The 71,142-nt window shown below is 45.4% G+C and overlaps 1 protein-coding gene across 2 annotated transcripts; it reads left to right on the top strand.

The window, feature by feature from the left end:
- Positions 1–15,192: 15,192 nt before the first annotated feature.
- Positions 15,193–60,681, top strand: LOC130709400 (uncharacterized). 2 transcript variants are annotated; one of them, XM_057558386.1, is made up of 5 exons: positions 15,193–15,306; positions 27,809–27,946; positions 40,577–40,714; positions 50,510–50,647; positions 60,431–60,681. In XM_057558386.1, the coding sequence occupies exons 1-5, from the start codon at positions 15,246–15,248 to the stop codon at positions 60,574–60,576; spliced, it is 621 nt and encodes a 206-aa protein (XP_057414369.1). In that variant the 5' UTR covers positions 15,193–15,245; the 3' UTR covers positions 60,577–60,681. The 2 variants fall into 2 exon arrangements, with proteins under 2 accessions (XP_057414369.1, XP_057414370.1); XM_057558387.1 differs by lacking the exon at positions 15,193–15,306 and adding an exon at positions 19,279–19,385.
- Positions 60,682–71,142: the final 10,461 nt, after the last annotated feature.

Genomic DNA, 71,142 nt, shown 5'->3' with positions numbered 1-71,142 from the left:
CAGAGAGTTAACGATATAAGTAGCTAGAGAGTGGAGCAACTGCCACGAAGTCTGTACACTGAAGAGAACAGTCTCACATCTAGTTTTCATTTTGTTTTATGTCATAGTACCTTATTGATAGCATTCACTGGTGTGTTTGTAGAACACAGATGTGTTCAAATGCTCTGGTTTTGTCTACATGGTTATTTCCTTGTCCTATTTGTAAGGAATCCAACATTGTAAGACATATTGCATGTTTTTCTCTTGACGATCGTTGACCTTGAAGCGTCATGAACTAAGTTGAGCTGTTGGATTTTGTGGAGAAACTTTCAAAAGGGTCTGTGAAAAAGGCATTGTGGTGAGTCGCATTATGCACCCGAGCGTAAGGAGCAGATATCTGCCACCAGCCCAACTTGGCCTGGATTGCCTCTGTTTTAGTTCCCCCGGTTAGTGCTTTTCTCCCTAACCACTCTTCTGACTGTGATCATGTGAGTAAGGGCTGAGTTGCTACTGATTTCTGTGTGAGGTAAGCTGGTTTGAGGGAGGAAATCTGTGGACCTAGTCATTTTCCTTGGTGGTAAGCTTTCAGGGGTGCAAAAAGATTGATCTTCCTGGGGACTTTTCTGGTCCCAGGAAGATAGCTCATAGATGGGACCTCCAAAGACACACATTGAATCTTTAGGCCTGTTTTTCCTATTATGAGATACGAGTTTCTTCACTGATGGGGATGATGCTTATCTGAGAAGAAATTGTGAAAGGTGGTGTAGTATAGAGGTGTGGCTTAAGCTTTTAAGTTTTCTTCAAGGTTTTTCCCCTAAGCTTCCTACTTCAGACGGCCTACTTACATGATACTAGTATGTGATGTCAGGCTAACAACTTCCTAAATACCGGCAGGCCAGATCAGTGTCTCTTTTCTCTATATTGCCATGGAAATCAAGGGTCCCGCCGAATTTTCCATCGAAACAGTTGATTTGTGTTGTCTCTGGGAATTCTGAAGGGCGTACCGTTGCTTCCTAACCGGTGTCGTTTGGGAGATCTACCTCTGTACGTTCAAATGATTCATTTTGAGGCTTTGCTCATGTGCGCAGTAAACCCTTGAATTCCCTACGACCTTCCTTTCCTCCATCTCATACCCCATTAAGCCCGCTTCAGTTTATCTCCTGCATTTCTTTGGAATCTGTCAGCTCTTCCTCAACATCCTAATACTGAACTTGCCTGTCTGTTGCGACTAGGTCCTAACTAGTGTCCATATATCTTGTTTCCTTCCAATCCATTCTTCACACAAGAAACCTTCAAAGCAAGCTGGAACATTGCTCATAAACATCGCTCACAAACATTGTTTTGAGACTAGAAAACACAGTGTTGGCCTTGAAGACTCTGCGTGGTCTAGAATCCTCTCTGCTCCTCTAGCCCCATCTTGTGCCACTTTTGCCCTCACTTTCTATGCTTCAGATACACTGAATTAACCTTAGTTCTCACTCATCTGACAGAAGTCAGTTGAGATATGATTTTTCACTGTGATTCCTCGCATTAAGGAATTTGATGATCAGGTTTTGTGTGAGGACTAAAACTAAACTGGGAAGTGGAAGAATTGAGTTTCAACCGTTTCAGTCAACACGCACGTATTAATGATACCTACGTATCGAACACCGGGCTAGGTTTCATGAGGGATCCAGAAGTTCTGGCCATCTCTGGTTTTGGATATCCCTTAGTTGTTGAGACCTTTGCGTTGTCTGGTTGCCTTTTGTCTGTTTTCCAGATGGGAAAACAGGAACAAGGGAAGTATAGGTTATTACTAGGTGGGGTTGAACAAGCGGAGCAGCAAACTGCAAAGCTGAAAGAAGAGGGACGTACTCTAGAGGGATATGATTTCCATTTTCAAGGCGCCTGCATCCTGTGCAGGGAGACAGCCTAACATAAAATGTGCCTAACAACAAATATATTGACTTCTTACTAAAAATCTCCAGTTCATGTAACCAAGGGGTTTATACCTTCTCCTTTAAAAGTGATATTCCTGGGACTTCCCTGGTGGTCCAGTGGTGAAGACTCTGCGCTTCCAATGCTAGCAGGCGTGGGTTCAATCCCTGGCTGGGGAGCTAAGATCCCACATGCTGCGCAGCCAAAGAAATGTTTTTCGAAAGTTATATTCCTGTATTATTGAATTTAGTGGTTTAGATTTTGTTTTAACGTTAAGAAGATGACAGTTTATTTACCAGGAACAAACAAAACATAATGTAAAAATAGTTTCCCAGAAACGATGTCCATCATTCTCTTCTTCCCTTTCTCCCGCAGACTGGTGTTTCATCTTGACAAGTTCTCTGTCAGTCCGTAGGAAAGCTGTCTGGCTTGGAGGTTGCAATCCCAGGGAATTGTTCATCAGCGGGGAAGTCTCCATCACTACAGAGGAATCAAGGGAGAAGTCAGTCCCTGGGAAGTGAGATGCTCCCCCTAAACACCAACACAGCAGTCGTGTACCTTTCAAGGGGTTCAGGGGCAAGATGGGCAAGGCATTTCTGCTAACTCTTCTTAAGGATCATGGACAGTGCCCTATGCTACGAGGTAAGCGGTGACTGTTGTAATTCTTACTGGTGATCATTTCATGTCACTGATTCTTGGCTTTCTTTGTATTTCATAGGACTGTTGTAAGTCCAATACAAAATGAGTCTTATTTTTAAAAAACACTGAAATGTTTTACAAAGCCTAGCATTCTCATCTAGAGTCCTTTCAATTCTCCCCACTTTCCTGAGAGGCTACGAACACTTCACACCATGAACTAGGAGAGGGGGTAGAGCCCTTTCTGATGAAATATATCAACAAAGACAGAGTCTTAGCCTGCTTGCTCTCTGGACAGGCTCTCGGACCACAAGGTCTTAAATCCTGGTATAAATGAAGGAAGTGAGGACAGTTCAACTGGCACTCTCATAACAAGAGTTCTGAAACACCTTCCAAAGAGACTGTAGCAGTAGATGAGGGAAGGGAGTGCCACAGTGTGGTATAGTACAGGGGGAGTGATCGGCTACAGCAGTGAAAAATGTGGTACCTATTGGTGTGCTCTCGGGGTTCTTGTACATGTAGCATAGATGACCTTTACAGTGGCCCTCCCACCTTCCCTCCTGCATTAGGTGTTCTTTTTTTTTTTTTTTTAATTTATGTTTATTTATTTATTTATTGTTTGAACTTATTTATTCTACGTATTTATTTTTTTGGCCGCACTGGGTCTTCATTGCTGTGCACGGGCTTTCTCTAGTTACGGCTAGCGGGGGCTACTCTTGGTTGCGGTGTGCGGGCTTCTCATCGCGGTGGCTTCTCTTGTAGCGGAGCATGGGCTGTAGGCGCGTGGGCTTCGGTAGTTGAGGCTCACGGGCTCTAGAATGCAGGCTCAGTCGTTGTGGCACACGCGCTTAGTTGCTGCACGGCATGTGGGATCTTCCCAGACCAGGGCTCGAACCCGTGTCCCCTGCATTGGAAGGCACCACCAGGGAAGCCCTAGGTGTTCTTCTATAGAGTCTAAAAACAGAGAGCACTGAGAGAAGGTAGTGGTTATTAAAGGCTCAGGATCTAAATTCTACCTGTCTCTACGCCACTTCCCAGCTGTCGATTTGACCCCATTTTTGAACGCCGACCTCATTCTTCAACTTTCTCTGCCGTTTGTATACTCACCTTGAAAACTTGTTTCTGTGATGCGTTGAGCAGACACAGGGTGGCAGGCTGCAGAGGTGGAAGCTGGTGGTCGGATATTTGTGGGCTGAATCTCCTTCAGTCCCATTCCCATTTCTGGTTGCACAGAGGCCCTACTTCCTGTGTGTGACGCAGAGCCATAGGATTGCGGGCAGGAGCCAAGTTCTCCATACAGTAAAGACCCCAGTGTGCCTTGGTTATAGTAATCTACCTGGCTTCCTTCCCGGTAGGGAAGTGACAGGCGGCTATGCCCCTGATTTGTTCGTGGGCCTCCTGATCCAGCAGTTCCCTTGGCTCTGCCCCTGTCGTCAGCTGCCCCTAGGATAACTGTGAGCCCTTGCCACTTCTCTGGTAGATTTCCCTATTCCCCCACTATAATCACACCTGAATAAGGCAACTCAGACCTTTCAGAGATGTGTCCTGAACCTCTTGTTTTCTGAAATACCTATCTGGTGGTTGTGAGACTGAAGGCCAACGTCCCCAAGAGACTTTTTCTATTTCTCCTAGTAAAGCTAGACTCATCTTCTGTCCCCTTCAACTCTCCTCAAATTGTGTTCTTTCAACCCAGACCTCTGACCCTGCTTTTTACTTCTGCCATTTCATCCTCACTCCTGCTTCCTTTCCTAAATCCATACCTCTCTGTTGGCCTTCCTAGCCCTGGGCCAAGTTCCTTCCTCTTTCCTCAGTGTTTACCCCTTTCCTTCATTCTCCCATCCAACTTTCAGTCCTTCCTTTCTCACGCCCCAGTTAGCAGCATCTCAAAATTCTTAAGGTTTATTACTCATCTAGTCATTGTATTCCATTTACTTATTCAGTTCTATACCTATCTTACCTATGTATGGAAGAACAGCTGGTAGCCAAGGTGGCACCAAGAATCCCAGCAGCTCTCACTTGACGTATCCGTAGTAGTCAGCAATTTCCATTTGTTTTTCCCTCTCGGTGAGAAATGGCAGCTTCCCCGAAGAGGTGTATCTGGCAGCATTCTCCCGTTGTTGTTGAGCCCGCCTCTTCATGGCCTCTCGCTCTGGCCTCTGCTCTTGTTCGATGGGCTTTGACATGACTGGCTCAGGCACATTGGGTTCCCTCCATGGAACTCGTTGCTTGCTGAAGTCTTGGAGTAGAAATTGGGTTTGGAGCTTGGGTGGGGACTGGCGCTTAGTCCCAGCAGGGGGAACAGGCTCGCGCTGGAGAGAAGCGCCAGATGAAGTTTGGTAGGGTGCAGGCCTAGGAGCAGCGGACTGAGGGACACGGGGCTGGGTATGGTTGGTCCAAGCCGGTTGGGTTGGGTTGGTCACAGTTGGCTGAGCTGGTTTGGCGGGACCTGGCAAAGAGGCAGGAGCTGGCTGGGATGAATTGACTGCAGCAGGTTGAGCTGAGTCAGTAGAACCAGGCTGGGCACGGTAAGCCCCAGCAGGCCGACGTGAGGCCAGAGACTGTGGCCTCCGAGGAGCGGGTCGAGCTTGAGGCTTGTCCCAGGCAGAAAAAGGCAGAGGTATCAACTTGACCTTCCCAGGAGGAGGCCGCTCATACTGGGATGGAGAGGGACACTCTGTTTCAGCACTGCTGTCTGGTTTCTGGGCTTGGACCTGCGTTTTCTCAGGACTCTTCCCCTCACGTGGGGTATGCCGCCATGGCTGGATAGCTGGGGGTGGCTGGGGGTCTTTGGGGTTGCTTGCATTTCCCAAGAGCCGACAGGAAGAGAGCCCAGTTTTCGTCTCATTCTTCCTCCCCAGCGCATGAAGGACCTTCACAGACTCCAGCATGCGCACGCCAAGGGAGGTTCGAGGCTTTTGCAAGCTCTCTTGGAGAAGCTCAGTTTGGTGTTCCTTTCGCTTCGTGTTGGGGATTGCTGGCTTCTCTTCTGCCTTGACTTTGTTCCCTGACTGCTTGTTCTCTTCAGCCTTGTTTCTTCCTCTGGTCCTTTTGGTCTTTTCCTGCCCGTGGCTCTTAGTTTTGCTGACCTTTCTGGATGCAGCTTTCTGAGGTTTGCCTTGCGAGTGCTTGGCCGTGTTCACAGGAGCCCTGTCACTGACTGCAGCATTGCATAGAACCACTTCTCCCCCTAACAGGCACTCTGGATTCTTTGGCTGGCTTTTGGCCTTGGGAGCACCACTGATAGGCTCAGAGGCTTTCTGTTTGTTCTTCCTGGGTTGATCAGAGGGAACCTTTACGACACTTGGCTTTTCCTGCACCTGATTCACCTTAATGGCTCTGGTGTCTTTAGCTTTGATCACGTTGGGACCTTGGGATTGACCAAGATCTTTCAAAGAATTAAAGAGCTGGGGAAGGTGACTATCCTCCGCCAGTGTAGTCATGTCTGCAAAACCACTGCTAGGTTCAGTCCCGTTTTCAAGTGTCCCTAGGTCCTGACGACTGCGGCTGTTCTCTCTCAGATCAGCATTTTCAGAACCAGGCTGCTCCTCTTGGCTGAGGGGATCGGTGCAGGCCAGCGGCTGGTGAATATCAGGGATTCCTAAAGGGCGTAGTGGAGGATCTTGGTTCTCTGTTGGGATCTGGTAGGCATCCAGAGGCTTTGAAAGCTTGGTTTTGATATCATCCACGTTCTTACTCTCTGTTTGTCCCTGGCTTGGAGCTGGAGGCAGGGCCAGGAGACGACTGGCACTCTGGACTGGAGCTGTCACTGAAATGTCCCCAAGTTCAGACGGTGGGTTACTCTCAAGTATGTGACTGTTTCTGGTACTGCAGGACTTGGGGAGTTGTTGAGTTTGTGTCACACAAAACGTCTGGCTTGGAGGTCGCAATCCCAGGGAATTGTTCATCAGCGGGGAAGTCTCCGTCACTACAGAGGGATCAAGGGAGAAGTCAGTCCCTGGGAAGTGAGATGCTCCCCCTAAACACCAACACAGCAGTCATGTACCTTTCAAGGGGTTCAGGGGCAAGATGGGCAAGGCATTTCTACTAACTCTTCTTAAGGACCCTGGACAGTGCCCTATGCTACGAGGTAAGCGGTGACTGTTGTAATTCTTACTGGTGATCATTTCCTGTCACTGATTCTTGGCTTTCTTTGTATTTCATAGGACTGTTGTAAGTCCAATACAAAATGAGTCTTATTTTTAAAACACACTGAAATGTTTTACAAAGCCTAGCATTCTCATCTAGAGTCCTTTCAATTCTCCCCACTTTCCCGAGAGGCTACGAACACTTCACACCATGAACTAGGAGAGGGGGTAGAGCCCTTTCTGATGAAATGTATCAACAAAGACAGAGTCTCAGCCTGCTTGCTCTCTGGACAGGATCTCAGACCACAAGGTCTTAAATCCTGGTATAAATGAAGGAAGTGAGGACAGTTCAACTGGCACTCTCACAACGAGAGTTCTGAAACACCTTCCAAAGAGCCTATAGCAGTAGATGAGGGAAGGGAGTGCTACAGTGTGGTAGTACAGGGGGAATGATCGGCTACAGCAGTGAAAAATGTGGTACCTATTGGTGTGCTCTCGGGGTTCTTGTACATGTAGCATAGATGACCTTTACAGTGTCCCTCCCACCTTCCCACCTGCATTAGGTTTTTTTTTTTTTTTAATTTATGTTTATTTATTTATTGTTTGAACTTATTTGTTCTACGTATTTATTTTTTTGGCCGCACTGGGTCTTCATCGCTGTGCACGGGCTTTCTCTAGTTGGCGGCTAGCGGGGGCTGCTCTTGGTTGCGGTGTGCGGGCTTCTCATCGCGGTGGCGTCTGTTGCTGCGGAGCATGGGCTGCAGGCGCGTGGGCTTCGGTAGTTGCGGCTCACGGGCTCTAGAATGCAGGCTCAGTCGTTGTGGCACATGGGCTTAGTTGCTCCACGGCATGTGGGATCTTCCCAGACCAGGGCTCGAACCCGTGTCCCCCGCATTGCATTGACAGGCGGATTCTTCACCACGGCGCCACCAGGGAAGCCCTAGGTGTTCTTCTATAGAGTCTCAAAACAGAGGGCACTGAGCGAAGGTAGTGGTTATTAAAGGCTTGGGATCTAAATTCTACCTGTCTCTACACCACTTCCCAGCTGTCGATTTGACCCCACTTTTGAACGCCGACCTCATTCTTCAACTTTCTCTGCCGTTTGTATACTCACCTTGAAAACTTGTTTCTGTGATGCGTTGAGCAGACACAGGGTGGCAGATTGCAGAGGTGGAAGCTGGTGGTCGGATATTTGTGGGCTCGATCTCCTTCAGTCCCATTCCCATTTCTGGTTGCACAGAGGCCCTACTTCCTGTGTGTGACGCAGAGCCATAGGATTGCGGGCAGGAGCCAAGTTCTCCATACAGTAAAGACCCCAGTGTGCCTTGGTTATAGTAATCTACCTGGCTTCCTTCCTGGTAGGGAGGTGACAGGCGGCTATGCCCCTGATTTGGAATCTGAGATGGTGTTCCCTGAGCAAGGCTGGCAGAAAGCGATGGATATAGAGGGACCATGTTATTGGCGTCTGAAGTTTTATCATAGTGGGCTGCCATAAACATGGAGGAAGCAACTGTGTGCCGGTCAGTGAGTGCCAGAGTAAAGTCTCCGGGTGAAGAAGAATTCTTTTCAGTGCTTCGTGTGATGTCCCACTGAAGAACACCTGGATAGGAAGGAGCTGAAGTGGAGATCTGGCTGTGGTCAGTAACTCCAGATAACGTAGTCGTGCTAGAATGTTGGTAAAGGTAGGCACTACCCGTGAGTGTCTGGAAAGAGGTACCAGTAGCTGATGGCGAACTGACGGCAGGGGCAGAGACTCTGGAGAAGTTGCAGACACTTCGTGTTAGGGAAGTTGCATTGCTCATCACAGGAAGAGAATGCTGCAGAGATTTCAGAGTTCCAAGTAGAGATGGATTTTGGAAATTTTCTGTAAGAACAAGAGGGTCATGAAAAACTCAGGGAGGTTGAGAAATTCTCAGTCCGTTTGAGGAACAGCATTATCTTAAGGTTCTTGCTATCAGGACACCTCTACTATCAATACTTGCTGAGAAACCCAAAATCAGACAGTTAATGATGGCTGTAAGGACTGAGCAGTTTTCCACTCTTCTGTATTAACTGCCTGTGCTCCCATCTTGGGCACAGATGGGCAGAAGAGCCAAGTGGTATGGTTCAGACATTGTTCTCTAGGCTGGAAGCAACCTTCTCCCTGCCCTGTCTTTCCCTTCAGCCTGCACTCGTATTGACTTCTATGCTACTTCCTAGACTGGAAGCATTTTAGAACTAGGAGGCCCTTAGAGAACTTCGATTTTCTCAGTCTCATTTCGTGAGTAAGGAAACTGAGGCTCAGAGAGGTCGGGTTGACTTGTTCAAGTTCCCTCGTTATGTTAGTATCATTACCAGGTTCCAGAACCTACGTATCCTGACTTCCTTGCCAGGACTCTACTCTGAGCATGATACTGCCAGAAAGCAGGAGAAATAGAACTTACAATATAGGCATTTTTTTGGTCCATTAGAAAACAGTACGGCTATTACCATTGTCGTCTTCAGTGTCTCCCTTTGCTTGTACAGTTCCCATGCTATTACCTAGAGTTGACGTATAGCTCAGTCCAACTGGTGAATTGTGAAAGAGTCATTTTTGCCCTCTTCAAGCCTGGTTTCTCATCCTACCTCAAAATGATTACCCGAAAGTGGATATCTTAAGTGCTTTTGGAAAGAGAAAAGTTATCTGATGACTTCGGATTACTCATCTATGAAGTGGTTATAACACCACCACCAATAATAATAGCAGTAATAATTAATAGATGAATAAGCTGATATATTGCATCTGATTTATATGGAGGAAGATACAATAAGTTCTAGAAAGACAAAGAAAAATCATGACAAGCACATTACATAACGAAAAAGGAATCCATAGATATTAATGAAAACTGGGGTATGTGGCAAGTATCAAAGCCTAATGAATTTACTAACAAATGACATTCTGTACCATCCATGCAATATTAGGAAAGTGAATGTTGCCCGCTCTATTTTAGTGAATGCTATTAACCAAAACACACGATAGAGGTGATAGAGGTGAATGAATTCCTAGCCAATGCATACAGACAGAGACGGTATATCAGTAAACAATGCCTAACAAGCAACAGAATGCAATAAATGTGAATGTATAGGTAGCCACAACATATATAGACAAGTATTGCAATGAAAAGCGGTACGAAGCAGACAGCAAAATAATAAGGGTAAAAGAGTTTCATGATTGTGCTCATTCATATTTTTACCCAGCAAGTAACAGGTATTCAGCCTAGGAGAAATATATATTTCAATGAATATAACTTATATAATAAGCAGAAAGGAAGCTTAAAAAGTATCAGGAAGGTTTTTGTATTTATCCTAGAACTTAGATTAGAATTATCTTCAACATCCAGGAAGATGACATCCCAAAACCTCAAAAAACCATCATCCCTAGAATCCAACGAAAAAAGATTTTCAAATGTAAGAAAATCCAAAGGACTCCACAACATTGTTTTCGATAAATGTGGATGTTTGTTTTTTTTTTTTCTTTTGCCGCGCCGCGTGGCCCTGGCCGTGAAAGCACCGAGTCCTAAGCACTGGACCGCCAGGGAATTCCCTAAATGGGGAATTAGAGATGTGGGGCTTGACTTTTTCTTTTTCTCCTTCGGTAGCTAAGATCTACAAGCGAACGATGGCTGTTGATCAATGTGCTCTCTGTGTTAGGAAGGAAATAACTGTGAAAATGAAAAGCAGCCTTGCCTTAGAACCTACATATCACACAAAGGAAATAGTCCTTCTGATTCAATTTAGAAGATGCCACTTAAAATGTTTAATTGGGAAAATGTCTACCTAGTTTAAAAATTAGAAAGAATAAAACACTGAAAATCAGCCCCCTAGATAACCACTTTGGTTTCTTGTTTATAGGAAGCATCATTTCTAAAACATATTTCTAAAATGTTTATATTCAAAACTGTCAAGTGCCAACTGTATTCAGAGAGGCAATAAAAGAAAGAAAACGGAGTATGACTTTTCTGATAAGCTGCCTTTCCTGGTGATCCCCTGTTCTGGCCTGACTTTCCTTCTTAGTCTGTTAATGTAAGGATTTGCTACCATCAACTTTGTTTTGCCCTGCTCTGAGCAGATTTCCCTCTGTGCTGTTTCTGCTTTAATTTAAAATCTTTGGTTCCCATCTGCATTCCATTGCAAACTACGTTTTTCTTGAGAGCCCCTCTATGCTTTCCCTCTTGATTCTTATATTTTTTTTCCCATCTCTTGGTTCCTGTTGGCCTGTGCTAATGAAAACAATCCTCAACTTCCTTACGTTTGACTCTGTGCCTCCCTATATAGCCCAGTACTCTCCATCCTCTCTCCCTATTCTCTCTTTTCAGCTGGTCGCAGTACTAGTGGAGGGAGACCATTAGAGATGAAACATCTTGGTATATATTGCTAGTTTTCTATGTCACCTGGCTTTTCTATGTTTCTGTTGAAACCCTCTTGAGAAGTCTCTGATTTCATTTTCTCCATGGGTACCCTTTAAGGCTCAATACTGGAAAGGAAGGGGATCAGAGTGATCAACCCAATGTGGTATCCTAACGTAACAGATAAGGAAAGCAGCAGGCTTTGTGAGACAGTCAGCGATTCGTCCAAAGTCACACAGATAGTAAACGTCCAAGTCAAAACTGAAGTTAGGTCTCCAGACTTGTAGTTCAATACTTTCCCTCATCATTCCCTGCTATGTTGAATCTCCTACTCAATTTAGGGGCCAAAGAAATCGAACGCAAAACTTTCCAAAGTGTCTTTTCTTACCTGACATGGTCAGAGAAGAGGAACCATCAACTGCAGGTACAAGGGCTGAGGAGACAACACTAGAGGATGTCTGAGTGGCTGCAGCTGAACGGCGCACGTGTCCAGTCCAGAGGTCACTGGTTACTGGTCCAAACAGCTCCACGGAAACCCCAAGACTCTACCAAGTGGTAGTAGGTTTGGTAGGAGAGTGATGTCACAAAGCAGGCAGTTGGAAGGTATGAGCTAGCCAATAGGGAGGTCCGATCCCCAAGAGGAAGGCGGGGTTGGGTGAAGAGAGTGTAGGAGAGCTAAAACAACACCTACATTTCTGAGCTCTGGGGAGGAAATCCTAGAAGACAGACTTACCTCCCCCAGGCTCTTCCATTAGGGAAATCATTGCAACATTTCTTACAGACGTTCATTAATATAATGAACTAACAGTTGCTTATATTCTACAGAGTATTCTATTTTATGTATCATATACTTAGAGCTATAGAGATCTTAACTTAATTAATATCCTTAGGAAGGAAAGTGCCATCTAGTTTGAACTATTAACAGATGTTCTGAAATCATATGTGTCTAATGAGTGAACTGATAGCAGCTTTCAAGGAGCAAAAGTAGGGATGAAGAAGCTCTTTTTGTAGCTTGGTTCAAGAGTAGGGTGAAGTTTGTTGAGTGTACCTTGTGGAGAATGTTGTGGTCCAAGGCTCTTCTCTTCGAGTTTCTTCTCCTTGACTCCTGCCTTCCTTGGGCTGGGCTAGGCTGGGGGCCAGGTTGGACTTGCGACTTAGCATTTCTCTTCCGCTTTCTTCTTCTTTTTTTTTTTTTTTTTTTTCCTTCCATTATGGGCATTGCTTCTAGGACAAGCCTTGATCTTGCATTGGATGTTACTTCCTGTCAACTTCCAGCAGCAGGAGTCTTCTTTTCAGTGCTTGACGCTTCACGAAATCGACTCTGCCCGTTGGCAGCAAATACCAGAGAGCTAGGAGACAGAGCTGGTTGCAGACCTTTCCTCTTCCAGCCTTTGGTTGCAATTCTTTGGCCCATAATTTGCTAGCTCTAGTTCCTTGGGCCACACAGGTATCCTGCCATCCAGCTCTTTTTCTATGTGAGAGACGTTCTGAACACTGTCCCTTTTTCTTTGCACAGAAGTATATACAGTGTGGCAGTTACTGTAATCTCCTCCCCCTTGCAAACAGCCACTCTCGAATCTTGGACCTCTAGGACTCTCTGTCTTGCATGCTTGGGTGCAAGGCCAAGCAAAATGAAGAGGAGAATAATTAGAGAAAGAGGAGGACATTGGTGGAGAATTGGGAGCAGGTAAGGTGAAAGGGCACAGGAGAAAAGAGATGCATGGAGGTTTTTTGGTTTCTGTGGGAAACAAGTTGACACACTTGGGCCTCATTTTGTATTCACAGAACAGAGAGTTAACGATATAAGTAGCTAGATAGTGCAGCAACTGCCACGAAGTCTGTACACTGAAGAGAACAGTCTCACATCTAGTTTTCATTTTGTTTTATGTCATAGTACCTTATTGATAGCATTCACTGGTGTGTTTGTAGAACACAGATGTGTTCAAATGCTCTGGTTTTGTCTACATGGTTATTTCCTTGTCCTATTTGTAAGGAATCCAACATTGTAAGACATATTGCATGTTTTTCTCTTGACGATCGTTGACCTTGAAGCGTCATGAACTAAGTTGAGCTGTTGGATTTTGTGGAGAAACTTTCAAAAGGGTCTGTGAAAAAGGCATTGTGGTGAGTCGCATTATGCACCCGAGCGTAAGGAGCAGATATCTGCCACCAGCCCAACTTGGCCTGGATTGCCTCTGTTTTAGTTCCCCCGGTTAGTGCTTTTCTCCCTAACCACTCTTGTGACTGTGATCATGTGAGTAAGGGCTGAGTTGCTACTGATTTCTGTGTGAGGTAAGCTGGTTTGAGGGAGGAAATCTGTGGACCTAGTCATTTTCCTTGGTGGTAAGCTTTCAGGGGTGCAAAAAGATTGATCTTCCTGGGGACTTTTCTGGTCCCAGGAAGATAGCGCATAGATGGGACCTCCAAAGACACACATTGAATCTTTAGGCCTGTTTTTCCTATTATGAGATACGAGTTTCTTCACTGATGGGGATGATGCTTATCTGAGAAGAAATTGTGAAAGGTGGTGTAGTATAGAGGTGTGGCTTAAGCTTGTAAGTTTTCTTCAAGGTTTTTCCCCTAAGCTTCCTACTTCAGACGGCCTACTTACATGATACTAGTATGTGATGTCAGGCTAACAACTTCCTAAATACCGGCAGGCCAGATCAGTGTCTCTTTTCTCTATATTGCCATGGAAATCAAGGGTCCCGCCGAATTTTCCATCGAAACAGTTGATTTGTGTTGTCTCTGGGAATTCTGAAGGGCGTACCGTTGCTTCCTAACCGGTGTCGTTTGGGAGATCTACCTCTGTACGTTCAAATGATTCATTTTGAGGCTTTGCTCATGTGCGCAGTAAACCCTTGAATTCCCTACGACCTTCCTTTCCTCCATCTCATACCCCATTAAGCCCGCTTCAGTTTATCTCCTGCATTTCTTTGGAATCTGTCAGCTCTTCCTCAACATCCTAATACTGAACTTGCCTGTCTGTTGCGACTAGGTCCTAACTAGTGTCCATATATCTTGTTTCCTTCCAATCCATTCTTCACACAAGAAACCTTCAAAGCAAGCTGGAACATTGCTCATAAACATCGCTCACAAACATTGTTTTGAGACTAGAAAACACAGTGTTGGCCTTGAAGACTCTGCGTGGTCTAGAATCCTCTCTGCTCCTCTAGCCCCATCTTGTGCCACTTTTGCCCTCACTTTCTATGCTTCAGATACACTGAATTAACCTTAGTTCTCACTCATCTGACAGAAGTCAGTTGAGATATGATTTTTCACTGTGATTCCTCGCATTAAGGAATTTGATGATCAGGTTTTGTGTGAGGACTAAAACTAAACTGGGAAGTGGAAGAATTGAGTTTCAACCGTTTCAGTCAACACGCACGTATTAATGATACCTACGTATCGAACACCGGGCTAGGTTTCATGAGGGATCCAGAAGTTCTGGCCATCTCTGGTTTTGGATATCCCTTAGTTGTTGAGACCTTTGCGTTGTCTGGTTGCCTTTTGTCTGTTTTCCAGATGGGAAAACAGGAACAAGGGAAGTATAGGTTATTACTAGGTGGGGTTGAACAAGCGGAGCAGCAAACTGCAAAGCTGAAAGAAGAGGGACGTACTCTAGAGGGATATGATTTCCATTTTCAAGGCGCCTGCATCCTGTGCAGGGAGACAGCCTAACATAAAATGTGCCTAACAACAAATATATTGACTTCTTACTAAAAATCTCCAGTTCATGTAACCAAGGGGTTTATACCTTCTCCTTTAAAAGTGATATTCCTGGGACTTCCCTGGTGGTCCAGTGGTGAAGACTCTGCGCTTCCAATGCTAGCAGGCGTGGGTTCAATCCCTGGCTGGGGAGCTAAGATCCCACATGCTGCGCAGCCAAAGAAATGTTTTTCGAAAGTTATATTCCTGTATTATTGAATTTAGTGGTTTAGATTTTGTTTTAACGTTAAGAAGATGACAGTTTATTTACCAGGAACAAACAAAACATAATGTAAAAATAGTTTCCCAGAAACGATGTCCATCATTCTCTTCTTCCCTTTCTCCCGCAGACTGGTGTTTCATCTTGACAAGTTCTCTGTCAGTCCGTAGGAAAGCTGTCTGGCTTGGAGGTTGCAATCCCAGGGAATTGTTCATCAGCGGGGAAGTCTCCGTCACTACAAAGGGATCAAGGGAGAAGTCAGTCCCTGGGAAGTGAGATGCTCCCCCTAAACACCAACACAGCAGTCATGTACCTTTCAAGGGGTTCAGGGGCAAGATGGGCAAGGCATTTCTGCTAACTCTTCTTAAGGATCATGGACAGTGCCCTATGCTACGAGGTAAGCGGTGACTGTTGTAATTCTTACTGGTGATCATTTCATGTCACTGATTCTTGGCTTTCTTTGTATTTCATAGGACTGTTGTAAGTCCAATACAAAATGAGTCTTATTTTTAAAAAACACTGAAATGTTTTACAAAGCCTAGCCTTCTCATCTAGAGTCCTTTCAATTCTCCCCACTTTCCTGAGAGGCTACGAACACTTCACACCATGAACTAGGAGAGGGGGTAGAGCCCTTTCTGATGAAATATATCAACAAAGACAGAGTCTTAGCCTGCTTGCTCTCTGGACAGGCTCTCGGACCACAAGGTCTTAAATCCTGGTATAAATGAAGGAAGTGAGGACAGTTCAACTGGCACTCTCATAACAAGAGTTCTGAAACACCTTCCAAAGAGACTGTAGCAGTAGATGAGGGAAGGGAGTGCCACAGTGTGGTATAGTACAGGGGGAGTGATCGGCTACAGCAGTGAAAAATGTGGTACCTATTGGTGTGCTCTCGGGGTTCTTGTACATGTAGCATAGATGACCTTTACAGTGGCCCTCCCACCTTCTCTCCTGCATTAGGTGTTCTTTTTTTTTTTTTTTTAATTTATGTTTATTTATTTATTTATTGTTTAAACTTATTTATTCTACGTATTTATTTTTTTGGCCGCACTGGGTCTTCATTGCTGTGCACGGGCTTTCTCTAGTTACGGCTAGCGGGGGCTACTCTTGGTTGCGGTGTGCGGGCTTCTCATCGCGGTGGCTTCTCTTGTAGCGGAGCATGGGCTGTAGGCGCGTGGGCTTCGGTAGTTGAGGCTCACGGGCTCTAGAATGCAGGCTCAGTCGTTGTGGCACATGCGCTTAGTTGCTGCACGGCATGTGGGATCTTCCCAGACCAGGGCTCGAACCCGTGTCCCCTGCATTGGCAGGCGCCACCAGGGAAGCCCTAGGTGTTCTTCTATAGAGTCTAAAAACAGAGAGCACTGAGAGAAGGTAGTGGTTATTAAAGGCTCAGGATCTAAATTCTACCTGTCTCTACGCCACTTCCCAGCCGTCGATTTGACCCCATTTTTGAACGCCGACCTCATTCTTCAACTTTCTCTGCCGTTTGTATACTCACCTTGAAAACTTGTTTCTGTGATGCGTTGAGCAGACACAGGGTGGCAGGCTGCAGAGGTGGAAGCTGGTGGTCGGATATTTGTGGGCTGAATCTCCTTCAGTCCCATTCCCATTTCTGGTTGCACAGAGGCCCTACTTCCTGTGTGTGACGCAGAGCCATAGGATTGCGGGCAGGAGCCAAGTTCTCCATACAGTAAAGACCCCAGTGTGCCTTGGTTATAGTAATCTACCTGGCTTCCTTCCCGGTAGGGAAGTGACAGGCGGCTATGCCCCTGATTTGTTCGTGGGCCTCCTGATCCAGCAGTTCCCTTGGCTCTGCCCCTGTCGTCAGCTGCCCCTAGGATAACTGTGAGCCCTTGCCACTTCTCTGGTAGATTTCCCTATTCCCCCACTATAATCACACCTGAATAAGGCAACTCAGACCTTTCAGAGATGTGTCCTGAACCTCTTGTTTTCTGAAATACCTATCTGGTGGTTGTGAGACTGAAGGCCAACGTCCCCAAGAGACTTTTTCTATTTCTCCTAGTAAAGCTAGACTCATCTTCTGTCCCCTTCAACTCTCCTCAAATTGTGTTCTTTCAACCCAGACCTCTGACCCTGCTTTTTACTTCTGCCATTTCATCCTCACTCCTGCTTCCTTTCCTAAATCCATACCTCTCTGTTGGCCTTCCTAGCCCTGGGCCAAGTTCCTTCCTCTTTCCTCAGTGTTTACCCCTTTCCTTCATTCTCCCATCCAACTTTCAGTCCTTCCTTTCTCACGCCCCAGTTAGCAGCATCTCAAAATTCTTAAGGTTTATTACTCATCTAGTCATTGTATTCCATTTACTTATTCAGTTCTATACCTATCTTACCTATGTATGGAAGAACAGCTGGTAGCCAAGGTGGCACCAAGAATCCCAGCAGCTCTCACTTGACGTATCCGTAGTAGTCAGCAATTTCCATTTGTTTTTCCCTCTCGGTGAGAAATGGCAGCTTCCCCGAAGAGGTGTATCTGGCAGCATTCTCCCGTTGTTGTTGAGCCCGCCTCTTCATGGCCTCTCGCTCTGGCCTCTGCTCTTGTTCGATGGGCTTTGACATGACTGGCTCAGGCACATTGGGTTCCCTCCATGGAACTCGTTGCTTGCTGAAGTCTTGGAGTAGAAATTGGGTTTGGAGCTTGGGTGGGGACTGGCGCTTAGTCCCAGCAGGGGGAACAGGCTCGCGCTGGAGAGAAGCGCCAGATGAAGTTTGGTAGGGTGCAGGCCTAGGAGCAGCGGACTGAGGGACACGGGGCTGGGTATGGTTGGTCCAAGCCGGTTGGGTTGGGTTGGTCACAGTTGGCTGAGCTGGTTTGGCGGGACCTGGCAAAGAGGCAGGAGCTGGCTGGGATGAATTGACTGCAGCAGGTTGAGCTGAGTCAGTAGAACCAGGCTGGGCACGGTAAGCCCCAGCAGGCCGACGTGAGGCCAGAGACTGTGGCCTCCGAGGAGCGGGTCGAGCTTGAGGCTTGTCCCAGGCAGAAAAAGGCAGAGGTATCAACTTGACCTTCCCAGGAGGAGGCCGCTCATACTGGGATGGAGAGGGACACTCTGTTTCAGCACTGCTGTCTGGTTTCTGGGCTTGGACCTGCGTTTTCTCAGGACTCTTCCCCTCACGTGGGGTATGCCGCCATGGCTGGATAGCTGGGGGTGGCTGGGGGTCTTTGGGGTTGCTTGCATTTCCCAAGAGCCGACAGGAAGAGAGCCCAGTTTTCGTCTCATTCTTCCTCCCCAGCGCATGAAGGACCTTCACAGACTCCAGCATGCGCACGCCAAGGGAGGTTCGAGGCTTTTGCAAGCTCTCTTGGAGAAGCTCAGTTTGGTGTTCCTTTCGCTTCGTGTTGGGGATTGCTGGCTTCTCTTCTGCCTTGACTTTGTTCCCTGACTGCTTGTTCTCTTCAGCCTTGTTTCTTCCTCTGGTCCTTTTGGTCTTTTCCTGCCCGTGGCTCTTAGTTTTGCTGACCTTTCTGGATGCAGCTTTCTGAGGTTTGCCTTGCGAGTGCTTGGCCGTGTTCACAGGAGCCCTGTCACTGACTGCAGCATTGCATAGAACCACTTCTCCCCCTAACAGGCACTCTGGATTCTTTGGCTGGCTTTTGGCCTTGGGAGCACCACTGATAGGCTCAGAGGCTTTCTGTTTGTTCCCTGGGTTGATCAGAGGGAACCTTTACGACACTTGGCTTTTCCTGCACCTGATTCACCTTAATGGCTCTGGTGTCTTTAGCTTTGATCACGTTGGGACCTTGGGATTGACCAAGATCTTTCAAAGAATTAAAGAGCTGGGGAAGGTGACTATCCTCCGCCAGTGTAGTCATGTCTGCAAAACCACTGCTAGGTTCAGTCCCGTTTTCAAGTGTCCCTAGGTCCTGACGACTGCGGCTGTTCTCTCTCAGATCAGCATTTTCAGAACCAGGCTGCTCCTCTTGGCTGAGGGGATCGGTGCAGGCCAGCGGCTGGTGAATATCAGGGATTCCTAAAGGGCGTAGTGGAGGATCTTGGTTCTCTGTTGGGATCTGGTAGGCATCCAGAGGCTTTGAAAGCTTGGTTTTGATATCATCCACGTTCTTACTCTCTGTTTGTCCCTGGCTTGGAGCTGGAGGCAGGGCCAGGAGACGACTGGCACTCTGGACTGGAGCTGTCACTGAAATGTCCCCAAGTTCAGACGGTGGGTTACTCTCAAGTATGTGACTGTTTCTGGTACTGCAGGACTTGGGGAGTTGTTGAGTTTGTGTCACACAAAACGTCTGGCTTGGAGGTCGCAATCCCAGGGAATTGTTCATCAGCGGGGAAGTCTCCGTCACTACAAAGGGATCAAGGGAGAAGTCAGTCCCTGGGAAGTGAGATGCTCCCCCTAAACACCAACACAGCAGTCATGTACCTTTCAAGGGGTTCAGGGGCAAGATGGGCAAGGCATTTCTACTAACTCTTCTTAAGGACCCTGGACAGTGCCCTATGCTACGAGGTAAGCGGTGACTGTTGTAATTCTTACTGGTGATCATTTCCTGTCACTGATTCTTGGCTTTCTTTGTATTTCATAGGACTGTTGTAAGTCCAATACAAAATGAGTCTTATTTTTAAAACACACTGAAATGTTTTACAAAGCCTAGCATTCTCATCTAGAGTCCTTTCAATTCTCCCCACTTTCCCGAGAGGCTACGAACACTTCACACCATGAACTAGGAGAGGGGGTAGAGCCCTTTCTGATGAAATGTATCAACAAAGACAGAGTCTCAGCCTGCTTGCTCTCTGGACAGGATCTCAGACCACAAGGTCTTAAATCCTGGTATAAATGAAGGAAGTGAGGACAGTTCAACTGGCACTCTCACAACGAGAGTTCTGAAACACCTTCCAAAGAGCCTATAGCAGTAGATGAGGGAAGGGAGTGCTACAGTGTGGTAGTACAGGGGGAATGATCGGCTACAGCAGTGAAAAATGTGGTACCTATTGGTGTGCTCTCGGGGTTCTTGTACATGTAGCATAGATGACCTTTACAGTGTCCCTCCCACCTTCCCACCTGCATTAGGTTTTTTTTTTTTTTTAATTTATGTTTATTTATTTATTGTTTGAACTTATTTGTTCTACGTATTTATTTTTTTGGCCGCACTGGGTCTTCATCGCTGTGCACGGGCTTTCTCTAGTTGGCGGCTAGCGGGGGCTGCTCTTGGTTGCGGTGTGCGGGCTTCTCATCGCTGGTGGCGTCTGTTGCTGCGGAGCATGGGCTGCAGGCGCGTGGGCTTCGGTAGTTGCGGCTCACGGGCTCTAGAATGCAGGCTCAGTCGTTGTGGCACATGGGCTTAGTTGCTCCACGGCATGTGGGATCTTCCCAGACCAGGGCTCGAACCCGTGTCCCCCGCATTGCATTGACAGGCGGATTCTTCACCACGGCGCCACCAGGGAAGCCCTAGGTGTTCTTCTATAGAGTCTCAAAACAGAGGGCACTGAGCGAAGGTAGTGGTTATTAAAGGCTCGGGATCTAAATTCTACCTGTCTCTACACCACTTCCCAGCTGTCGATTTGACCCCACTTTTGAACGCCGACCTCATTCTTCAACTTTCTCTGCCGTTTGTATACTCACCTTGAAAACTTGTTTCTGTGATGCGTTGAGCAGACACAGGGTGGCAGATTGCAGAGGTGGAAGCTGGTGGTCGGATATTTGTGGGCTCGATCTCCTTCAGTCCCATTCCCATTTCTGGTTGCACAGAGGCCCTACTTCCTGTGTGTGACGCAGAGCCATAGGATTGCGGGCAGGAGCCAAGTTCTCCATACAGTAAAGACCCCAGTGTGCCTTGGTTATAGTAATCTACCTGGCTTCCTTCCTGGTAGGGAGGTGACAGGCGGCTATGCCCCTGATTTGGAATCTGAGATGGTGTTCCCTGAGCAAGGCTGGCAGAAAGCGATGGATATAGAGGGACCATGTTATTGGCGTCTGAAGTTTTATCATAGTGGGCTGCCATAAACATGGAGGAAGCAACTGTGTGCCGGTCAGTGAGTGCCAGAGTAAAGTCTCCGGGTGAAGAAGAATTCTTTTCAGTGCTTCGTGTGATGTCCCACTGAAGAACACCTGGATAGGAAGGAGCTGAAGTGGAGATCTGGCTGTGGTCAGTAACTCCAGATAACGTAGTCGTGCTAGAATGTTGGTAAAGGTAGGCACTACCCGTGAGTGTCTGGAAAGAGGGTACCAGTAGCTGATGGCGAACTGACGGCAGGGGCAGAGACTCTGGAGAAGTTGCAGACACTTCGTGTTAGGGAAGTTGCATTGCTCATCACAGGAAGAGAATGCTGCAGAGATTTCAGAGTTCCAAGTAGAGATGGATTTTGGAAATTTTCTGTAAGAACAAGAGGGTCATGAAAAACTCAGGGAGGTTGAGAAATTCTCAGTCCGTTTGAGGAACAGCATTATCTTAAGGTTCTTGCTATCAGGACACCTCTACTATCAATACTTGCTGAGAAACCCAAAATCAGACAGTTAATGATGGCTGTAAGGACTGAGCAGTTTTCCACTCTTCTGTATTAACTGCCTGTGCTCCCATCTTGGGCACAGATGGGCAGAAGAGCCAAGTGGTATGGTTCAGACATTGTTCTCTAGGCTGGAAGCAACCTTCTCCCTGCCCTGTCTTTCCCTTCAGCCTGCACTCGTATTGACTTCTATGCTACTTCCTAGACTGGAAGCATTTTAGAACTAGGAGGCCCTTAGAGAACTTCGATTTTCTCAGTCTCATTTCGTGAGTAAGGAAACTGAGGCTCAGAGAGGTCGGGTTGACTTGTTCAAGTTCCCTCGTTATGTTAGTATCATTACCAGGTTCCAGAACCTACGTATCCTGACTTCCTTGCCAGGACTCTACTCTGAGCATGATACTGCCAGAAAGCAGGAGAAATAGAACTTACAATATAGGCATTTTTTTGGTCCATTAGAAAACAGTACGGCTATTACCATTGTCGTCTTCAGTGTCTCCCTTTGCTTGTACAGTTCCCATGCTATTACCTAGAGTTGACGTATAGCTCAGTCCAACTGGTGAATTGTGAAAGAGTCATTTTTGCCCTCTTCAAGCCTGGTTTCTCATCCTACCTCAAAATGATTACCCGAAAGTGGATATCTTAAGTGCTTTTGGAAAGAGAAAAGTTATCTGATGACTTCGGATTACTCATCTATGAAGTGGTTATAACACCACCACCAATAATAATAGCAGTAATAATTAATAGATGAATAAGCTGATATATTGCATCTGATTTATATGGAGGAAGATACAATAAGTTCTAGAAAGACAAAGAAAAATCATGACAAGCACATTACATAACGAAAAAGGAATCCATAGATATTAATGAAAACTGGGGTATGTGGCAAGTATCAAAGCCTAATGAATTTACTAACAAATGACATTCTGTACCATCCATGCAATATTAGGAAAGTGAATGTTGCCCGCTCTATTTTAGTGAATGCTATTAACCAAAACACACGATAGAGGTGATAGAGGTGAATGAATTCCTAGCCAATGCATACAGACAGAGACGGTATATCAGTAAACAATGCCTAACAAGCAACAGAATGCAATAAATGTGAATGTATAGGTAGCCACAACATATATAGACAAGTATTGCAATGAAAAGCGGTACGAAGCAGACAGCAAAATAATAAGGGTAAAAGAGTTTCATGATTGTGCTCATTCATATTTTTACCCAGCAAGTAACAGGTATTCAGCCTAGGAGAAATATATATTTCAATGAATATAACTTATATAATAAGCAGAAAGGAAGCTTAAAAAGTATCAGGAAGGTTTTTGTATTTATCCTAGAACTTAGATTAGAATTATCTTCAACATCCAGGAAGATGACATCCCAAAACCTCAAAAAACCATCATCCCTAGAATCCAACGAAAAAAGATTTTCAAATGTAAGAAAATCCAAAGGACTCCACAACATTGTTTTCGATAAATGTGGATGTTTGTTTTTTTTTTTTTCTTTTGCCGCGCCGCGTGGCCCTGGCCGTGAAAGCACCGAGTCCTAAGCACTGGACCGCCAGGGAATTCCCTAAATGGGGAATTAGAGATGTGGGGCTTGACTTTTTCTTTTTCTCCTTCGGTAGCTAAGATCTACAAGCGAACGATGGCTGTTGATCAATGTGCTCTCTGTGTTAGGAAGGAAATAACTGTGAAAATGAAAAGCAGCCTTGCCTTAGAACCTACATATCACACAAAGGAAATAGTCCTTCTGATTCAATTTAGAAGATGCCACTTAAAATGTTTAATTGGGAAAATGTCTACCTAGTTTAAAAATTAGAAAGAATAAAACACTGAAAATCAGCCCCCTAGATAACCACTTTGGTTTCTTGTTTATAGGAAGCATCATTTCTAAAACATATTTCTAAAATGTTTATATTCAAAACTGTCAAGTGCCAACTGTATTCAGAGAGGCAATAAAAGAAAGAAAACGGAGTATGACTTTTCTGATAAGCTGCCTTTCCTGGTGATCCCCTGTTCTGGCCTGACTTTCCTTCTTAGTCTGTTAATGTAAGGATTTGCTACCATCAACTTTGTTTTGCCCTGCTCTGAGCAGATTTCCCTCTGTGCTGTTTCTGCTTTAATTTAAAATCTTTGGTTCCCATCTGCATTCCATTGCAAACTACGTTTTTCTTGAGAGCCCCTCTATGCTTTCCCTCTTGATTCTTATATTTTTTTTCCCATCTCTTGGTTCCTGTTGGCCTGTGCTAATGAAAACAATCCTCAACTTCCTTACGTTTGACTCTGTGCCTCCCTATATAGCCCAGTACTCTCCATCCTCTCTCCCTATTCTCTCTTTTCAGCTGGTCGCAGTACTAGTGGAGGGAGACCATTAGAGATGAAACATCTTGGTATATATTGCTAGTTTTCTATGTCACCTGGCTTTTCTATGTTTCTGTTGAAACCCTCTTGAGAAGTCTCTGATTTCATTTTCTCCATGGGTACCCTTTAAGGCTCAATACTGGAAAGGAAGGGGATCAGAGTGATCAACCCAATGTGGTATCCTAACGTAACAGATAAGGAAAGCAGCAGGCTTTGTGAGACAGTCAGCGATTCGTCCAAAGTCACACAGATAGTAAACGTCCAAGTCAAAACTGAAGTTAGGTCTCCAGACTTGTAGTTCAATACTTTCCCTCATCATTCCCTGCTATGTTGAATCTCCTACTCAATTTAGGGGCCAAAGAAATCGAACGCAAAACTTTCCAAAGTGTCTTTTCTTACCTGACATGGTCAGAGAAGAGGAACCATCAACTGCAGGTACAAGGGCTGAGGAGACAACACTAGAGGATGTCTGAGTGGCTGCAGCTGAACGGCGCACGTGTCCAGTCCAGAGGTCACTGGTTACTGGTCCAAACAGCTCCACGGAAACCCCAAGACTCTACCAAGTGGTAGTAGGTTTGGTAGGAGAGTGATGTCACAAAGCAGGCAGTTGGAAGGTATGAGCTAGCCAATAGGGAGGTCCGATCCCCAAGAGGAAGGCGGGGTTGGGTGAAGAGAGTGTAGGAGAGCTAAAACAACACCTACATTTCTGAGCTCTGGGGAGGAAATCCTAGAAGACAGACTTACCTCCCCCAGGCTCTTCCATTAGGGAAATCATTGCAACATTTCTTACAGACGTTCATTAATATAATGAACTAACAGTTGCTTATATTCTACAGAGTATTCTATTTTATGTATCATATACTTAGAGCTATAGAGATCTTAACTTAATTAATATCCTTAGGAAGGAAAGTGCCATCTAGTTTGAACTATTAACAGTTGTTCTGAAATCATATGTGTCTAATGAGTGAACTGATAGCAGCTTTCAAGGAGCAAAAGTAGGGATGAAGAAGCTCTTTTTGTAGCTTGGTTCAAGAGTAGGGTGAAGTTTGTTGAGTGTACCTTGTGGAGAATGTTGTGGTCCAAGGCTCTTCTCTTCGAGTTTCTTCTCCTTGACTCCTGCCTTCCTTGGGCTGGGCTAGGCTGGGGGCCAGGTTGGACTTGCGACTTAGCATTTCTCTTCCGCTTTCTTCTTCTTTTTTTTTTTTTTTTTTTTCCTTCCATTATGGGCATTGCTTCTAGGACAAGCCTTGATCTTGCATTGGATGTTACTTCCTGTCAACTTCCAGCAGCAGGAGTCTTCTTTTCAGTGCTTGACGCTTCACGAAATCGACTCTGCCCGTTGGCAGCAAATACCAGAGAGCTAGGAGACAGAGCTGGTTGCAGACCTTTCCTCTTCCAGCCTTTGGTTGCAATTCTTTGGCCCATAATTTGCTAGCTCTAGTTCCTTGGGCCACACAGGTATCCTGCCATCCAGCTCTTTTTCTATGTGAGAGACGTTCTGAACACTGTCCCTTTTTCTTTGCACAGAAGTATATACAGTGTGGCAGTTACTGTAATCTCCTCCCCCTTGCAAACAGCCACTCTCGAATCTTGGACCTCTAGGACTCTCTGTCTTGCATGCTTGGGTGCAAGGCCAAGCAAAATGAAGAGGAGAATAATTAGAGAAAGAGGAGGACATTGGTGGAGAATTGGGAGCAGGTAAGGTGAAAGGGCACAGGAGAAAAGAGATGCATGGAGGTTTTTTGGTTTCTGTGGGAAACAAGTTGACACACTTGGGCCTCATTTTGTATTCACAGAACAGAGAGTTAACGATATAAGTAGCTAGATAGTGCAGCAACTGCCACGAAGTCTGTACACTGAAGAGAACAGTCTCACATCTAGTTTTCATTTTGTTTTATGTCATAGTACCTTATTGATAGCATTCACTGGTGTGTTTGTAGAACACAGATGTGTTCAAATGCTCTGGTTTTGTCTACATGGTTATTTCCTTGTCCTATTTGTAAGGAATCCAACATTGTAAGACATATTGCATGTTTTTCTCTTGACGATCGTTGACCTTGAAGCGTCATGAACTAAGTTGAGCTGTTGGATTTTGTGGAGAAACTTTCAAAAGGGTCTGTGAAAAAGGCATTGTGGTGAGTCGCATTATGCACCCGAGCGTAAGGAGCAGATATCTGCCACCAGCCCAACTTGGCCTGGATTGCCTCTGTTTTAGTTCCCCCGGTTAGTGCTTTTCTCCCTAACCACTCTTGTGACTGTGATCATGTAAGTAAGGGCTGAGTTGCTACTGATTTCTGTGTGAGGTAAGCTGGTTTGAGGGAGGAAATCTGTGGACCTAGTCATTTTCCTTGGTGGTAAGCTTTCAGGGGTGCAAAAAGATTGATCTTCCTGGGGACTTTTCTGGTCCCAGGAAGATAGCGCATAGATGGGACCTCCAAAGACACACATTGAATCTTTAGGCCTGTTTTTCCTATTATGAGATACGAGTTTCTTCACTGATGGGGATGATGCTTATCTGAGAAGAAATTGTGAAAGGTGGTGTAGTATAGAGGTGTGGCTTAAGCTTGTAAGTTTTCTTCAAGGTTTTTCCCCTAAGCTTCCTACTTCAGACGGCCTACTTACATGATACTAGTATGTGATGTCAGGCTAACAACTTCCTAAATACCGGCAGGCCAGATCAGTGTCTCTTTTCTCTATATTGCCATGGAAATCAAGGGTCCCGCCGAATTTTCCATCGAAACAGTTGATTTGTGTTGTCTCTGGGAATTCTGAAGGGCGTACCGTTGCTTCCTAACCGGTGTCGTTTGGGAGATCTACCTCTGTACGTTCAAATGATTCATTTTGAGGCTTTGCTCATGTGCGCAGTAAACCCTTGAATTCCCTACGACCTTCCTTTCCTCCATCTCATACCCCATTAAGCCCGCTTCAGTTTATCTCCTGCATTTCTTTGGAATCTGTCAGCTCTTCCTCAACATCCTAATACTGAACTTGCCTGTCTGTTGCGACTAGGTCCTAACTAGTGTCCATATATCTTGTTTCCTTCCAATCCATTCTTCACACAAGAAACCTTCAAAGCAAGCTGGAACATTGCTCATAAACATCGCTCACAAACATTGTTTTGAGACTAGAAAACACAGTGTTGGCCTTGAAGACTCTGCGTGGTCTAGAATCCTCTCTGCTCCTCTAGCCCCATCTTGTGCCACTTTTGCCCTCACTTTCTATGCTTCAGATACACTGAATTAACCTTAGTTCTCACTCATCTGACAGAAGTCAGTTGAGATATGATTTTTCACTGTGATTCCTCGCATTAAGGAATTTGATGATCAGGTTTTGTGTGAGGACTAAAACTAAACTGGGAAGTGGAAGAATTGAGTTTCAACCGTTTCAGTCAACACGCACGTATTAATGATACCTACGTATCGAACACCGGGCTAGGTTTCATGAGGGATCCAGAAGTTCTGGCCATCTCTGGTTTTGGATATCCCTTAGTTGTTGAGACCTTTGCGTTGTCTGGTTGCCTTTTGTCTGTTTTCCAGATGGGAAAACAGGAACAAGGGAAGTATAGGTTATTACTAGGTGGGGTTGAACAAGCGGAGCAGCAAACTGCAAAGCTGAAAGAAGAGGGACGTACTCTAGAGGGATATGATTTCCATTTTCAAGGCGCCTGCATCCTGTGCAGGGAGACAGCCTAACATAAAATGTGCCTAACAACAAATATATTGACTTCTTACTAAAAATCTCCAGTTCATGTAACCAAGGGGTTTATACCTTCTCCTTTAAAAGTGATATTCCTGGGACTTCCCTGGTGGTCCAGTGGTGAAGACTCTGCGCTTCCAATGCTAGCAGGCGTGGGTTCAATCCCTGGCTGGGGAGCTAAGATCCCACATGCTGCGCAGCCAAAGAAATGTTTTTCGAAAGTTATATTCCTGTATTATTGAATTTAGTGGTTTAGATTTTGTTTTAACGTTAAGAAGATGACAGTTTATTTACCAGGAACAAACAAAACATAATGTAAAAATAGTTTCCCAGAAACGATGTCCATCATTCTCTTCTTCCCTTTCTCCCGCAGACTGGTGTTTCATCTTGACGAGTTCTCTGTCAGTCCGTAGGAAAGCTGTCTGGCTTGGAGGTTGCAATCCCAGGGAATTTTTCATCAGCGGGGAAGTCTCCATCACTACAGAGGAATCAAGGGAGAAGTCAGTCCCTGGTAAGTGAGATGCTCCCCCTAAACACCAACACAGCAGTCATGTACCTTTCAAGGGGTTCAGGGGCAAGATGGGCAAGGCATTTCTGCTAACTCTTCTTAAGGATCATGGACAGTGCCCTATGCTACGAGGTAAGCGGTGACTGTTGTGACTCTTACTGGTGATCATTTCATGTCACTGATTCTTGGCTTTCTTTGTATTTCATAGGACTGTTGTAAGTCCAATACAAAATGAGTCTTATTTTTAAAAAACACTGAAATGTTTTACAAAGCCTAGCCTTCTCATCTAGAGTCCTTTCAATTCTCCCCACTTTCCTGAGAGGCTACGAACACTTCACACCATGAACTAGGAGAGGGGGTAGAGCCCTTTCTGATGAAATATATCAACAAAGACAGAGTCTTAGCCTGCTTGCTCTCTGGACAGGCTCTCGGACCACAAGGTCTTAAATCCTGGTATAAATGAAGGAAGTGAGGACAGTTCAACTGGCACTCTCATAACAAGAGTTCTGAAACACCTTCCAAAGAGACTGTAGCAGTAGATGAGGGAAGGGAGTGCCACAGTGTGGTATAGTACAGGGGGAGTGATCGGCTACAGCAGTGAAAAATGTGGTACCTATTGGTGTGCTCTCGGGGTTCTTGTACATGTAGCATAGATGACCTTTACAGTGGCCCTCCCACCTTCCCTCCTGCATTAGGTGTTCTTTTTTTTTTTTTTTAATTTATGTTTATTTATTTATTTATTGTTTGAACTTATTTATTCTACGTATTTATTTTTTTGGCCGCACTGGGTCTTCATTGCTGTGCACGGGGTTTCTCTAGTTACGGCTAGCGGGGGCTACTCTTGGTTGCGGTGTGCGGGCTTCTCATCGCGGTGGCTTCTCTTGTAGCGGAGCATGGGCTGTAGGCGCGTGGGCTTCGGTAGTTGAGGCTCACGGGCTCTAGAATGCAGGCTCAGTCGTTGTGGCACATGCGCTTAGTTGCTGCACGGCATGTGGGATCTTCCCAGACCAGGGCTCGAACCCGTGTCCCCTGCATTGGCAGGCGCCACCAGGGAAGCCCTAGGTGTTCTTCTATAGAGTCTAAAAACAGAGAGCACTGAGAGAAGGTAGTGGTTATTAAAGGCTCAGGATCTAAATTCTACCTGTCTCTACGCCACTTCCCAGCCGTCGATTTGACCCCATTTTTGAACGCCGACCTCATTCTTCAACTTTCTCTGCCGTTTGTATACTCACCTTGAAAACGTGTTTCTGTGATGCGTTGAGCAGACACAGGGTGGCAGGCTGCAGAGGTGGAAGCTGGTGGTCGGATATTTGTGGGCTGAATCTCCTTCAGTCCCATTCCCATTTCTGGTTGCACAGAGGCCCTACTTCCTGTGTGTGACGCAGAGCCATAGGATTGCGGGCAGGAGCCAAGTTCTCCATACAGTAAAGACCCCAGTGTGCCTTGGTTATAGTAATCTACCTGGCTTCCTTCCCGGTAGGGAAGTGACAGGCGGCTATGCCCCTGATTTGTTCGTGGGCCTCCTGATCCAGCAGTTCCCTTGGCTCTGCCCCTGTCGTCAGCTGCCCCTAGGATAACTGTGAGCCCTTGCCACTTCTCTGGTAGATTTCCCTATTCCCCCACTATAATCACACCTGAATAAGGCAACTCAGACCTTTCAGAGATGTGTCCTGAACCTCTTGTTTTCTGAAATACCTATCTGGTGGTTGTGAGACTGAAGGCCAACGTCCCCAAGAGACTTTTTCTATTTCTCCTAGTAAAGCTAGACTCATCTTCTGTCCCCTTCAACTCTCCTCAAATTGTGTTCTTTCAACCCAGACCTCTGACCCTGCTTTTTACTTCTGCCATTTCATCCTCACTCCTGCTTCCTTTCCTAAATCCATACCTCTCTGTTGGCCTTCCTAGCCCTGGGCCAAGTTCCTTCCTCTTTCCTCAGTGTTTACCCCTTTCCTTCATTCTCCCATCCAACTTTCAGTCCTTCCTTTCTCACGCCCCAGTTAGCAGCATCTCAAAATTCTTAAGGTTTATTACTCATCTAGTCATTGTATTCCATTTACTTATTCAGTTCTATACCTATCTTACCTATGTATGGAAGAACAGCTGGTAGCCAAGGTGGCACCAAGAATCCCAGCAGCTCTCACTTGACGTATCCGTAGTAGTCAGCAATTTCCATTTGTTTTTCCCTCTCGGTGAGAAATGGCAGCTTCCCCGAAGAGGTGTATCTGGCAGCATTCTCCCGTTGTTGTTGAGCCCGCCTCTTCATGGCCTCTCGCTCTGGCCTCTGCTCTTGTTCGATGGGCTTTGACATGACTGGCTCAGGCACATTGGGTTCCCTCCATGGAACTCGTTGCTTGCTGAAGTCTTGGAGTAGAAATTGGGTTTGGAGCTTGGGTGGGGACTGGCGCTTAGTCCCAGCAGGGGGAACAGGCTCGCGCTGGAGAGAAGCGCCAGATGAAGTTTGGTAGGGTGCAGGCCTAGGAGCAGCGGACTGAGGGACACGGGGCTGGGTATGGTTGGTCCAAGCCGGTTGGGTTGGGTTGGTCACAGTTGGCTGAGCTGGTTTGGCGGGACCTGGCAAAGAGGCAGGAGCTGGCTGGGATGAATTGACTGCAGCAGGTTGAGCTGAGTCAGTAGAACCAGGCTGGGCACGGTAAGCCCCAGCAGGCCGACGTGAGGCCAGAGACTGTGGCCTCCGAGGAGCGGGTCGAGCTTGAGGCTTGTCCCAGGCAGAAAAAGGCAGAGGTATCAACTTGACCTTCCCAGGAGGAGGCCGCTCATACTGGGATGGAGAGGGACACTCTGTTTCAGCACTGCTGTCTGGTTTCTGGGCTTGGACCTGCGTTTTCTCAGGACTCTTCCCCTCACGTGGGGTATGCCGCCATGGCTGGATAGCTGGGGGTGGCTGGGGGTCTTTGGGGTTGCTTGCATTTCCCAAGAGCCGACAGGAAGAGAGCCCAGTTTTCGTCTCATTCTTCCTCCCCAGCGCATGAAGGACCTTCACAGACTCCAGCATGCGCACGCCAAGGGAGGTTCGAGGCTTTTGCAAGCTCTCTTGGAGAAGCTCAGTTTGGTGTTCCTTTCGCTTCGTGTTGGGGATTGCTGGCTTCTCTTCTGCCTTGACTTTGTTCCCTGACTGCTTGTTCTCTTCAGCCTTGTTTCTTCCTCTGGTCCTTTTGGTCTTTTCCTGCCCGTGGCTCTTAGTTTTGCTGACCTTTCTGGATGCAGCTTTCTGAGGTTTGCCTTGCGAGTGCTTGGCCGTGTTCACAGGAGCCCTGTCACTGACTGCAGCATTGCATAGAACCACTTCTCCCCCTAACAGGCACTCTGGATTCTTTGGCTGGCTTTTGGCCTTGGGAGCACCAATGATAGGCTCAGAGGCTTTCTGTTTGTTCTTCCTGGGTTGATCAGAGGGAACCTTTACGACACTTGGCTTTTCCTGCACCTGATTCACCTTAATGGCTCTGGTGTCTTTAGCTTTGATCACGTTGGGACCTTGGGATTGACCAAGATCTTTCAAAGAATTAAAGAGCTGGGGAAGGTGACTATCCTCCGCCAGTGTAGTCATGTCTGCAAAACCACTGCTAGGTTCAGTCCCGTTTTCAAGTGTCCCTAGGTCCTGACGACTGCGGCTGTTCTCTCTCAGATCAGCATTTTCAGAACCAGGCTGCTCCTCTTGGCTGAGGGGATCGGTGCAGGCCAGCGGCTGGTGAATATCAGGGATTCCTAAAGGGCGTAGTGGAGGATCTTGGTTCTCTGTTGGGATCTGGTAGGCATCCAGAGGCTTTGAAAGCTTGGTTTTGATATCATCCACGTTCTTACTCTCTGTTTGTCCCTGGCTTGGAGCTGGAGGCAGGGCCAGGAGACGACTGGCACTCTGGACTGGAGCTGTCACTGAAATGTCCCCAAGTTCAGACGGTGGGTTACTCTCAAGTATGTGACTGTTTCTGGTACTGCAGGACTTGGGGAGTTGTTGAGTTTGTGTCACACAAAACGTCTGGCTTGGAGGTCGCAATCCCAGGGAATTGTTCATCAGCGGGGAAGTCTCCGTCACTACAAAGGGATCAAGGGAGAAGTCAGTCCCTGGGAAGTGAGATGCTCCCCCTAAACACCAACACAGCAGTCATGTACCTTTCAAGGGGTTCAGGGGCAAGATGGGCAAGGCATTTCTACTAACTCTTCTTAAGGACCCTGGACAGTGCCCTATGCTACGAGGTAAGCGGTGACTGTTGTAATTCTTACTGGTGATCATTTCCTGTCACTGATTCTTGGCTTTCTTTGTATTTCATAGGACTGTTGTAAGTCCAATACAAAATGAGTCTTATTTTTAAAACACACTGAAATGTTTTACAAAGCCTAGCATTCTCATCTAGAGTCCTTTCAATTCTCCCCACTTTCCCGAGAGGCTACGAACACTTCACACCATGAACTAGGAGAGGGGGTAGAGCCCTTTCTGATGAAATGTATCAACAAAGACAGAGTCTCAGCCTGCTTGCTCTCTGGACAGGATCTCAGACCACAAGGTCTTAAATCCTGGTATAAATGAAGGAAGTGAGGACAGTTCAACTGGCACTCTCACAACGAGAGTTCTGAAACACCTTCCAAAGAGCCTATAGCAGTAGATGAGGGAAGGGAGTGCTACAGTGTGGTAGTACAGGGGGAATGATCGGCTACAGCAGTGAAAAATGTGGTACCTATTGGTGTGCTCTCGGGGTTCTTGTACATGTAGCATAGATGACCTTTACAGTGTCCCTCCCACCTTCCCACCTGCATTAGGTTTTTTTTTTTTTTTTAATTTATGTTTATTTATTTATTGTTTGAACTTATTTGTTCTACGTATTTATTTTTTTGGCCGCACTGGGTCTTCATCGCTGTGCACGGGCTTTCTCTAGTTGGCGGCTAGCGGGGGCTGCTCTTGGTTGCGGTGTGCGGGCTTCTCATCGCGGTGGCGTCTGTTGCTGCGGAGCATGGGCTGCAGGCGCGTGGGCTTCGGTAGTTGCGGCTCACGGGCTCTAGAATGCAGGCTCAGTCGTTGTGGCACATGGGCTTAGTTGCTCCACGGCATGTGGGATCTTCCCAGACCAGGGCTCGAACCCGTGTCCCCCGCATTGCATTGACAGGCGGATTCTTCACCACGGCGCCACCAGGGAAGCCCTAGGTGTTCTTCTATAGAGTCTCAAAACAGAGGGCACTGAGCGAAGGTAGTGGTTATTAAAGGCTCGGGATCTAAATTCTACCTGTCTCTACACCACTTCCCAGCTGTCGATTTGACCCCACTTTTGAACGCCGACCTCATTCTTCAACTTTCTCTGCCGTTTGTATACTCACCTTGAAAACTTGTTTCTGTGATGCGTTGAGCAGACACAGGGTGGCAGATTGCAGAGGTGGAAGCTGGTGGTCGGATATTTGTGGGCTCGATCTCCTTCAGTCCCATTCCCATTTCTGGTTGCACAGAGGCCCTACTTCCTGTGTGTGACGCAGAGCCATAGGATTGCGGGCAGGAGCCAAGTTCTCCATACAGTAAAGACCCCAGTGTGCCTTGGTTATAGTAATCTACCTGGCTTCCTTCCTGGTAGGGAGGTGACAGGCGGCTATGCCCCTGATTTGGAATCTGAGATGGTGTTCCCTGAGCAAGGCTGGCAGAAAGCGATGGATATAGAGGGACCATGTTATTGGCGTCTGAAGTTTTATCATAGTGGGCTGCCATAAACATGGAGGAAGCAACTGTGTGCCGGTCAGTGAGTGCCAGAGTAAAGTCTCCGGGTGAAGAAGAATTCTTTTCAGTGCTTCGTGTGATGTCCCACTGAAGAACACCTGGATAGGAAGGAGCTGAAGTGGAGATCTGGCTGTGGTCAGTAACTCCAGATACCGTAGTCGTGCTAGAATGTTGGTAAAGGTAGGCACTACCCGTGAGTGTCTGGAAAGAGGTACCAGTAGCTGATGGCGAACTGACGGCAGGGGCAGAGACTCTGGAGAAGTTGCAGACACTTCGTGTTAGGGAAGTTGCATTGCTCATCACAGGAAGAGAATGCTGCAGAGATTTCAGAGTTCCAAGTAGAGATGGATTTTGGAAATTTTCTGGAAGAACAAGAGGGTCATGAAAAACTCAGGGAGGTTGAGAAATTCTCAGTCCGTTTGAGGAACAGCATTATCTTAAGGTTCTTGCTATCAGGACACCTCTACTATCAATACTTGCTGAGAAACCCAAAATCAGACAGTTAATGATGGCTGTAAGGACTGAGCAGTTTTCCACTCTTCTGTATTAACTGCCTGTGCTCCCATCTTGGGCACAGATGGGCAGAAGAGCCAAGTGGTATGGTTCAGACATTGTTCTCTAGGCTGGAAGCAACCTTCTCCCTGCCCTGTCTTTCCCTTCAGCCTGCACTCGTATTGACTTCTATGCTACTTCCTAGACTGGAAGCATTTTAGAACTAGGAGGCCCTTAGAGAACTTCGATTTTCTCAGTCTCATTTCGTGAGTAAGGAAACTGAGGCTCAGAGAGGTCGGGTTGACTTGTTCAAGTTCCCTCGTTATGTTAGTATCATTACCAGGTTCCAGAACCTACGTATCCTGACTTCCTTGCCAGGACTCTACTCTGAGCATGATACTGCCAGAAAGCAGGAGAAATAGAACTTACAATATAGGCATTTTTTTGGTCCATTAGAAAACAGTACGGCTATTACCATTGTCGTCTTCAGTGTCTCCCTTTGCTTGTACAGTTCCCATGCTATTACCTAGAGTTGACGTATAGCTCAGTCCAACTGGTGAATTGTGAAAGAGTCATTTTTGCCCTCTTCAAGCCTGGTTTCTCATCCTACCTCAAAATGATTACCCGAAAGTGGATATCTTAAGTGCTTTTGGAAAGAGAAAAGTTATCTGATGACTTCGGATTACTCATCTATGAAGTGGTTATAACACCACCACCAATAATAATAGCAGTAATAATTAATAGATGAATAAGCTGATATATTGCATCTGATTTATATGGAGGAAGATACAATAAGTTCTAGAAAGACAAAGAAAAATCATGACAAGCACATTACATAACGAAAAAGGAATCCATAGATATTAATGAAAACTGGGGTATGTGGCAAGTATCAAAGCCTAATGAATTTACTAACAAATGACATTCTGTACCGTCCATGCAATATTAGGAAAGTGAATGTTGCCCGCTCTATTTTAGTGAATGCTATTAACCAAAACACACGATAGAGGTGATAGAGGTGAATGAATTCCTAGCCAATGCATACAGACAGAGACGGTATATCAGTAAACAATGCCTAACAAGCAACAGAATGCAATAAATGTGAATGTATAGGTAGCCACAACATATATAGACAAGTATTGCAATGAAAAGCGGTACGAAGCAGACAGCAAAATAATAAGGGTAAAAGAGTTTCATGATTGTGCTCATTCATATTTTTACCCAGCAAGTAACAGGTATTCAGCCTAGGAGAAATATATATTTCAATGAATATAACTTATATAATAAGCAGAAAGGAAGCTTAAAAAGTATCAGGAAGGTTTTTGTATTTATCCTAGAACTTAGATTAGAATTATCTTCAACATCCAGGAAGATGACATCCCAAAACCTCAAAAAACCATCATCCCTAGAATCCAACGAAAAAAGATTTTCAAATGTAAGAAAATCCAAAGGACTCCACAACATTGTTTTCGATAAATGTGGATGTTTGTTTTTTTTTTTTCTTTTGCCGCGCCGCGTGGCCCTGGCCGTGAAAGCACCGAGTCCTAAGCACTGGACCGCCAGGGAATTCCCTAAATGGGGAATTAGAGATGTGGGGCTTGACTTTTTCTTTTTCTCCTTCGGTAGCTAAGATCTACAAGCGAACGATGGCTGTTGATCAATGTGCTCTCTGTGTTAGGAAGGAAATAACTGTGAAAATGAAAAGCAGCCTTGCCTTAGAACCTACATATCACACAAAGGAAATAGTCCTTCTGATTCAATTTAGAAGATGCCACTTAAAATGTTTAATTGGGAAAATGTCTACCTAGTTTAAAAATTAGAAAGAATAAAACACTGAAAATCAGCCCCCTAGATAACCACTTTGGTTTCTTGTTTATAGGAAGCATCATTTCTAAAACATATTTCTAAAATGTTTATATTCAAAACTGTCAAGTGCCAACTGTATTCAGAGAGGCAATAAAAGAAAGAAAACGGAGTATGACTTTTCTGATAAGCTGCCTTTCCTGGTGATCCCCTGTTCTGGCCTGACTTTCCTTCTTAGTCTGTTAATGTAAGGATTTGCTACCATCAACTTTGTTTTGCCCTGCTCTGAGCAGATTTCCCTCTGTGCTGTTTCTGCTTTAATTTAAAATCTTTGGTTCCCATCTGCATTCCATTGCAAACTACGTTTTTCTTGAGAGCCCCTCTATGCTTTCCCTCTTGATTCTTATATTTTTTTTCCCATCTCTTGGTTCCTGTTGGCCTGTGCTAATGAAAACAATCCTCAACTTCCTTACGTTTGACTCTGTGCCTCCCTATATAGCCCAGTACTCTCCATCCTCTCTCCCTATTCTCTCTTTTCAGCTGGTCGCAGTACTAGTGGAGGGAGACCATTAGAGATGAAACATCTTGGTATATATTGCTAGTTTTCTATGTCACCTGGCTTTTCTATGTTTCTGTTGAAACCCTCTTGAGAAGTCTCTGATTTCATTTTCTCCATGGGTACCCTTTAAGGCTCAATACTGGAAAGGAAGGGGATCAGAGTGATCAACCCAATGTGGTATCCTAACGTAACAGATAAGGAAAGCAGCAGGCTTTGTGAGACAGTCAGCGATTCGTCCAAAGTCACACAGATAGTAAACGTCCAAGTCAAAACTGAAGTTAGGTCTCCAGACTTGTAGTTCAATACTTTCCCTCATCATTCCCTGCTATGTTGAATCTCCTACTCAATTTAGGGGCCAAAGAAATCGAACGCAAAACTTTCCAAAGTGTCTTTTCTTACCTGACATGGTCAGAGAAGAGGAACCATCAACTGCAGGTACAAGGGCTGAGGAGACAACACTAGAGGATGTCTGAGTGGCTGCAGCTGAACGGCGCACGTGTCCAGTCCAGAGGTCACTGGTTACTGGTCCAAACAGCTCCACGGAAACCCCAAGACTCTACCAAGTGGTAGTAGGTTTGGTAGGAGAGTGATGTCACAAAGCAGGCAGTTGGAAGGTATGAGCTAGCCAATAGGGAGGTCCGATCCCCAAGAGGAAGGCGGGGTTGGGTGAAGAGAGTGTAGGAGAGCTAAAACAACACCTACATTTCTGAGCTCTGGGGAGGAAATCCTAGAAGACAGACTTACCTCCCCCAGGCTCTTCCATTAGGGAAATCATTGCAACATTTCTTACAGACGTTCATTAATATAATGAACTAACAGTTGCTTATATTCTACAGAGTATTCTATTTTATGTATCATATACTTAGAGCTATAGAGATCTTAACTTAATTAATATCCTTAGGAAGGAAAGTGCCATCTAGTTTGAACTATTAACAGTTGTTCTGAAATCATATGTGTCTAATGAGTGAACTGATAGCAGCTTTCAAGGAGCAAAAGTAGGGATGAAGAAGCTCTTTTTGTAGCTTGGTTCAAGAGTAGGGTGAAGTTTGTTGAGTGTACCTTGTGGAGAATGTTGTGGTCCAAGGCTCTTCTCTTCGAGTTTCTTCTCCTTGACTCCTGCCTTCCTTGGGCTGGGCTAGGCTGGGGGCCAGGTTGGACTTGCGACTTAGCATTTCTCTTCCGCTTTCTTCTTCTTTTTTTTTTTTTTTTTTTTCCTTCCATTATGGGCATTGCTTCTAGGACAAGCCTTGATCTTGCATTGGATGTTACTTCCTGTCAACTTCCAGCAGCAGGAGTCTTCTTTTCAGTGCTTGACGCTTCACGAAATCGACTCTGCCCGTTGGCAGCAAATACCAGAGAGCTAGGAGACAGAGCTGGTTGCAGACCTTTCCTCTTCCAGCCTTTGGTTGCAATTCTTTGGCCCATAATTTGCTAGCTCTAGTTCCTTGGGCCACACAGGTATCCTGCCATCCAGCTCTTTTTCTATGTGAGAGACGTTCTGAACACTGTCCCTTTTTCTTTGCACAGAAGTATATACAGTGTGGCAGTTACTGTAATCTCCTCCCCCTTGCAAACAGCCACTCTCGAATCTTGGACCTCTAGGACTCTCTGTCTTGCATGCTTGGGTGCAAGGCCAAGCAAAATGAAGAGGAGAATAATTAGAGAAAGAGGAGGACATTGGTGGAGAATTGGGAGCAGGTAAGGTGAAAGGGCACAGGAGAAAAGAGATGCATGGAGGTTTTTTGGTTTCTGTGGGAAACAAGTTGACACACTTGGGCCTCATTTTGTATTCACAGAACAGAGAGTTAACGATATAAGTAGCTAGATAGTGCAGCAACTGCCACGAAGTCTGTACACTGAAGAGAACAGTCTCACATCTAGTTTTCATTTTGTTTTATGTCATAGTACCTTATTGATAGCATTCACTGGTGTGTTTGTAGAACACAGATGTGTTCAAATGCTCTGGTTTTGTCTACATGGTTATTTCCTTGTCCTATTTGTAAGGAATCCAACATTGTAAGACATATTGCATGTTTTTCTCTTGACGATCGTTGACCTTGAAGCGTCATGAACTAAGTTGAGCTGTTGGATTTTGTGGAGAAACTTTCAAAAGGGTCTGTGAAAAAGGCATTGTGGTGAGTCGCATTATGCACCCGAGCGTAAGGAGCAGATATCTGCCACCAGCCCAACTTGGCCTGGATTGCCTCTGTTTTAGTTCCCCCGGTTAGTGCTTTTCTCCCTAACCACTCTTGTGACTGTGATCATGTGAGTAAGGGCTGAGTTGCTACTGATTTCTGTGTGAGGTAAGCTGGTTTGAGGGAGGAAATCTGTGGACCTAGTCATTTTCCTTGGTGGTAAGCTTTCAGGGGTGCAAAAAGATTGATCTTCCTGGGGACTTTTCTGGTCCCAGGAAGATAGCGCATAGATGGGACCTCCAAAGACACACATTGAATCTTTAGGCCTGTTTTTCCTATTATGAGATACGAGTTTCTTCACTGATGGGGATGATGCTTATCTGAGAAGAAATTGTGAAAGGTGGTGTAGTATAGAGGTGTGGCTTAAGCTTGTAAGTTTTCTTCAAGGTTTTTCCCCTAAGCTTCCTACTTCAGACGGCCTACTTACATGATACTAGTATGTGATGTCAGGCTAACAACTTCCTAAATACCGGCAGGCCAGATCAGTGTCTCTTTTCTCTATATTGCCATGGAAATCAAGGGTCCCGCCGAATTTTCCATCGAAACAGTTGATTTGTGTTGTCTCTGGGAATTCTGAAGGGCGTACCGTTGCTTCCTAACCGGTGTCGTTTGGGAGATCTACCTCTGTACGTTCAAATGATTCATTTTGAGGCTTTGCTCATGTGCGCAGTAAACCCTTGAATTCCCTACGACCTTCCTTTCCTCCATCTCATACCCCATTAAGCCCGCTTCAGTTTATCTCCTGCATTTCTTTGGAATCTGTCAGCTCTTCCTCAACATCCTAATACTGAACTTGCCTGTCTGTTGCGACTAGGTCCTAACTAGTGTCCATATATCTTGTTTCCTTCCAATCCATTCTTCACACAAGAAACCTTCAAAGCAAGCTGGAACATTGCTCATAAACATCGCTCACAAACATTGTTTTGAGACTAGAAAACACAGTGTTGGCCTTGAAGACTCTGCGTGGTCTAGAATCCTCTCTGCTCCTCTAGCCCCATCTTGTGCCACTTTTGCCCTCACTTTCTATGCTTCAGATACACTGAATTAACCTTAGTTCTCACTCATCTGACAGAAGTCAGTTGAGATATGATTTTTCACTGTGATTCCTCGCATTAAGGAATTTGATGATCAGGTTTTGTGTGAGGACTAAAACTAAACTGGGAAGTGGAAGAATTGAGTTTCAACCGTTTCAGTCAACACGCACGTATTAATGATACCTACGTATCGAACACCGGGCTAGGTTTCATGAGGGATCCAGAAGTTCTGGCCATCTCTGGTTTTGGATATCCCTTAGTTGTTGAGACCTTTGCGTTGTCTGGTTGCCTTTTGTCTGTTTTCCAGATGGGAAAACAGGAACAAGGGAAGTATAGGTTATTACTAGGTGGGGTTGAACAAGCGGAGCAGCAAACTGCAAAGCTGAAAGAAGAGGGACGTACTCTAGAGGGATATGATTTCCATTTTCAAGGCGCCTGCATCCTGTGCAGGGAGACAGCCTAACATAAAATGTGCCTAACAACAAATATATTGACTTCTTACTAAAAATCTCCAGTTCATGTAACCAAGGGGTTTATACCTTCTCCTTTAAAAGTGATATTCCTGGGACTTCCCTGGTGGTCCAGTGGTGAAGACTCTGCGCTTCCAATGCTAGCAGGCGTGGGTTCAATCCCTGGCTGGGGAGCTAAGATCCCACATGCTGCGCAGCCAAAGAAATGTTTTTCGAAAGTTATATTCCTGTATTATTGAATTTAGTGGTTTAGATTTTGTTTTAACGTTAAGAAGATGACAGTTTATTTACCAGGAACAAACAAAACATAATGTAAAAATAGTTTCCCAGAAACGATGTCCATCATTCTCTTCTTCCCTTTCTCCCGCAGACTGGTGTTTCATCTTGACGAGTTCTCTGTCAGTCCGTAGGAAAGCTGTCTGGCTTGGAGGTTGCAATCCCAGGGAATTTTTCATCAGCGGGGAAGTCTCCATCACTACAGAGGAATCAAGGGAGAAGTCAGTCCCTGGTAAGTGAGATGCTCCCCCTAAACACCAACACAGCAGTCATGTACCTTTCAAGGGGTTCAGGGGCAAGATGGGCAAGGCATTTCTGCTAACTCTTCTTAAGGATCATGGACAGTGCCCTATGCTACGAGGTAAGCGGTGACTGTTGTGACTCTTACTGGTGATCATTTCATGTCACTGATTCTTGGCTTTCTTTGTATTTCATAGGACTGTTGTAAGTCCAATACAAAATGAGTCTTATTTTTAAAAAACACTGAAATGTTTTACAAAGCCTAGCCTTCTCATCTAGAGTCCTTTCAATTCTCCCCACTTTCCTGAGAGGCTACGAACACTTCACACCATGAACTAGGAGAGGGGGTAGAGCCCTTTCTGATGAAATATATCAACAAAGACAGAGTCTTAGCCTGCTTGCTCTCTGGACAGGCTCTCGGACCACAAGGTCTTAAATCCTGGTATAAATGAAGGAAGTGAGGACAGTTCAACTGGCACTCTCATAACAAGAGTTCTGAAACACCTTCCAAAGAGACTGTAGCAGTAGATGAGGGAAGGGAGTGCCACAGTGTGGTATAGTACAGGGGGAGTGATCGGCTACAGCAGTGAAAAATGTGGTACCTATTGGTGTGCTCTCGGGGTTCTTGTACATGTAGCATAGATGACCTTTACAGTGGCCCTCCCACCTTCCCTCCTGCATTAGGTGTTCTTTTTTTTTTTTTTAATTTATGTTTATTTATTTATTTATTGTTTGAACTTATTTATTCTACGTATTTATTTTTTTGGCCGCACTGGGTCTTCATTGCTGTGCACGGGCTTTCTCTAGTTACGGCTAGCGGGGGCTACTCTTGGTTGCGGTGTGCGGGCTTCTCATCGCGGTGGCTTCTCTTGTAGCGGAGCATGGGCTGTAGGCGCGTGGGCTTCGGTAGTTGAGGCTCACGGGCTCTAGAATGCAGGCTCAGTCGTTGTGGCACATGCGCTTAGTTGCTGCACGGCATGTGGGATCTTCCCAGACCAGGGCTCGAACCCGTGTCCCCTGCATTGGCAGGCGCCACCAGGGAAGCCCTAGGTGTTCTTCTATAGAGTCTAAAAACAGAGAGCACTGAGAGAAGGTAGTGGTTATTAAAGGCTCAGGATCTAAATTCTACCTGTCTCTACGCCACTTCCCAGCCGTCGATTTGACCCCATTTTTGAACGCCGACCTCATTCTTCAACTTTCTCTGCCGTTTGTATACTCACCTTGAAAACGTGTTTCTGTGATGCGTTGAGCAGACACAGGGTGGCAGACTGCAGAGGTGGAAGCTGGTGGTCGGATATTTGTGGGCTGAATCTCCTTCAGTCCCATTCCCATTTCTGGTTGCACAGAGGCCCTACTTCCTGTGTGTGACGCAGAGCCATAGGATTGCGGGCAGGAGCTTGGTTCTCTGTTGGGATCTGGTAGGCATCCAGAGGCTTTGAAAGCTTGGTTTTGATATCATCCACGTTCTTACTCTCTGTTTGTCCCTGGCTTGGAGCTGGTGGCAGGGCCAGGAGACGACTGGCACTCTGGACTGGATCTGTCACTGAAATGTCCCCAAGTTCAGACGGTGGGTTACTCTCAAGTATGTGACTGTTTCTGGTACTGCAGGACTTGGGGAGTTGTTGAGTTTGTGTCACACAAAACGTCTGGCTTGGAGGTCGCAATCCCAGGGAATTGTTCATCACCGGGGAAGTCTCCGTCACTACAAAGGGATCAAGGGAGAAGTCAGTCCCTGGGAAGTGAGATGCTCCCCCTAAACACCAACACAGCAGTCATGTACCTTTCAAGGGGTTCAGGGGCAAGATGGGCAAGGCATTTCTACTAACTCTTCTTAAGGACCCTGGACAGTGCCCTATGCTACGAGGTACATGTAGCATAGATGACCTTTACAGTGGCCCTCCCACCTTCCCTCCTGCATTAGGTGTTCTTTTTTTTTTTTTTTAATTTATGTTTATTTATTTATTTATTGTTTGAACTTATTTATTCTACGTATTTATTTTTTTGGCCGCACTGGGTCTTCATCGCTGTGCACGGGCTTTCTCTAGTTGGCGGCTAGCGGGGGCTGCTCTTGGTTGCGGTGTGCGGGCTTCTCATCGCGGTGGCGTCTGTTGCTGCGGAGCATGGGCTGCAGGCGCGTGGGCTTCGGTAGTTGCGGCTCACGGGCTCTAGAATGCAGGCTCAGTCGTTGTGGCACATGGGCTTAGTTGCTCCACGGCATGTGGGATCTTCCCAGACCAGGGCTCGAACCCGTGTCCCCCGCATTGCATTGACAGGCGGATTCTTCACCACGGCGCCACCAGGGAAGCCCTAGGTGTTCTTCTATAGAGTCTCAAAACAGAGGGCACTGAGCGAAGGTAGTGGTTATTAAAGGCTCGGGATCTAAATTCTACCTGTCTCTACACCACTTCCCAGCTGTCGATTTGACCCCACTTTTGAACGCCGACCTCATTCTTCAACTTTCTCTGCCGTTTGTATACTCACCTTGAAAACTTGTTTCTGTGATGCGTTGAGCAGACACAGGGTGGCAGATTGCAGAGGTGGAAGCTGGTGGTCGGATATTTGTGGGCTCGATCTCCTTCAGTCCCATTCCCATTTCTGGTTGCACAGAGGCCCTACTTCCTGTGTGTGACGCAGAGCCATAGGATTGCGGGCAGGAGCCAAGTTCTCCATACAGTAAAGACCCCAGTGTGCCTTGGTTATAGTAATCTACCTGGCTTCCTTCCTGGTAGGGAGGTGACAGGCGGCTATGCCCCTGATTTGGAATCTGAGATGGTGTTCCCTGAGCAAGGCTGGCAGAAAGCGATGGATATAGAGGGACCATGTTATTGGCGTCTGAAGTTTTATCATAGTGGGCTGCCATAAACATGGAGGAAGCAACTGTGTGCCGGTCAGTGAGTGCCAGAGTAAAGTCTCCGGGTGAAGAAGAATTCTTTTCAGTGCTTCGTGTGATGTCCCACTGAAGAACACCTGGATAGGAAGGAGCTGAAGTGGAGATCTGGCTGTGGTCAGTAACTCCAGATACCGTAGTCGTGCTAGAATGTTGGTAAAGGTAGGCACTACCCGTGAGTGTCTGGAAAGAGGTACCAGTAGCTGATGGCGAACTGACGGCAGGGGCAGAGACTCTGGAGAAGTTGCAGACACTTCGTGTTAGGGAAGTTGCATTGCTCATCACAGGAAGAGAATGCTGCAGAGATTTCAGAGTTCCAAGTAGAGATGGATTTTGGAAATTTTCTGTAAGAACAAGAGGGTCATGAAAAACTCAGGGAGGTTGAGAAATTCTCAGTCCGTTTGAGGAACAGCATTATCTTAAGGTTCTTGCTATCAGGACACCTCTACTATCAATACTTGCTGAGAAACCCAAAATCAGACAGTTAATGATGGCTGTAAGGACTGAGCAGTTTTCCACTCTTCTGTATTAACTGCCTGTGCTCCCATCTTGGGCACAGATGGGCAGAAGAGCCAAGTGGTATGGTTCAGACATTGTTCTCTAGGCTGGAAGCAACCTTCTCCCTGCCCTGTCTTTCCCTTCAGCCTGCACTCGTATTGACTTCTATGCTACTTCCTAGACTGGAAGCATTTTAGAACTAGGAGGCCCTTAGAGAAATTCGATTTTCTCAGTCTCATTTCGTGAGTAAGGAAACTGAGGCTCAGAGAGGTCGGGTTGACTTGTTCAAGTTCCCTCGTTATGTTAGTATCATTACCAGGTTCCAGAACCTACGTATCCTGACTTCCTTGCCAGGACTCTACTCTGAGCATGATACTGCCAGAAAGCAGGAGAAATAGAACTTACAATATAGGCATTTTTTTGGTCCATTAGAAAACAGTACGGCTATTACCATTGTCGTCTTCAGTGTCTCCCTTTGCTTGTACAGTTCCCATGCTATTACCTAGAGTTGACGTATAGCTCAGTCCAACTGGTGAATTGTGAAAGAGTCATTTTTGCCCTCTTCAAGCCTGGTTTCTCATCCTACCTCAAAATGATTACCCGAAAGTGGATATCTTAAGTGCTTTTGGAAAGAGAAAAGTTATCTGATGACTTCGGATTACTCATCTATAAAGTGGTTATAACACCACCACCAATAATAATAGCAGTAATAATTAATAGATGAATAAGCTGATATATTGCATCTGATTTATATGGAGGAAGATACAATAAGTTCTAGAAAGACAAAGAAAAATCATGACAAGCACATTACATAACGAAAAAGGAATCCATAGATATTAATGAAAACTGGGGTATGTGGCAAGTATCAAAGCCTAATGAATTTACTAACAAATGACATTCTGTACCATCCATGCAATATTAGGAAAGTGAATGTTGCCCACTCTATTTTAGTGAATGCTATTAACCAAAACACACGATAGAGGTGATAGAGGTGAATGAATTCCTAGCCAATGCATACAGACAGAGACGGTATATCAGTAAACAATGCCTAACAAGCAACAGAATGCAATAAATGTGAATGTATAGGTAGCCACAACATATATAGACAAGTATTGCAATGAAAAGCGGTACGAAGCAGACAGCAAAATAATAAGGGTAAAAGAGTTTCATGATTGTGCTCATTCATATTTTTACCCAGCAAGTAACAGGTATTCAGCCTAGGAGAAATATATATTTCAATGAATATAACTTATATAATAAGCAGAAAGGAAGCTTAAAAAGTATCAGGAAGGTTTTTGTATTTATCCTAGAACTTAGATTAGAATTATCTTCAACATCCAGGAAGATGACATCCCAAAACCTCAAAAAACCATCATCCCTAGAATCCAACGAAAAAAGATTTTCAAATGTAAGAAAATCCAAAGGACTCCACCACATTGTTTTCGATAAATGTGGATGTTTGTTTTTTTTTTTCTTTTGCCGCGCCGCGTGGCCCTGGCCGTGAAAGCACCGAGTCCTAAGCACTGGACCGCCAGGGAATTCCCTAAATGGGGAATTAGAGATGTGGGGCTTGACTTTTTCTTTTTCTCCTTCGGTAGCTAAGATCTACAAGCGAACGATGGCTGTTGATCAATGTGCTCTCTGTGTTAGGAAGGAAATAACTGTGAAAATGAAAAGCAGCCTTGCCTTAGAACCTACATATCACACAAAGGAAATAGTCCTTCTGATTCAATTTAGAAGATGCCACTTAAAATGTTTAATTGGGAAAATGTCTACCTAGTTTAAAAATTAGAAAGAATAAAACACTGAAAATCAGCCCCCTAGATAACCACTTTGGTTTCTTGTTTATAGGAAGCATCATTTCTAAAACATATTTCTAAAATGTTTATATTCAAAACTGTCAAGTGCCAACTGTATTCAGAGAGGCAATAAAAGAAAGAAAACGGAGTATGACTTTTCTGATAAGCTGCCTTTCCTGGTGATCCCCTGTTCTGGCCTGACTTTCCTTCTTAGTCTGTTAATGTAAGGATTTGCTACCATCAACTTTGTTTTGCCCTGCTCTGAGCAGATTTCCCTCTGTGCTGTTTCTGCTTTAATTTAAAATCTTTGGTTCCCATCAGCATTCCATTGCAAACTACGTTTTTCTTGAGAGCCCCTCTATGCTTTCCCTCTTGATTCTTATATTTTTTTTCCCATCTCTTGGTTCCTGTTGGCCTGTGCTAATGAAAACAATCCTCAACTTCCTTACGTTTGACTCTGTGCCTCCCTATATAGCCCAGTACTCTCCATCCTCTCTCCCTATTCTCTCTTTTCAGCTGGTCGCAGTACTAGTGGAGGGAGACCATTAGAGATGAAACATCTTGGTATATATTGCTAGTTTTCTATGTCACCTGGCTTTTCTATGTTTCTGTTGAAACCCTCTTGAGAAGTCTCTGATTTCATTTTCTCCATGGGTACCCTTTAAGGCTCAATACTGGAAAGGAAGGGGATCAGAGTGATCAACCCAATGTGGTATCCTAACGTAACAGATAAGGAAAGCAGCAGGCTTTGTGAGACAGTCAGCGATTCGTCCAAAGTCACACAGATAGTAAACGTCCAAGTCAAAACTGAAGTTAGGTCTCCAGACTTGTAGTTCAATACTTTCCCTCATCATTCCCTGCTATGTTGAATCTCCTACTCAATTTAGGGGCCAAAGAAATCGAACGCAAAACTTTCCAAAGTGTCTTTTCTTACCTGACATGGTCAGAGAAGAGGAACCATCAACTGCAGGTACAAGGGCTGAGGAGACAACACTAGAGGATGTCTGAGTGGCTGCAGCTGAACGGCGCACGTGTCCAGTCCAGAGGTCACTGGTTACTGGTCCAAACAGCTCCACGGAAACCCCAAGACTCTACCAAGTGGTAGTAGGTTTGGTAGGAGAGTGATGTCACAAAGCAGGCAGTTGGAAGGTATGAGCTAGCCAATAGGGAGGTCCGATCCCCAAGAGGAAGGCGGGGTTGGGTGAAGAGAGTGTAGGAGAGCTAAAACAACACCTACATTTCTGAGCTCTGGGGAGGAAATCCTAGAAGACAGACTTACCTCCCCCAGGCTCTTCCATTAGGGAAATCATTGCAACATTTCTTACAGACGTTCATTAATATAATGAACTAACAGTTGCTTATATTCTACAGAGTATTCTATTTTATGTATCATATACTTAGAGCTATAGAGATCTTAACTTAATTAATATCCTTAGGAAGGAAAGTGCCATCTAGTTTGAACTATTAACAGTTGTTCTGAAATCATATGTGTCTAATGAGTGAACTGATAGCAGCTTTCAAGGAGCAAAAGTAGGGATGAAGAAGCTCTTTTTGTAGCTTGGTTCAAGAGTAGGGTGAAGTTTGTTGAGTGTACCTTGTGGAGAATGTTGTGGTCCAAGGCTCTTCTCTTCGAGTTTCTTCTCCTTGACTCCTGCCTTCCTTGGGCTGGGCTAGGCTGGGGGCCAGGTTGGACTTGCGACTTAGCATTTCTCTTCCGCTTTCTTCTTCTTTTTTTTTTTTTTTTTTTCCTTCCATTATGGGCATTGCTTCTAGGACAAGCCTTGATCTTGCATTGGATGTTACTTCCTGTCAACTTCCAGCAGCAGGAGTCTTCTTTTCAGTGCTTGACGCTTCACGAAATCGACTCTGCCCGTTGGCAGCAAATACCAGAGAGCTAGGAGACAGAGCTGGTTGCAGACCTTTCCTCTTCCAGCCTTTGGTTGCAATTCTTTGGCCCATAATTTGCTAGCTCTAGTTCCTTGGGCCACACAGGTATCCTGCCATCCAGCTCTTTTTCTATGTGAGAGACGTTCTGAACACTGTCCCTTTTTCTTTGCACAGAAGTATATACAGTGTGGCAGTTACTGTAATCTCCTCCCCCTTGCAAACAGCCACTCTCGAATCTTGGACCTCTAGGACTCTCTGTCTTGCATGCTTGGGTGCAAGGCCAAGCAAAATGAAGAGGAGAATAATTAGAGAAAGAGGAGGACATTGGTGGAGAATTGGGAGCAGGTAAGGTGAAAGGGCACAGGAGAAAAGAGATGCATGGAGGTTTTTTGGTTTCTGTGGGAAACAAGTTGACACACTTGGGCCTCATTTTGTATTCACAGAACAGAGAGTTAACGATATAAGTAGCTAGAGAGTGGAGCAACTGCCACGAAGTCTGTACACTGAAGAGAACAGTCTCACATCTAGTTTTCATTTTGTTTTATGTCATAGTACCTTATTGATAGCATTCACTGGTGTGTTTGTAGAACACAGATGTGTTCAAATGCTCTGGTTTTGTCTACATGGTTATTTCCTTGTCCTATTTGTAAGGAATCCAACATTGTAAGACATATTGCATGTTTTTCTCTTGACGATCGTTGACCTTGAAGCGTCATGAACTAAGTTGAGCTGTTGGATTTTGTGGAGAAACTTTCAAAAGGGTCTGTGAAAAAGGCATTGTGGTGAGTCGCATTATGCACCCGAGCGTAAGGAGCAGATATCTGCCACCAGCCCAACTTGGCCTGGATTGCCTCTGTTTTAGTTCCCCCGGTTAGTGCTTTTCTCCCTAACCACTCTTCTGACTGTGATCATGTGAGTAAGGGCTGAGTTGCTACTGATTTCTGTGTGAGGTAAGCTGGTTTGAGGGAGGAAATCTGTGGACCTAGTCATTTTCCTTGGTGGTAAGCTTTCAGGGGTGCAAAAAGATTGATCTTCCTGGGGACTTTTCTGGTCCCAGGAAGATAGCGCATAGATGGGACCTCCAAAGACACACATTGAATCTTTAGGCCTGTTTTTCCTATTATGAGATACGAGTTTCTTCACTGATGGGGATGATGCTTATCTGAGAAGAAATTGTGAAAGGTGGTGTAGTATAGAGGTGTGGCTTAAGCTTGTAAGTTTTCTTCAAGGTTTTTCCCCTAAGCTTCCTACTTCAGACGGCCTACTTACATGATACTAGTATGTGATGTCAGGCTAACAACTTCCTAAATACCGGCAGGCCAGATCAGTGTCTCTTTTCTCTATATTGCCATGGAAATCAAGGGTCCCGCCGAATTTTCCATCGAAACAGTTGATTTGTGTTGTCTCTGGGAATTCTGAAGGGCGTACCGTTGCTTCCTAACCGGTGTCGTTTGGGAGATCTACCTCTGTACGTTCAAATGATTCATTTTGAGGCTTTGCTCATGTGCGCAGTAAACCCTTGAATTCCCTACGACCTTCCTTTCCTCCATCTCATACCCCATTAAGCCCGCTTCAGTTTATCTCCTGCATTTCTTTGGAATCTGTCAGCTCTTCCTCAACATCCTAATACTGAACTTGCCTGTCTGTTGCGACTAGGTCCTAACTAGTGTCCATATATCTTGTTTCCTTCCAATCCATTCTTCACACAAGAAACCTTCAAAGCAAGCTGGAACATTGCTCATAAACATCGCTCACAAACATTGTTTTGAGACTAGAAAACACAGTGTTGGCCTTGAAGACTCTGCGTGGTCTAGAATCCTCTCTGCTCCTCTAGCCCCATCTTGTGCCACTTTTGCCCTCACTTTCTATGCTTCAGATACACTGAATTAACCTTAGTTCTCACTCATCTGACAGAAGTCAGTTGAGATATGATTTTTCACTGTGATTCCTCGCATTAAGGAATTTGATGATCAGGTTTTGTGTGAGGACTAAAACTAAACTGGGAAGTGGAAGAATTGAGTTTCAACCGTTTCAGTCAACACGCACGTATTAATGATACCTACGTATCGAACACCGGGCTAGGTTTCATGAGGGATCCAGAAGTTCTGGCCATCTCTGGTTTTGGATATCCCTTAGTTGTTGAGACCTTTGCGTTGTCTGGTTGCCTTTTGTCTGTTTTCCAGATGGGAAAACAGGAACAAGGGAAGTATAGGTTATTACTAGGTGGGGTTGAACAAGCGGAGCAGCAAACTGCAAAGCTGAAAGAAGAGGGACGTACTCTAGAGGGATATGATTTCCATTTTCAAGGCGCCTGCATCCTGTGCAGGGAGACAGCCTAACATAAAATGTGCCTAACAACAAATATATTGACTTCTTACTAAAAATCTCCAGTTCATGTAACCAAGGGGTTTATACCTTCTCCTTTAAAAGTGATATTCCTGGGACTTCCCTGGTGGTCCAGTGGTGAAGACTCTGCGCTTCCAATGCTAGCAGGCGTGGGTTCAATCCCTGGCTGGGGAGCTAAGATCCCACATGCTGCGCAGCCAAAGAAATGTTTTTCGAAAGTTATATTCCTGTATTATTGAATTTAGTGGTTTAGATTTTGTTTTAACGTTAAGAAGATGACAGTTTATTTACCAGGAACAAACAAAACATAATGTAAAAATAGTTTCCCAGAAACGATGTCCATCATTCTCTTCTTCCCTTTCTCCCGCAGACTGGTGTTTCATCTTGACGAGTTCTCTGTCAGTCCGTAGGAAAGCTGTCTGGCTTGGAGGTTGCAATCCCAGGGAATTTTTCATCAGCGGGGAAGTCTCCATCACTACAGAGGAATCAAGGGAGAAGTCAGTCCCTGGTAAGTGAGATGCTCCCCCTAAACACCAACACAGCAGTCATGTACCTTTCAAGGGGTTCAGGGGCAAGATGGGCAAGGCATTTCTGCTAACTCTTCTTAAGGATCATGGACAGTGCCCTATGCTACGAGGTAAGCGGTGACTGTTGTAATTCTTACTGGTGATCATTTCATGTCACTGATTCTTGGCTTTCTTTGTATTTCATAGGACTGTTGTAAGTCCAATACAAAATGAGTCTTATTTTTAAAAAACACTGAAATGTTTTACAAAGCCTAGCCTTCTCATCTAGAGTCCTTTCAATTCTCCCCACTTTCCTGAGAGGCTACGAACACTTCACACCATGAACTAGGAGAGGGGGTAGAGCCCTTTCTGATGAAATATATCAACAAAGACAGAGTCTTAGCCTGCTTGCTCTCTGGACAGGCTCTCGGACCACAAGGTCTTAAATCCTGGTATAAATGAAGGAAGTGAGGACAGTTCAACTGGCACTCTCATAACAAGAGTTCTGAAACACCTTCCAAAGAGACTGTAGCAGTAGATGAGGGAAGGGAGTGCCACAGTGTGGTATAGTACAGGGGGAGTGATCGGCTACAGCAGTGAAAAATGTGGTACCTATTGGTGTGCTCTCGGGGTTCTTGTACATGTAGCATAGATGACCTTTACAGTGGCCCTCCCACCTTCCCTCCTGCATTAGGTGTTCTTTTTTTTTTTTTAATTTATGTTTATTTATTTATTTATTGTTTGAACTTATTTATTCTACGTATTTATTTTTTTGGCCGCACTGGGTCTTCATTGCTGTGCACGGGCTTTCTCTAGTTACGGCTAGCGGGGGCTACTCTTGGTTGCGGTGTGCGGGCTTCTCATCGCGGTGGCTTCTCTTGTAGCGGAGCATGGGCTGTAGGCGCGTGGGCTTCGGTAGTTGAGGCTCACGGGCTCTAGAATGCAGGCTCAGTCGTTGTGGCACATGCGCTTAGTTGCTGCACGGCATGTGGGATCTTCCCAGACCAGGGCTCGAACCCGTGTCCCCTGCATTGGCAGGCGCCACCAGGGAAGCCCTAGGTGTTCTTCTATAGAGTCTAAAAACAGAGAGCACTGAGAGAAGGTAGTGGTTATTAAAGGCTCAGGATCTAAATTCTACCTGTCTCTACGCCACTTCCCAGCCGTCGATTTGACCCCATTTTTGAACGCCGACCTCATTCTTCAACTTTCTCTGCCGTTTGTATACTCACCTTGAAAACGTGTTTCTGTGATGCGTTGAGCAGACACAGGGTGGCAGACTGCAGAGGTGGAAGCTGGTGGTCGGATATTTGTGGGCTGAATCTCCTTCAGTCCCATTCCCATTTCTGGTTGCACAGAGGCCCTACTTCCTGTGTGTGACGCAGAGCCATAGGATTGCGGGCAGGAGCTTGGTTCTCTGTTGGGATCTGGTAGGCATCCAGAGGCTTTGAAAGCTTGGTTTTGATATCATCCACGTTCTTACTCTCTGTTTGTCCCTGGCTTGGAGCTGGTGGCAGGGCCAGGAGACGACTGGCACTCTGGACTGGATCTGTCACTGAAATGTCCCCAAGTTCAGACGGTGGGTTACTCTCAAGTATGTGACTGTTTCTGGTACTGCAGGACTTGGGGAGTTGTTGAGTTTGTGTCACACAAAACGTCTGGCTTGGAGGTCGCAATCCCAGGGAATTGTTCATCACCGGGGAAGTCTCCGTCACTACAAAGGGATCAAGGGAGAAGTCAGTCCCTGGGAAGTGAGATGCTCCCCCTAAACACCAACACAGCAGTCATGTACCTTTCAAGGGGTTCAGGGGCAAGATGGGCAAGGCATTTCTACTAACTCTTCTTAAGGACCCTGGACAGTGCCCTATGCTACGAGGTACATGTAGCATAGATGACCTTTACAGTGGCCCTCCCACCTTCCCTCCTGCATTAGGTGTTCTTTTTTTTTTTTTTTAATTTATGTTTATTTATTTATTTATTGTTTGAACTTATTTATTCTACGTATTTATTTTTTTGGCCGCACTGGGTCTTCATCGCTGTGCACGGGCTTTCTCTAGTTGGCGGCTAGCGGGGGCTGCTCTTGGTTGCGGTGTGCGGGCTTCTCATCGCGGTGGCGTCTGTTGCTGCGGAGCATGGGCTGCAGGCGCGTGGGCTTCGGTAGTTGCGGCTCACGGGCTCTAGAATGCAGGCTCAGTCGTTGTGGCACATGGGCTTAGTTGCTCCACGGCATGTGGGATCTTCCCAGACCAGGGCTCGAACCCGTGTCCCCCGCATTGCATTGACAGGCGGATTCTTCACCACGGCGCCACCAGGGAAGCCCTAGGTGTTCTTCTATAGAGTCTCAAAACAGAGGGCACTGAGCGAAGGTAGTGGTTATTAAAGGCTCGGGATCTAAATTCTACCTGTCTCTACACCACTTCCCAGCTGTCGATTTGACCCCACTTTTGAACGCCGACCTCATTCTTCAACTTTCTCTGCCGTTTGTATACTCACCTTGAAAACTTGTTTCTGTGATGCGTTGAGCAGACACAGGGTGGCAGATTGCAGAGGTGGAAGCTGGTGGTCGGATATTTGTGGGCTCGATCTCCTTCAGTCCCATTCCCATTTCTGGTTGCACAGAGGCCCTACTTCCTGTGTGTGACGCAGAGCCATAGGATTGCGGGCAGGAGCCAAGTTCTCCATACAGTAAAGACCCCAGTGTGCCTTGGTTATAGTAATCTACCTGGCTTCCTTCCTGGTAGGGAGGTGACAGGCGGCTATGCCCCTGATTTGGAATCTGAGATGGTGTTCCCTGAGCAAGGCTGGCAGAAAGCGATGGATATAGAGGGACCATGTTATTGGCGTCTGAAGTTTTATCATAGTGGGCTGCCATAAACATGGAGGAAGCAACTGTGTGCCGGTCAGTGAGTGCCAGAGTAAAGTCTCCGGGTGAAGAAGAATTCTTTTCAGTGCTTCGTGTGATGTCCCACTGAAGAACACCTGGATAGGAAGGAGCTGAAGTGGAGATCTGGCTGTGGTCAGTAACTCCAGATACCGTAGTCGTGCTAGAATGTTGGTAAAGGTAGGCACTACCCGTGAGTGTCTGGAAAGAGGTACCAGTAGCTGATGGCGAACTGACGGCAGGGGCAGAGACTCTGGAGAAGTTGCAGACACTTCGTGTTAGGGAAGTTGCATTGCTCATCACAGGAAGAGAATGCTGCAGAGATTTCAGAGTTCCAAGTAGAGATGGATTTTGGAAATTTTCTGGAAGAACAAGAGGCTCATGAAAAACTCAGGGAGGTTGAGAAATTCTCAGTCCGTTTGAGGAACAGCATTATCTTAAGGTTCTTGCTATCAGGACACCTCTACTATCAATACTTGCTGAGAAACCCAAAATCAGACAGTTAATGATGGCTGTAAGGACTGAGCAGTTTTCCACTCTTCTGTATTAACTGCCTGTGCTCCCATCTTGGGCACAGATGGGCAGAAGAGCCAAGTGGTATGGTTCAGACATTGTTCTCTAGGCTGGAAGCAACCTTCTCCCTGCCCTGTCTTTCCCTTCAGCCTGCACTCGTATTGACTTCTATGCTACTTCCTAGACTGGAAGCATTTTAGAACTAGGAGGCCCTTAGAGAACTTCGATTTTCTCAGTCTCATTTCGTGAGTAAGGAAACTGAGGCTCAGAGAGGTCGGGTTGACTTGTTCAAGTTCCCTCGTTATGTTAGTATCATTACCAGGTTCCAGAACCTACGTATCCTGACTTCCTTGCCAGGACTCTACTCTGAGCATGATACTGCCAGAAAGCAGGAGAAATAGAACTTACAATATAGGCATTTTTTTGGTCCATTAGAAAACAGTACGGCTATTACCATTGTCGTCTTCAGTGTCTCCCTTTGCTTGTACAGTTCCCATGCTATTACCTAGAGTTGACGTATAGCTCAGTCCAACTGGTGAATTGTGAAAGAGTCATTTTTGCCCTCTTCAAGCCTGGTTTCTCATCCTACCTCAAAATGATTACCCGAAAGTGGATATCTTAAGTGCTTTTGGAAAGAGAAAAGTTATCTGATGACTTCGGATTACTCATCTATAAAGTGGTTATAACACCACCACCAATAATAATAGCAGTAATAATTAATAGATGAATAAGCTGATATATTGCATCTGATTTATATGGAGGAAGATACAATAAGTTCTAGAAAGACAAAGAAAAATCATGACAAGCACATTACATAACGAAAAAGGAATCCATAGATATTAATGAAAACTGGGGTATGTGGCAAGTATCAAAGCCTAATGAATTTACTAACAAATGACATTCTGTACCATCCATGCAATATTAGGAAAGTGAATGTTGCCCACTCTATTTTAGTGAATGCTATTAACCAAAACACACGATAGAGGTGATAGAGGTGAATGAATTCCTAGCCAATGCATACAGACAGAGACGGTATATCAGTAAACAATGCCTAACAAGCAACAGAATGCAATAAATGTGAATGTATAGGTAGCCACAACATATATAGACAAGTATTGCAATGAAAAGCGGTACGAAGCAGACAGCAAAATAATAAGGGTAAAAGAGTTTCATGATTGTGCTCATTCATATTTTTACCCAGCAAGTAACAGGTATTCAGCCTAGGAGAAATATATATTTCAATGAATATAACTTATATAATAAGCAGAAAGGAAGCTTAAAAAGTATCAGGAAGGTTTTTGTATTTATCCTAGAACTTAGATTAGAATTATCTTCAACATCCAGGAAGATGACATCCCAAAACCTCAAAAAACCATCATCCCTAGAATCCAACGAAAAAAGATTTTCAAATGTAAGAAAATCCAAAGGACTCCACCACATTGTTTTCGATAAATGTGGATGTTTGTTTTTTTTTTTCTTTTGCCGCGCCGCGTGGCCCTGGCCGTGAAAGCACCGAGTCCTAAGCACTGGACCGCCAGGGAATTCCCTAAATGGGGAATTAGAGATGTGGGGCTTGACTTTTTCTTTTTCTCCTTCGGTAGCTAAGATCTACAAGCGAACGATGGCTGTTGATCAATGTGCTCTCTGTGTTAGGAAGGAAATAACTGTGAAAATGAAAAGCAGCCTTGCCTTAGAACCTACATATCACACAAAGGAAATAGTCCTTCTGATTCAATTTAGAAGATGCCACTTAAAATGTTTAATTGGGAAAATGTCTACCTAGTTTAAAAATTAGAAAGAATAAAACACTGAAAATCAGCCCCCTAGATAACCACTTTGGTTTCTTGTTTATAGGAAGCATCATTTCTAAAACATATTTCTAAAATGTTTATATTCAAAACTGTCAAGTGCCAACTGTATTCAGAGAGGCAATAAAAGAAAGAAAACGGAGTATGACTTTTCTGATAAGCTGCCTTTCCTGGTGATCCCCTGTTCTGGCCTGACTTTCCTTCTTAGTCTGTTAATGTAAGGATTTGCTACCATCAACTTTGTTTTGCCCTGCTCTGAGCAGATTTCCCTCTGTGCTGTTTCTGCTTTAATTTAAAATCTTTGGTTCCCATCAGCATTCCATTGCAAACTACGTTTTTCTTGAGAGCCCCTCTATGCTTTCCCTCTTGATTCTTATATTTTTTTTCCCATCTCTTGGTTCCTGTTGGCCTGTGCTAATGAAAACAATCCTCAACTTCCTTACGTTTGACTCTGTGCCTCCCTATATAGCCCAGTACTCTCCATCCTCTCTCCCTATTCTCTCTTTTCAGCTGGTCGCAGTACTAGTGGAGGGAGACCATTAGAGATGAAACATCTTGGTATATATTGCTAGTTTTCTATGTCACCTGGCTTTTCTATGTTTCTGTTGAAACCCTCTTGAGAAGTCTCTGATTTCATTTTCTCCATGGGTACCCTTTAAGGCTCAATACTGGAAAGGAAGGGGATCAGAGTGATCAACCCAATGTGGTATCCTAACGTAACAGATAAGGAAAGCAGCAGGCTTTGTGAGACAGTCAGCGATTCGTCCAAAGTCACACAGATAGTAAACGTCCAAGTCAAAACTGAAGTTAGGTCTCCAGACTTGTAGTTCAATACTTTCCCTCATCATTCCCTGCTATGTTGAATCTCCTACTCAATTTAGGGGCCAAAGAAATCGAACGCAAAACTTTCCAAAGTGTCTTTTCTTACCTGACATGGTCAGAGAAGAGGAACCATCAACTGCAGGTACAAGGGCTGAGGAGACAACACTAGAGGATGTCTGAGTGGCTGCAGCTGAACGGCGCACGTGTCCAGTCCAGAGGTCACTGGTTACTGGTCCAAACAGCTCCACGGAAACCCCAAGACTCTACCAAGTGGTAGTAGGTTTGGTAGGAGAGTGATGTCACAAAGCAGGCAGTTGGAAGGTATGAGCTAGCCAATAGGGAGGTCCGATCCCCAAGAGGAAGGCGGGGTTGGGTGAAGAGAGTGTAGGAGAGCTAAAACAACACCTACATTTCTGAGCTCTGGGGAGGAAATCCTAGAAGACAGACTTACCTCCCCCAGGCTCTTCCATTAGGGAAATCATTGCAACATTTCTTACAGACGTTCATTAATATAATGAACTAACAGTTGCTTATATTCTACAGAGTATTCTATTTTATGTATCATATACTTAGAGCTATGGAGATCTTAACTTAATTAATATCCTTAGGAAGGAAAGTGCCATCTAGTTTGAACTATTAACAGTTGTTCTGAAATCATATGTGTCTAATGAGTGAACTGATAGCAGCTTTCAAGGAGCAAAAGTAGGGATGAAGAAGCTCTTTTTGTAGCTTGGTTCAAGAGTAGGGTGAAGTTTGTTGAGTGTACCTTGTGGAGAATGTTGTGGTCCAAGGCTCTTCTCTTCGAGTTTCTTCTCCTTGACTCCTGCCTTCCTTGGGCTGGGCTAGGCTGGGGGCCAGGTTGGACTTGCGACTTAGCATTTCTCTTCCGCTTTCTTCTTCTTTTTTTTCCTTCCATTATGGGCATTGCTTCTAGGACAAGCCTTGATCTTGCATTGGATGTTACTTCCTGTCAACTTCCAGCAGCAGGAGTCTTCTTTTCAGTGCTTGATGCTTCACGAAATCGACTCTGCCCGTTGGCAGCAAATACCAGAGAGCTAGGAGACAGAGCTGGTTGCAGACCTTTCCTCTTCCAGCCTTTGGTTGCAATTCTTTGGCCCATAATTTGCTAGCTCTAGTTCCTTGGGCCACACAGGTATCCTGCCATCCAGCTCTTTTTCTATGTGAGAGACGTTCTGAACACTGTCCCTTTTTCTTTGCACAGAAGTATATACAGTGTGGCAGTTACTGTAATCTCCTCCCCCTTGCAAACAGCCACTCTCGCATCTTGGACCTCTAGGACTCTCTGTCTTGCATGCTTGGGTGCAAGGCCAAGCAAAATGAAGAGGAGAATAATTAGAGAAAGAGGAGGACATTGGTGGAGAATTGGGAGCAGGTAAGGTGAAAGGGCACAGGAGAAAAGAGATGCATGGAGGTTTTTTGGTTTCTGTGGGAAACAAGTTGACACACTTGGGCCTCATTTTGTATTCACAGAACAGAGAGTTAACGATATAAGTAGCTAGAGAGTGGAGCAACTGCCACGAAGTCTGTACACTGAAGAGAACAGTCTCACATCTAGTTTTCATTTTGTTTTATGTCATAGTACCTTATTGATAGCATTCACTGGTGTGTTTGTAGAACACAGATGTGTTCAAATGCTCTGGTTTTGTCTACATGGTTATTTCCTTGTCCTATTTGTAAGGAATCCAACATTGTAAGACATATTGCATGTTTTTCTCTTGACGATCGTTGACCTTGAAGCGTCATGAACTAAGTTGAGCTGTTGGATTTTGTGGAGAAACTTTCAAAAGGGTCTGTGAAAAAGGCATTGTGGTGAGTCGCATTATGCACCCGAGCGTAAGGAGCAGATATCTGCCACCAGCCCAACTTGGCCTGGATTGCCTCTGTTTTAGTTCCCCCGGTTAGTGCTTTTCTCCCTAACCACTCTTGTGACTGTGATCATGTGAGTAAGGGCTGAGTTGCTACTGATTTCTGTGTGAGGTAAGCTGGTTTGAGGGAGGAAATCTGTGGACCTAGTCATTTTCCTTGGTGGTAAGCTTTCAGGGGTGCAAAAAGATTGATCTTCCTGGGGACTTTTCTGGTCCCAGGAAGATAGCGCATAGATGGGACCTCCAAAGACACACATTGAATCTTTAGGCCTGTTTTTCCTATTATGAGATACGAGTTTCTTCACTGATGGGGATGATGCTTATCTGAGAAGAAATTGTGAAAGGTGGTGTAGTATAGAGGTGTGGCTTAAGCTTTTAAGTTTTCTTCAAGGTTTTTCCCCTAAGCTTCCTACTTCAGACGGCCTACTTACATGATACTAGTATGTGATGTCAGGCTAACAACTTCCTAAATACCGGCAGGCCAGATCAGTGTCTCTTTTCTCTATATTGCCATGGAAATCAAGGGTCCCGCCGAATTTTCCATCGAAACAGTTGATTTGTGTTGTCTCTGGGAATTCTGAAGGGCGTACCGTTGCTTCCTAACCGGTGTCGTTTGGGAGATCTACCTCTGTACGTTCAAATGATTCATTTTGAGGCTTTGCTCATGTGCGCAGTAAACCCTTGAATTCCCTACGACCTTCCTTTCCTCCATCTCATACCCCATTAAGCCCGCTTCAGTTTATCTCCTGCATTTCTTTGGAATCTGTCAGCTCTTCCTCAACATCCTAATACTGAACTTGCCTGTCTGTTGCGACTAGGTCCTAACTAGTGTCCATATATCTTGTTTCCTTCCAATCCATTCTTCACACAAGAAACCTTCAAAGCAAGCTGGAACATTGCTCATAAACATCGCTCACAAACATTGTTTTGAGACTAGAAAACACAGTGTTGGCCTTGAAGACTCTGCGTGGTCTAGAATCCTCTCTGCTCCTCTAGCCCCATCTTGTGCCACTTTTGCCCTCACTTTCTATGCTTCAGATACACTGAATTAACCTTAGTTCTCACTCATCTGACAGAAGTCAGTTGAGATATGATTTTTCACTGTGATTCCTCGCATTAAGGAATTTGATGATCAGGTTTTGTGTGAGGACTAAAACTAAACTGGGAAGTGGAAGAATTGAGTTTCAACCGTTTCAGTCAACACGCACGTATTAATGATACCTACGTATCGAACACCGGGCTAGGTTTCATGAGGGATCCAGAAGTTCTGGCCATCTCTGGTTTTGGATATCCCTTAGTTGTTGAGACCTTTGCGTTGTCTGGTTGCCTTTTGTCTGTTTTCCAGATGGGAAAACAGGAACAAGGGAAGTATAGGTTATTACTAGGTGGGGTTGAACAAGCGGAGCAGCAAACTGCAAAGCTGAAAGAAGAGGGACGTACTCTAGAGGGATATGATTTCCATTTTCAAGGCGCCTGCATCCTGTGCAGGGAGACAGCCTAACATAAAATGTGCCTAACAACAAATATATTGACTTCTTACTAAAAATCTCCAGTTCATGTAACCAAGGGGTTTATACCTTCTCCTTTAAAAGTGATATTCCTGGGACTTCCCTGGTGGTCCAGTGGTGAAGACTCTGCGCTTCCAATGCTAGCAGGCGTGGGTTCAATCCCTGGCTGGGGAGCTAAGATCCCACATGCTGCGCAGCCAAAGAAATGTTTTTCGAAAGTTATATTCCTGTATTATTGAATTTAGTGGTTTAGATTTTGTTTTAACGTTAAGAAGATGACAGTTTATTTACCAGGAACAAACAAAACATAATGTAAAAATAGTTTCCCAGAAACGATGTCCATCATTCTCTTCTTCCCTTTCTCCCGCAGACTGGTGTTTCATCTTGACGAGTTCTCTGTCAGTCCGTAGGAAAGCTGTCTGGCTTGGAGGTTGCAATCCCAGGGAATTTTTCATCAGCGGGGAAGTCTCCATCACTACAGAGGAATCAAGGGAGAAGTCAGTCCCTGGGAAGTGAGATGCTCCCCCTAAACACCAACACAGCAGTCGTGTACCTTTCAAGGGGTTCAGGGGCAAGATGGGCAAGGCATTTCTGCTAACTCTTCTTAAGGATCATGGACAGTGCCCTATGCTACGAGGTAAGCGGTGACTGTTGTAATTCTTACTGGTGATCATTTCATGTCACTGATTCTTGGCTTTCTTTGTATTTCATAGGACTGTTGTAAGTCCAATACAAAATGAGTCTTATTTTTAAAAAACACTGAAATGTTTTACAAAGCCTAGCCTTCTCATCTAGAGTCCTTTCAATTCTCCCCACTTTCCTGAGAGGCTACGAACACTTCACACCATGAACTAGGAGAGGGGGTAGAGCCCTTTCTGATGAAATATATCAACAAAGACAGAGTCTTAGCCTGCTTGCTCTCTGGACAGGCTCTCGGACCACAAGGTCTTAAATCCTGGTATAAATGAAGGAAGTGAGGACAGTTCAACTGGCACTCTCATAACAAGAGTTCTGAAACACCTTCCAAAGAGACTGTAGCAGTAGATGAGGGAAGGGAGTGCCACAGTGTGGTATAGTACAGGGGGAGTGATCGGCTACAGCAGTGAAAAATGTGGTACCTATTGGTGTGCTCTCGGGGTTCTTGTACATGTAGCATAGATGACCTTTACAGTGGCCCTCCCACCTTCCCTCCTGCATTAGGTGTTCTTTTTTTTTTTTTTAATTTATGTTTATTTATTTATTTATTGTTTGAACTTATTTATTCTACGTATTTATTTTTTTGGCCGCACTGGGTCTTCATTGCTGTGCACGGGCTTTCTCTAGTTACGGCTAGCGGGGGCCACTCTTGGTTGCGGTGTGCGGGCTTCTCATCGCGGTGGCTTCTCTTGTAGCGGAGCATGGGCTGTAGGCGCGTGGGCTTCGGTAGTTGAGGCTCACGGGCTCTAGAATGCAGGCTCAGTCGTTGTGGCACACGCGCTTAGTTGCTGCACGGCATGTGGGATCTTCCCAGACCAGGGCTCGAACCCGTGTCCCCTGCATTGGCAGGCGCCACCAGGGAAGCCCTAGGTGTTCTTCTATAGAGTCTAAAAACAGAGAGCACTGAGAGAAGGTAGTGGTTATTAAAGGCTCAGGATCTAAATTCTACCTGTCTCTACGCCACTTCCCAGCCGTCGATTTGACCCCATTTTTGAACGCCGACCTCATTCTTCAACTTTCTCTGCCGTTTGTATACTCACCTTGAAAACGTGTTTCTGTGATGCGTTGAGCAGACACAGGGTGGCAGACTGCAGAGGTGGAAGCTGGTGGTCGGATATTTGTGGGCTGAATCTCCTTCAGTCCCATTCCCATTTCTGGTTGCACAGAGGCCCTACTTCCTGTGTGTGACGCAGAGCCATAGGATTGCGGGCAGGAGCCAAGTTCTCCATACAGTAAAGACCCCAGTGTGCCTTGGTTATAGTAATCTACCTGGCTTCCTTCCCGGTAGGGAAGTGACAGGCGGCTATGCCCCTGATTTGTTCGTGGGCCTCCTGATCCAGCAGTTCCCTTGGCTCTGCCCCTGTCGTCAGCTGCCCCTAGGATAACTGTGAGCCCTTGCCACTTCTCTGGTAGATTTCCCTATTCCCCCACTATAATCACACCTGAATAAGGCAACTCAGACCTTTCAGAGATGTGTCCTGAACCTCTTGTTTTCTGAAATACCTATCTGGTGGTTGTGAGACTGAAGGCCAACGTCCCCAAGAGACTTTTTCTATTTCTCCTAGTAAAGCTAGACTCATCTTCTGTCCCCTTCAACTCTCCTCAAATTGTGTTCTTTCAACCCAGACCTCTGACCCTGCTTTTTACTTCTGCCATTTCATCCTCACTCCTGCTTCCTTTCCTAAATCCATACCTCTCTGTTGGCCTTCCTAGCCCTGGGCCAAGTTCCTTCCTCTTTCCTCAGTGTTTACCCCTTTCCTTCATTCTCCCATCCAACTTTCAGTCCTTCCTTTCTCACGCCCCAGTTAGCAGCATCTCAAAATTCTTAAGGTTTATTACTCATCTAGTCATTGTATTCCATTTACTTATTCAGTTCTATACCTATCTTACCTATGTATGGAAGAACAGCTGGTAGCCAAGGTGGCACCAAGAATCCCAGCAGCTCTCACTTGACGTATCCGTAGTAGTCAGCAATTTCCATTTGTTTTTCCCTCTCGGTGAGAAATGGCAGCTTCCCCGAAGAGGTGTATCTGGCAGCATTCTCCCGTTGTTGTTGAGCCCGCCTCTTCATGGCCTCTCGCTCTGGCCTCTGCTCTTGTTCGATGGGCTTTGACATGACTGGCTCAGGCACATTGGGTTCCCTCCATGGAACTCGTTGCTTGCTGAAGTCTTGGAGTAGAAATTGGGTTTGGAGCTTGGGTGGGGACTGGCGCTTAGTCCCAGCAGGGGGAACAGGCTCGCGCTGGAGAGAAGCGCCAGATGAAGTTTGGTAGGGTGCAGGCCTAGGAGCAGCGGACTGAGGGACACGGGGCTGGGTATGGTTGGTCCAAGCCGGTTGGGTTGGGTTGGTCACAGTTGGCTGAGCTGGTTTGGCGGGACCTGGCAAAGAGGCAGGAGCTGGCTGGGATGAATTGACTGCAGCAGGTTGAGCTGAGTCAGTAGAACCAGGCTGGGCACGGTAAGCCCCAGCAGGCCGACGTGAGGCCAGAGACTGTGGCCTCCGAGGAGCGGGTCGAGCTTGAGGCTTGTCCCAGGCAGAAAAAGGCAGAGGTATCAACTTGACCTTCCCAGGAGGAGGCCGCTCATACTGGGATGGAGAGGGACACTCTGTTTCAGCACTGCTGTCTGGTTTCTGGGCTTGGACCTGCGTTTTCTCAGGACTCTTCCCCTCACGTGGGGTATGCCGCCATGGCTGGATAGCTGGGGGTGGCTGGGGGTCTTTGGGGTTGCTTGCATTTCCCAAGAGCCGACAGGAAGAGAGCCCAGTTTTCGTCTCATTCTTCCTCCCCAGCGCATGAAGGACCTTCACAGACTCCAGCATGCGCACGCCAAGGGAGGTTCGAGGCTTTTGCAAGCTCTCTTGGAGAAGCTCAGTTTGGTGTTCCTTTCGCTTCGTGTTGGGGATTGCTGGCTTCTCTTCTGCCTTGACTTTGTTCCCTGACTGCTTGTTCTCTTCAGCCTTGTTTCTTCCTCTGGTCCTTTTGGTCTTTTCCTGCCCGTGGCTCTTAGTTTTGCTGACCTTTCTGGATGCAGCTTTCTGAGGTTTGCCTTGCGAGTGCTTGGCCGTGTTCACAGGAGCCCTGTCACTGACTGCAGCATTGCATAGAACCACTTCTCCCCCTAACAGGCACTCTGGATTCTTTGGCTGGCTTTTGGCCTTGGGAGCACCACTGATAGGCTCAGAGGCTTTCTGTTTGTTCTTCCTGGGTTGATCAGAGGGAACCTTTACGACACTTGGCTTTTCCTGCACCTGATTCACCTTAATGGCTCTGGTGTCTTTAGCTTTGATCACGTTGGGACCTTGGGATTGACCAAGATCTTTCAAAGAATTAAAGAGCTGGGGAAGGTGACTATCCTCCGCCAGTGTAGTCATGTCTGCAAAACCACTGCTAGGTTCAGTCCCGTTTTCAAGTGTCCCTAGGTCCTGACGACTGCGGCTGTTCTCTCTCAGATCAGCATTTTCAGAACCAGGCTGCTCCTCTTGGCTGAGGGGATCGGTGCAGGCCAGCGGCTGGTGAATATCAGGGATTCCTAAAGGGCGTAGTGGAGGATCTTGGTTCTCTGTTGGGATCTGGTAGGCATCCAGAGGCTTTGAAAGCTTGGTTTTGATATCATCCACGTTCTTACTCTCTGTTTGTCCCTGGCTTGGAGCTGGAGGCAGGGCCAGGAGACGACTGGCACTCTGGACTGGAGCTGTCACTGAAATGTCCCCAAGTTCAGACGGTGGGTTACTCTCAAGTATGTGACTGTTTCTGGTACTGCAGGACTTGGGGAGTTGTTGAGTTTGTGTCACACAAAACGTCTGGCTTGGAGGTCGCAATCCCAGGGAATTGTTCATCACCGGGGAAGTCTCCGTCACTACAAAGGGATCAAGGGAGAAGTCAGTCCCTGGGAAGTGAGATGCTCCCCCTAAACACCAACACAGCAGTCATGTACCTTTCAAGGGGTTCAGGGGCAAGATGGGCAAGGCATTTCTACTAACTCTTCTTAAGGACCCTGGACAGTGCCCTATGCTACGAGGTAAGCGGTGACTGTTGTAATTCTTACTGGTGATCATTTCCTGTCACTGATTCTTGGCTTTCTTTGTATTTCATAGGACTGTTGTAAGTCCAATACAAAATGAGTCTTATTTTTAAAACACACTGAAATGTTTTACAAAGCCTAGCATTCTCATCTAGAGTCCTTTCAATTCTCCCCACTTTCCCGAGAGGCTACGAACACTTCACACCATGAACTAGGAGAGGGGGTAGAGCCCTTTCTGATGAAATGTATCAACAAAGACAGAGTCTCAGCCTGCTTGCTCTCTGGACAGGATCTCAGACCACAAGGTCTTAAATCCTGGTATAAATGAAGGAAGTGAGGACAGTTCAACTGGCACTCTCACAACGAGAGTTCTGAAACACCTTCCAAAGAGCCTATAGCAGTAGATGAGGGAAGGGAGTGCTACAGTGTGGTAGTACAGGGGGAATGATCGGCTACAGCAGTGAAAAATGTGGTACCTATTGGTGTGCTCTCGGGGTTCTTGTACATGTAGCATAGATGACCTTTACAGTGTCCCTCCCACCTTCCCACCTGCATTAGGTTTTTTTTTTTTTTTAATTTATGTTTATTTATTTATTGTTTGAACTTATTTGTTCTACGTATTTATTTTTTTGGCCGCACTGGGTCTTCATCGCTGTGCACGGGCTTTCTCTAGTTGGCGGCTAGCGGGGGCTGCTCTTGGTTGCGGTGTGCGGGCTTCTCATCGCGGTGGCGTCTGTTGCTGCGGAGCATGGGCTGCAGGCGCGTGGGCTTCGGTAGTTGCGGCTCACGGGCTCTAGAATGCAGGCTCAGTCGTTGTGGCACATGGGCTTAGTTGCTCCACGGCATGTGGGATCTTCCCAGACCAGGGCTCGAACCCGTGTCCCCCGCATTGCATTGACAGGCGGATTCTTCACCACGGCGCCACCAGGGAAGCCCTAGGTGTTCTTCTATAGAGTCTCAAAACAGAGGGCACTGAGCGAAGGTAGTGGTTATTAAAGGCTCGGGATCTAAATTCTACCTGTCTCTACACCACTTCCCAGCTGTCGATTTGACCCCACTTTTGAACGCCGACCTCATTCTTCAACTTTCTCTGCCGTTTGTATACTCACCTTGAAAACTTGTTTCTGTGATGCGTTGAGCAGACACAGGGTGGCAGATTGCAGAGGTGGAAGCTGGTGGTCGGATATTTGTGGGCTCGATCTCCTTCAGTCCCATTCCCATTTCTGGTTGCACAGAGGCCCTACTTCCTGTGTGTGACGCAGAGCCATAGGATTGCGGGCAGGAGCCAAGTTCTCCATACAGTAAAGACCCCAGTGTGCCTTGGTTATAGTAATCTACCTGGCTTCCTTCCTGGTAGGGAGGTGACAGGCGGCTATGCCCCTGATTTGGAATCTGAGATGGTGTTCCCTGAGCAAGGCTGGCAGAAAGCGATGGATATAGAGGGACCATGTTATTGGCGTCTGAAGTTTTATCATAGTGGGCTGCCATAAACATGGAGGAAGCAACTGTGTGCCGGTCAGTGAGTGCCAGAGTAAAGTCTCCGGGTGAAGAAGAATTCTTTTCAGTGCTTCGTGTGATGTCCCACTGAAGAACACCTGGATAGGAAGGAGCTGAAGTGGAGATCTGGCTGTGGTCAGTAACTCCAGATACCGTAGTCGTGCTAGAATGTTGGTAAAGGTAGGCACTACCCGTGAGTGTCTGGAAAGAGGTACCAGTAGCTGATGGCGAACTGACGGCAGGGGCAGAGACTCTGGAGAAGTTGCAGACACTTCGTGTTAGGGAAGTTGCATTGCTCATCACAGGAAGAGAATGCTGCAGAGATTTCAGAGTTCCAAGTAGAGATGGATTTTGGAAATTTTCTGTAAGAACAAGAGGGTCATGAAAAACTCAGGGAGGTTGAGAAATTCTCAGTCCGTTTGAGGAACAGCATTATCTTAAGGTTCTTGCTATCAGGACACCTCTACTATCAATACTTGCTGAGAAACCCAAAATCAGACAGTTAATGATGGCTGTAAGGACTGAGCAGTTTTCCACTCTTCTGTATTAACTGCCTGTGCTCCCATCTTGGGCACAGATGGGCAGAAGAGCCAAGTGGTATGGTTCAGACATTGTTCTCTAGGCTGGAAGCAACCTTCTCCCTGCCCTGTCTTTCCCTTCAGCCTGCACTCGTATTGACTTCTATGCTACTTCCTAGACTGGAAGCATTTTAGAACTAGGAGGCCCTTAGAGAACTTCGATTTTCTCAGTCTCATTTCGTGAGTAAGGAAACTGAGGCTCAGAGAGGTCGGGTTGACTTGTTCAAGTTCTCTCATTATGTTAGTATCATTACCAGGTTCCAGAACCTACGTATCCTGACTTCCTTGCCAGGACTCTACTCTGAGCATGATACTGCCAGAAAGCAGGAGAAATAGAACTTACAATATAGGCATTTTTTTGGTCCATTAGAAAACAGTACGGCTATTACCATTGTCGTCTTCAGTGTCTCCCTTTGCTTGTACAGTTCCCATGCTATTACCTAGAGTTGACGTATAGCTCAGTCCAACTGGTGAATTGTGAAAGAGTCATTTTTGCCCTCTTCAAGCCTGGTTTCTCATCCTACCTCAAAATGATTACCCGAAAGTGGATATCTTAAGTGCTTTTGGAAAGAGAAAAGTTATCTGATGACTTCGGATTACTCATCTATAAAGTGGTTATAACACCACCACCAATAATAATAGCAGTAATAATTAATAGATGAATAAGCTGATATATTGCATCTGATTTATATGGAGGAAGATACAATAAGTTCTAGAAAGACAAAGAAAAATCATGACAAGCACATTACATAACGAAAAAGGAATCCATAGATATTAATGAAAACTGGGGTATGTGGCAAGTATCAAAGCCTAATGAATTTACTAACAAATGACATTCTGTACCATCCATGCAATATTAGGAAAGTGAATGTTGCCCGCTCTATTTTAGTGAATGCTATTAACCAAAACACACGATAGAGGTGATAGAGGTGAATGAATTCCTAGCCAATGCATACAGACAGAGACGGTATATCAGTAAACAATGCCTAACAAGCAACAGAATGCAATAAATGTGAATGTATAGGTAGCCACAACATATATAGACAAGTATTGCAATGAAAAGCGGTACGAAGCAGACAGCAAAATAATAAGGGTAAAAGAGTTTCATGATTGTGCTCATTCATATTTTTACCCAGCAAGTAACAGGTATTCAGCCTAGGAGAAATATATATTTCAATGAATATAACTTATATAATAAGCAGAAAGGAAGCTTAAAAAGTATCAGGAAGGTTTTTGTATTTATCCTAGAACTTAGATTAGAATTATCTTCAACATCCAGGAAGATGACATCCCAAAACCTCAAAAAACCATCATCCCTAGAATCCAACGAAAAAAGATTTTCAAATGTAAGAAAATCCAAAGGACTCCACAACATTGTTTTCGATAAATGTGGATGTTTGTTTTTTTTTTTCTTTTGCCGCGCCGCGTGGCCCTGGCCGTGAAAGCACCGAGTCCTAAGCACTGGACCGCCAGGGAATTCCCTAAATGGGGAATTAGAGATGTGGGGCTTGACTTTTTCTTTTTCTCCTTCGGTAGCTAAGATCTACAAGCGAACGATGGCTGTTGATCAATGTGCTCTCTGTGTTAGGAAGGAAATAACTGTGAAAATGAAAAGCAGCCTTGCCTTAGAACCTACATATCACACAAAGGAAATAGTCCTTCTGATTCAATTTAGAAGATGCCACTTAAAATGTTTAATTGGGAAAATGTCTACCTAGTTTAAAAATTAGAAAGAATAAAACACTGAAAATCAGCCCCCTAGATAACCACTTTGGTTTCTTGTTTATAGGAAGCATCATTTCTAAAACATATTTCTAAAATGTTTATATTCAAAACTGTCAAGTGCCAACTGTATTCAGAGAGGCAATAAAAGAAAGAAAACGGAGTATGACTTTTCTGATAAGCTGCCTTTCCTGGTGATCCCCTGTTCTGGCCTGACTTTCCTTCTTAGTCTGTTAATGTAAGGATTTGCTACCATCAACTTTGTTTTGCCCTGCTCTGAGCAGATTTCCCTCTGTGCTGTTTCTGCTTTAATTTAAAATCTTTGGTTCCCATCAGCATTCCATTGCAAACTACGTTTTTCTTGAGAGCCCCTCTATGCTTTCCCTCTTGATTCTTATATTTTTTTTCCCATCTCTTGGTTCCTGTTGGCCTGTGCTAATGAAAACAATCCTCAACTTCCTTACGTTTGACTCTGTGCCTCCCTATATAGCCCAGTACTCTCCATCCTCTCTCCCTATTCTCTCTTTTCAGCTGGTCGCAGTACTAGTGGAGGGAGACCATTAGAGATGAAACATCTTGGTATATATTGCTAGTTTTCTATGTCACCTGGCTTTTCTATGTTTCTGTTGAAACCCTCTTGAGAAGTCTCTGATTTCATTTTCTCCATGGGTACCCTTTAAGGCTCAATACTGGAAAGGAAGGGGATCAGAGTGATCAACCCAATGTGGTATCCTAACGTAACAGATAAGGAAAGCAGCAGGCTTTGTGAGACAGTCAGCGATTCGTCCAAAGTCACACAGATAGTAAACGTCCAAGTCAAAACTGAAGTTAGGTCTCCAGACTTGTAGTTCAATACTTTCCCTCATCATTCCCTGCTATGTTGAATCTCCTACTCAATTTAGGGGCCAAAGAAATCGAACGCAAAACTTTCCAAAGTGTCTTTTCTTACCTGACATGGTCAGAGAAGAGGAACCATCAACTGCAGGTACAAGGGCTGAGGAGACAACACTAGAGGATGTCTGAGTGGCTGCAGCTGAACGGCGCACGTGTCCAGTCCAGAGGTCACTGGTTACTGGTCCAAACAGCTCCACGGAAACCCCAAGACTCTACCAAGTGGTAGTAGGTTTGGTAGGAGAGTGATGTCACAAAGCAGGCAGTTGGAAGGTATGAGCTAGCCAATAGGGAGGTCCGATCCCCAAGAGGAAGGCGGGGTTGGGTGAAGAGAGTGTAGGAGAGCTAAAACAACACCTACATTTCTGAGCTCTGGGGAGGAAATCCTAGAAGACAGACTTACCTCCCCCAGGCTCTTCCATTAGGGAAATCATTGCAACATTTCTTACAGACGTTCATTAATATAATGAACTAACAGTTGCTTATATTCTACAGAGTATTCTATTTTATGTATCATATACTTAGAGCTATAGAGATCTTAACTTAATTAATATCCTTAGGAAGGAAAGTGCCATCTAGTTTGAACTATTAACAGTTGTTCTGAAATCATATGTGTCTAATGAGTGAACTGATAGCAGCTTTCAAGGAGCAAAAGTAGGGATGAAGAAGCTCTTTTTGTAGCTTGGTTCAAGAGTAGGGTGAAGTTTGTTGAGTGTACCTTGTGGAGAATGTTGTGGTCCAAGGCTCTTCTCTTCGAGTTTCTTCTCCTTGACTCCTGCCTTCCTTGGGCTGGGCTAGGCTGGGGGCCAGGTTGGACTTGCGACTTAGCATTTCTCTTCCGCTTTCTTCTTCTTTTTTTTTTTCCTTCCATTATGGGCATTGCTTCTAGGACAAGCCTTGATCTTGCATTGGATGTTACTTCCTGTCAACTTCCAGCAGCAGGAGTCTTCTTTTCAGTGCTTGACGCTTCACGAAATCGACTCTGCCCGTTGGCAGCAAATACCAGAGAGCTAGGAGACAGAGCTGGTTGCAGACCTTTCCTCTTCCAGCCTTTGGTTGCAATTCTTTGGCCCATAATTTGCTAGCTCTAGTTCCTTGGGCCACACAGGTATCCTGCCATCCAGCTCTTTTTCTATGTGAGAGACGTTCTGAACACTGTCCCTTTTTCTTTGCACAGAAGTATATACAGTGTGGCAGTTACTGTAATCTCCTCCCCCTTGCAAACAGCCACTCTCGAATCTTGGACCTCTAGGACTCTCTGTCTTGCATGCTTGGGTGCAAGGCCAAGCAAAATGAAGAGGAGAATAATTAGAGAAAGAGGAGGACATTGGTGGAGAATTGGGAGCAGGTAAGGTGAAAGGGCACAGGAGAAAAGAGATGCATGGAGGTTTTTTGGTTTCTGTGGGAAACAAGTTGACACACTTGGGCCTCATTTTGTATTCACAGAACAGAGAGTTAACGATATAAGTAGCTCGATAGTGGAGCAACTGCCACGAAGTCTGTACACTGAAGAGAACAGTCTCACATCTAGTTTTCATTTTGTTTTATGTCATAGTACCTTATTGATAGCATTCACTGGTGTGTTTGTAGAACACAGATGTGTTCAAATGCTCTGGTTTTGTCTACATGGTTATTTCCTTGTCCTATTTGTAAGGAATCCAACATTGTAAGACAT

This window comes from Balaenoptera acutorostrata, chromosome 12, assembly GCF_949987535.1.
Source record: "Balaenoptera acutorostrata chromosome 12, mBalAcu1.1, whole genome shotgun sequence".
NCBI classification, from domain to species: Eukaryota; Metazoa; Chordata; class Mammalia; order Artiodactyla; family Balaenopteridae; genus Balaenoptera; species Balaenoptera acutorostrata.
Note: the sequence above shows the minus strand (reverse complement) of the source record. Positions and strands in the feature narration are given on the sequence as shown.

Bases quoted from the DNA above. Each gene is read 5' to 3' on its own strand.
- LOC130709400 (XM_057558386.1), top strand. From the start codon at position 15,246: ATGGGCAAGGCATTTCTGCTAACTCTTCTTAAGGATCATGGACAGTGC. The intron at 27,947-40,576 runs GTAAGTGAGATG...TTTCTCCCGCAG, and splicing joins AAGGGAGAAGTCAGTCCCTG to ACTGGTGTTTCATCTTGACG. The intron at 40,715-50,509 runs GTAAGTGAGATG...TTTCTCCCGCAG, and splicing joins AAGGGAGAAGTCAGTCCCTG to ACTGGTGTTTCATCTTGACG.